The sequence below is a fragment of the Ipomoea nil genome, unplaced genomic scaffold (assembly GCF_001879475.1).
Source record: "Ipomoea nil cultivar Tokyo-kokei standard unplaced genomic scaffold, Asagao_1.1 scaffold1125, whole genome shotgun sequence".
Taxonomy (NCBI): domain Eukaryota; kingdom Viridiplantae; phylum Streptophyta; class Magnoliopsida; order Solanales; family Convolvulaceae; genus Ipomoea; species Ipomoea nil.
The window spans coordinates 214,448-286,536 of record NW_017617553.1 but is presented as its reverse complement, the minus strand read 5'-3'; the positions used below and the strand labels follow the sequence as shown (position 1 = coordinate 286,536).

The 72,089-nt window shown below is 35.4% G+C and overlaps 1 protein-coding gene across 10 annotated transcripts; it reads left to right on the top strand.

Annotated features, from left to right (window-relative positions):
- Positions 1-41,642: 41,642 nt before the first annotated feature.
- Positions 41,643-69,454, top strand: LOC109183410 (glutamate synthase 1 [NADH], chloroplastic). 10 transcript variants are annotated; one of them, XM_019333487.1, is made up of 24 exons: positions 41,697-42,101; positions 42,290-42,409; positions 42,788-42,901; positions 43,077-43,229; positions 43,322-43,422; positions 43,507-43,603; positions 44,056-44,165; positions 44,397-44,500; positions 44,638-44,817; positions 44,907-45,250; positions 45,335-45,405; positions 45,500-45,969; positions 46,084-46,953; positions 47,098-47,252; positions 47,565-47,726; positions 47,846-49,519; positions 50,462-50,677; positions 50,768-51,036; positions 51,192-51,497; positions 51,592-51,859; positions 52,167-52,424; positions 52,510-52,791; positions 69,340-69,366; positions 69,416-69,454. In XM_019333487.1, the coding sequence occupies exons 1-22, from the start codon at positions 41,697-41,699 to the stop codon at positions 52,765-52,767; spliced, it is 6,705 nt and encodes a 2,234-aa protein (XP_019189032.1). In that variant the 3' UTR covers positions 52,768-52,791; positions 69,340-69,366; positions 69,416-69,454. The 10 variants fall into 10 exon arrangements, with proteins under 10 accessions (XP_019189033.1, XP_019189032.1, XP_019189035.1 ...); XM_019333490.1 differs by lacking the exons at positions 52,510-52,791; positions 69,340-69,366; positions 69,416-69,454 and adding exons at positions 60,549-60,556; positions 69,105-69,135 and having other exon boundaries at positions 52,167-52,447; XM_019333488.1 differs by lacking the exons at positions 69,340-69,366; positions 69,416-69,454 and having other exon boundaries at positions 41,643-42,101; positions 52,510-53,049.
- Positions 69,455-72,089: the final 2,635 nt, after the last annotated feature.

Here is a 72,089-nt window from a genome sequence, read left to right as displayed (position 1 = left end):
AAGGGGGGCAAATCTCCTTTCCAAACCAATGTGGGACAAAGTCCACTATTTCCCTTCATTTCCCAAGTCAAATGGGTCTACTTTGAGAATCAATATCTCATTTACCCATTATCCGTTTTGAGCGTACAATATATCAATCTCTTCGTCTCACTACGAAGAACCCGGATCCACTTTGACCCGACCCAAATCGGAAGTGGACCCCACTGATAATTGAACCACAAAATAGCCACTTAATATACCATTTTATGTCATTTTAAGCTAATTTTTCCAACATATATTATATTCTGATTAATTATAAAATAAATCACAGATTTTACTTTTAAATCACTGATATATGACAAAATTTTATTCTCAATGATATACTTGTCCCTGTTTTCAGGAATAAAGGATGCATATGATGCTCAACTTTGCCAAATACTTTACTCACTCCATCAAAAAAAAAGTATTCCCCCTTTTTATTGAAGACTAATTTTGTTTGAAAATAATTGAAGACTAATTTAAGATAGTATGTTTAATATATTAACTAATATATATATATATATATATATATATATATATATATATTATTTTGGTTAATCAACTTATTCACCACCTACATATATAAGAAAATGTAATACTTTTACATTTTAATGTAAAAGTATTACATTTTTCATTATAAGTATAACATTATTTATAAGGGAAAATATAATATTTTTGATTAAAAAAGTAATACTTTTACATCAAAATATAAAAGTATTACATTTGTCATCAAAAGTATTATGTTTTCTTTTATAAGTAACAAACATTTTATTTCTGATTTTGTATTACATTTGCTAGTATAAATATTACATTTGTATATTGATCTAACCCGTCACACGAATAAAGATTCATGAGACGGTATCACAGAAGTGTGACATATAAAAAATAGGTAAATACGAAATAAACTAATATGGAACAATACATTTTTTCTACAAAGAATATTATAATTTTGAAAGGTGGAATTTGTTTATGTTTTTAATATTAAAAGGTGTAACATTTCCATCCTCACGTGAAGCACATGGAAGCAAATCATTATCTTTACAACTTCTTCTTCTTCTCCCAACTTTTCTGGTGAGCTGGTGAATATTTCACCACGTGATTTTCTTGGTGAATAAAAGTACAATAAAATTAACTATATACCAGTCAATTTATTAACTTCCCCTCTTTAAGAGTCAGCCTAATATACATTTTTTTTACATCAAGTTTTATGGTAAATGATATGATTTTCAATAAATATTAGGTAAATACTTATGTGAGACCGGCTCATTGATCCTTGTCCGTGAGGCGGGTCGAGTCAAGATGAAATGTAAGATATCTCTAACCCTCTACACCAAATTTTGTACTAAATTTTACACCGAAAGGAATGAGAATATATTCTTACACCAAATTTTTTTCCATCTCCAACCCATTATACCAAATTCTGCACCAAAATTTATTTATTCACTAAAATAACTTTTTTTGAAAGCTTCACTAAAATAATTTGTTTTCTCATAAATTAAGAATTTGTATTATCTTTAAATATTTTAATATAAAATATAATTATAATGCAAATATTATGTTAATTTTGTTTAAAGTAATTTTAGATTTAATTTGCTTTAATTTTATTAAATTTATGTTTTATATAGTTTCATTTTTAATAATTCAATGTTCAATATCAGTCTTGTTTTAATCGTGTTGATGAGATCTTTCAAATGATATAATTTATTTTTAATAATATAAAATTTAGAGAAAATTGCATCTTTAGTCTCTGAGTTATTATAACAAAGTTCCGACTCAGTCCCTAAGTTATGGCAGTATCCGAGTTTAGTCCCTCAGTTATGAGCAAAGTGGCGAGTTTGGTCCCTGGTGTTAATATTATGTCTCCAGCTAACGGAAAACTTAAAAACAATTTAATAATAGAGGGTTAAAATTGAAATTTCAAATTATAATTCCCTTCTTATATTGAAACCCATTGCGCAACAGTCATTATTTTATCCTATACCTACAATCAAATGTATTTTTCTTTCCCAAGCTCTGAAAATCAAATTCATCCACTTCCAACCTACGAAATTCATAGGTAAGTTGTTTCTCTATTTTATATCCTCTAAGTTACTTTTTTTCTTGCTCATAAATACGTGGAATATTGATTATTTATTTAACCATATAAAATAGAGAAACAACTTACCTATGAATTTCGCAGCTTGGAAGTGGACGAATTTGAGATTTCAGAGCTAGGAAAAGAAAAAGACCTTCGATTGTAGGTATAAGAAGAAAATAATGATTGTTGCGCAATGAGTTTCAACATAAGAAGAGGATTATAATTTGAATTTCTATTTTACCCCTATATTATTAAATTATTTTTAAGTTTTCCGTTAGATGCAGATAGAATATTATCGCTAGGAACCAAACTCGCCACTTTGTTCATAACTGAGGAACTAAACTCGGATACGGTCATAACTTAGAGACTGAGTCGAAACTTGGTTATAACTCAAGGACTAAAGATGCATTTTTTCCTAAAATTTATAAATAAAAACAAAGGGTAGTTTGGGAATAATAAAACAACACCAAATTGGTAATTTGGTGCAGCACTATTCATCTCACACCAAATATTTGGTGGGATGTCGTGCCCATTGGAGTCCATTTACACTTTTTTTTTTTTTTTAATTTTTACCGTTTTGGTGATTTGGTGTGCCTTTGGAAATGGTCTAATACTTATATTAGCAAATGTAATTTTAAATCAAGAATAAAATGTTTATTACTTATATGGAAAATGTAATACTTTTGAAGAATAAAAATATAATGCTTTTACATTTTAATGTAAAAGTATTACATTTTTCATCAAAAGTATTACATTTTCCTTTATAAATGCAACATTACTTATAGAGAAAACATAATACTTTTGATGAAAAAAGTAATACTTTTACATCAAAATATAAAAGTATCACATTTGTCCTCAAAAGTATTACGTTTTTAAGTAACAAACATTTCATTCCTGATTTAGTATTATATTTGCTAATATAAGTATTACATTTGCATATTAACCCGACCGTCTCACACAGTGTGACCCTAAATATTAAATTCTTATTTGTAAATTAAATAACTCTGTACTATAAAATATAGTATTTAAAAGAGTTAATACCCAAAATCGTCCTCGACTATAGTGGTTTTTCTCAATTTCGTCCTAAACGACTTTGGTGACCTAATATCGTCCCAGACTTTTGTGTTTCGCTCAATTTAGTCCTCCATTTGTTATTCCGTCAAATTGGTGTTAAATAAAGGGACAATTCAGTAATGTCAATATTGATCTCTCTTTACTTTCAACTTGTGAAGTGCGAAATTCATCTTTCTTGTACGAATTACACCCAGAATTACTCCCGGACATGCAAATCAAATTTTATATTCGCAGTTTTAGGAGTAATTCTGGGAGTAATTCGTAAAAAAAAAAAAAAAATTCGCAGTTCACATGTCTATGAGTAAAGAGATGCCAATATTAAAATTACGGAATTGTCTATTTATTTAACACCAAATGGACAGAATAACAAATGAGGGACTAAATTGAGCAAAAATACAAAAGTCTGGGACTAAATTGAGCGAAATACAAAAGTCTAGGACGATATTAGGTCACCAAAGTCGTTTAGGACGAAATTGAGAAAAACCACTATAGTCGAGGACGATTTTGGGTATTAACTCTATTTAAAATGAAGTTTGATACTAAAAATTTAATACAAATAATATTAGTTTTTAAAAGCATTGATGAAATTGTATGCAACATGTTTCTTTAACAATAGACATAATATTCATTACTAGTGCATTAGATAGTGATAGGAAAGTATGAAGTGGGTAATTAGATAGTAAATTGCAATTGAATATTAAAAAGTAATTATTATAAATTAAAGTAAAAATTTTACAATATTATTGTTTTTGATGTATTTTAATAATTCGGTTGATGTGATTACAATGTTTCAACTTTTATCTCTATCAAAGACAAAAAATGATGTTTAAAAAAAATTATTGATTAATATCCTAATTTTATATACTTTTTCTTACCAAGAGAATCTACCCTAGATAAATAAAAATACGAACAAGATTTGTCTTAGCTTACTACTGCAGGTTATTGCCACTTGCCAGGAATGGGGCATAACTAATAGGGGAAAGTGCTACTGGCTCACCTAACCACAAAAGATACTATGCCAAAAAGCACTTGAGGTTGGTACTTGGTAACGGTGATAGCTGCCTACCAACATCACAAGTAAATAGCCATTTCATTGTCCCGACTTAGTGTAGTTGGTTCGTCGTCTGACTTAAAGGTCATATCTGAAAGTGATAATATGGGTATTTTGTATCCCAATAGAAACATGCATGTATGGGAAAAATGCCCTAGAATGCTGGAAGGTTTGGATTAGATCATTTGTGCACATATGAGGACTAGGATCCGAGCAGTAGGCTGATTCCGCGGCTCGTGATTTACCTCCACAGTGGCTCTAAGGGCGGGATCCTATGGGCTTAGGATTAGTCTAGTGAAGTTGGGATCACCTAAGTTTTTTTAAAAAATAGCCATTTCAACAAGCCTCGTTATACTTGGTCACTTTTATTTGGGTTTGTAATGTTCGAACAAGTGTCTTTATGTTTGTAACTGCTCTTTTGCTTAAGTTTTTTGGTTGTTTAATTGTATTGTTCTATTTCGAGTTGTTTTGTCAAATAATAGTTAAAAAGGGGAGTTTGTTAGTGTTTAGTGTTGTAAACCCCAACATGTAATTGACAAATTATTATGGCAAACTAAATAGGTCAGGTGTAGTGTCAGTTATAGTACTAAGCGAAGATCTGATAAAACATACACTATACTAGAGACATTGGAATCTAGCTTTTGGAACTACACCGACTTATATACTACAACTGGCAAAGCAGTTACGCGCCCTAAGGTTATTTTACGAGAATATCTTTCTCTGACTGAAATACCTCAAGGGTAAGACAATAATTCATTCTACGAGGAAAACCTAGGAGATTACTTGTCTTCCAAGAATCAGAGTTATACTAGTTAGAGAGTTGTTTACAAAAGAGAGAGAAACGAGAGAGAAGATAGCTTTACAAGAAATATCCTTCAAGACTTTAATATCAAGAAACTATTTCTACGAATTACAAAGAAAATACTATGAGTTATCATCTTCTCAAGACACTATTGATGATCTAAGTTTAAGAAGACTCTTGAGAAGACGTTCTATAAAGCTTAAATCAGCGGATCGTATTCCATATAACCGTGGTGCAGTGGTGGGTAAGTCAGCGAGACGGACAGTGACAATGCGAATCTCCAAGAAGGGATTTCTTGGACTACTAAAGCAAGGATCTCCGAGCTCGATAATCCTTTATAGCTTTCAAAAGATTGGGTACTAACGTGTGGTGTGTAACACACATTGGGTGAGAAGGATTTCTTTTACCATCTGTTTGATTTGTTGTTGAGATAGTGGATTAGAGTCACTGATGGTGGTCCCCCAGACGTAGATACTGTTGTATCAAACTAGGTAAACAATACCTTGTGTCTTTTCTTTCTGTTTGGTTTAATTTATGCATCTTGTCTTATCTCTGTCACGCTGACTAGTTGAACAATCTCATACTGGGTTAGTGATAAGACAAATATTCAAACAGATTGATACTAAATTCTTATCTAGACACACTATATACACGAATACAGGAAATTTCATTTGGTATCAGAGCTTTAAAGTCTACATAGTGACTTGATCTGTAAGGGAATTGGAATTTTTGTATTTTGTGATATTCTTGGTTGAAATTAGGTATGGTTTAAGTTTCTTGAAAAGTTTGGGAATCTGGGTTGCATCTTTATTCTGCATATACTGTTGTGTTGGAATCTGATTTGACAAGATGGATAGCAACCTGAAGGCACCTCAGATGGATGGTACTAATTACTCGTTCTAGAAAGCCAGAATGCGAATCTATCTCCAAGCCCAAAGAGCTAGGGTTTGGCGTGCTGTGATTACTGGTTGGACACCCCCTACAAAAGACAGACCGAATGGTACGACGGTTCATAAACCAGAAGAAGAATGGTCAAATGCCGAAATAACTCTTTCTGATTACAACAACAAAGCATTGAATTCAATTGTGGGATCGTTGCATGAGCCTGTATTCACCCTAGTCACCAGTGTAGAAGAAACCAAGAAGGCGTGCGAGATCTTACAAACAAGATTTGAAGGAACAAATGATGTCAAACAGTCCAAACTCCAAATGGTGTTGTCTGAATTTGAAGGATTAAAGATGAACGAAGATGAGACAATCACTAACTTCCACAGTCGAGTACAGGACTTGATGAATAGAGTCTCGATCCTTGGCGAACCATTCTCTACGTCACGTGTTGTAAAGAAGATCCTTCGTTCCTTGCCTAGAAGATTTCGTATGAACGTTACCACTATACAAGAGAATCCTGGTTGGGAGAACAGATTAGTTGGTTAACTCATGGGAAGCTTACACACCTACGGACTGCAAATTCTTGCCGAAGATAACCCTAGTTCTTCGAGGAAAGGAAAATTGGTTGCGTTCACTGCTGATACAGCAATCGTGTCAGACACTAAAGACCTGGACGATGAAACCCTAGATTTACTATTTGAGAATTTCAAGAAGATTCTGATGGGATTCAAACGTCGTGGACAAAGTCAAACTGGTCGAAATCATTAGAATAAATCCAATTCTAGTCAATGTACGAAATTCACATCAAATTCTAATTCATCTAGTTCAAAGTCTGGTTAATCTTCTCACACTGGATAGTCTAAAAATTATTCATTAAGTGATGGTAAGAGTTCAAGCAAAGGAATCCAGTGTTATGATTGTGAAGGTTATGGCTACAAACAATCTGAGTGCCCTACATATCTCAAACGGAAGAAGACCTTGTGCGTTGTGTACTTGCGTTGAACTTTCTGTTGGGATTTTGCCTTTCTTGACTGCAACAAAGTTGTAGCCCTTGAAGTTGCCAAACCATATCCACTTGAATCACCTCATTTAGACACTCCTAGCTCAAGATATGCTCCGATTACCGAACTGTCGCCGGAATGCCCTAAAAATGACAATGTTTTGCTCTTTTCTTCAAAGGCAATTATAATTAGTCCTCATTCCTAACTTCTATCAAATTAAGCTAATCTAAGCATGAATTAGGCTTAAAGGACTCTCAATATAGCATAATATGCCTCCTAATTACCCTACAAAACGTAGCATCTTCGGCACTTATCACAGTTTCCACACTTTATTCTTACTCGTCGTCAAGCAAGGTTTCAATTGAACTCAATGAAAGATAAGTGACAAAGATACTTGATGCAAATTCAATCAATCGGATGGTCAATCGAGAAGAGTGTGTGACCAAACGGAGGGGGTGAAATCCTTCATGCTATCAAACAAGTGTGTCAACCATGTGCCATACTTTGCAATTCAAGAAATATTCTAAGGAAGCAAAAACCCCTAGCAAAAGAATGAAATTAAGCTCAAGGGAACACACTCTTCATACCAATTCAAGCATGCAAAAATTTTGAATTCACCTCATATATTCTAAGGGCCTTCAAGTCGAGCCCCCTAGTGGGAACGATGTGCACATCCCAACCGACATCCAACCTTATAACGCCAAGATACTTTACATTAAAATAAATTAAGGTTTGGTATGGACCGATCCTCGCCAATTAGCCTAGACGGGCACTCTTTTCTTCTCATCTTCCCGGAACCGTTACAGAGCGACCCGACTTCACATGGAGCTCCATGCTTTTTTGAAGATCGGTGCTATGGTGGGTGCTCGGTTTCCGGCGAGATGGCTCACCTCCACTCTCTCTTCTCATCTCCTATGACATCTTCTTTGGGACAACCGACTTCACGTAGAGACCTATGCTTTTTCGAAGACAGTGCAATGGAATTGCCCCAAATCCTAGTGAGATGGCTCACCTCTTTTCTTATCTCATGGGATGGCCATTTATTTTTGGTCTTGCCTTTTTCTCATCGTCATTCCCCTACTTCTTTCTCTAATGCCCTTTTCTTTTGGATTAGGGAAGTTTTCACTCAATTCTCACCAATAAGGCTCACCTTTTGCCACATACCTTACCAAGATTAAGTTCATTTTCGACCTTGCTCTTTTTTATCTTTCCAAGGTTGGAGAGTACACACTCCCACTTCGAGAGATCCTTGACTATGGTCCAAATAATATAAGAGGTGAATAACATGCAAGCATACAAAAGATATAAACCTAATTGGCTCAATGCAATTCTAACATGGTGTAAAGAGGTAACTTCCAAAGAATATTTCAAGAATTAAACATTTTTGGCACATCACCACCACGCTTCTAAGATAGTATGAACAATGACGCACTCTCCATCAAGACACACAATCATCAATCATGAATCATTCAATCTATTGAATCTATAAACAACCAAGGACAAAGTGCGTCCTTTCCACACTTTAAAAATTAAAATAGACATCGTCCTCGATGTTACTTTGAGGACTAGGTGGAAAAAGGAACACGAGTGAACACATACTAGAAGTCCCTTTCCACACTTTAGAAATTTTTCCACACTTTAGAAGTGTGTCCGAGACTTGGAGTGCACAACAAAAAGACAATGTGAAAGAAATATACTAGCAAATAGTGTGCAAACCCCTTTTCCACACTTTAGGAATAAAACCGGGGCAAAACTAAAAAGTAAGTGGTATAACAGTAAACCAATTGTAGATCAAATCCCTTTCACAAACGATGTAGCATCAAAGTTCCTCGCCCCCCCCCCCCCCCAAATTCGGTTCAAGCTGCAAAACAATGTTAGTGGCAAATGTGTAACTCAAAATAATAGAAGTGCAAGAGGAGTATCTAGACCACTCCTATGGAAATGATAGAGCAAAACAAAAACGAAAATCCTACAAGACTACCACTATAAAAGCACAAGAATGTGAAAACGCAATAAAGTAAAGAACATGACAAAATAAAAATGAGTATAACAACAAGGTAAAAACGCAAGGGAAAATAAAAGTACAGCCAATTCATCTCAACGTGTCAACGCCACTCCGGGGGTGGAGGTGGATGAATCCTATCAACGTGCTCCCGGTCCCGGAGCTCTCCAATTTGTATCTGTTGTGCCTCAATTGCTCTTCGATTACATCCTTCCAATTGTAACCATCTTTCCTCCATCCTGGTTTGCCTTTCTTCCATTCTTTGTTGTTTAACCCTTAAATCCGTGTAGAGTTGGTATTGAAAAGCTTGCAAATGTTGCTTGTGGTTCATATTGTTTCATGGTTGCTTCTACACCCATTCTCGCCCCTCGGGTACTTGATTCTTCTTGATCTTTTCCTTTCTTTGATTTGGAAACCCTAGTGTTCTTCATTCCCTACACAAAACATCTTCAAACATAACACAAAAGAGCAACATTCTCGGGTTTTTATTGATAGCCAAGTAAAATCAAGTGTGGGCAAATCAATCATCATTCCAAATGGTAAGAGGTAGGCAAATATGGATGACATATTTCTCACACATGTAACACAAGAGAATTTAAGTAATCACCATGAAAGTTATTGACAATTTAGACCAATCATCTTATCAATTTCAAAAGAGTCAACATAAAGCATGCATAAGGTCTAAAAAGTCAATTTCTTCTTCTTCTTCTTCTTCAATTCAACAATGGTGGTTTGATATGCAAGTTCAAATTCTGAAGCAACATGTAAACACTTTTCATCACAAACAAGCTTAGAGAATATGTAACAATGCAACTCTACCATCAATTCATCATCAACAAAGAAACATTATCAAACCCATCAAGAATTAACACATTAGAAACCTAGGGTTTATACAAGAATTTCATCTTAATGAAGGCAATTTTTAATCCATGTAACATTCTCTCATGCAAAACTAGCCAACATCCAACAATTCAATCAACAATATACTCATCACCATGTAGACTAGCAATCATGACATGAAAGAGAGAGAAAAGCTCAAAGAACACAATAATGAAGATTAAAAGTTGAAGCTTTTACCTCTTGGATGGAGATTCCTACAAAGATTGATCCTTGGAAGCTCTTAAAGATGGAAGAAATAACAAGAGAGAGTATACCTTTTGTGGGATTTGAGATTTTAAGTGGTGGTGGGGCTGAATAGTGGAAGAAATGGCTTAATATAATAAAAATTTTCTCGCGTAGGGTTCTGCACATCCAATGAATCCCATAACGCTTGTTGTCGTGTTCGTTGATGTTTCTCTTTCGTGACAACGAATCCTTTCATGCGCGTTGTCAAATTCGTGGATGTTTCTAGAATTGCAGAACGTTTTTGCCAATGTGCATTGTGGTGTGCGTTAAAGTTCCTAGAATCCTTCAACGTTTCTCTCAACGTGCATTGCAGTTTCCCCTTCTTAGGTAGAGTGTGTTTTAGCTCAAATGATGCTTCCTTAGCGATTCACTTGCAATGTTAGCTCAAAAATTACCAAGAAAAACAACTACAAACATAAAGAACGATGCAAAATCAAAGAAAACACTTATTACTTGGGTTGCCTCCCAAGAAGCGCCACGTTTAATGTCTTAGGCTAGACAAAAACGTAGGTTACACGTCGAAGCACACTCAAAGGAGAACCGGACCATGTGTCCCATTCACCTTAGATTAGAGAAATGCCCCTAAGTGTCAGTCGCTCTCGAACACGGTTAAGCTCAAATGGTGTATGATGCCTTCAAAAGTCTTTCTAATATTAAGTCTAAGGAACATGACACCTAAATTCTCTTCTTTCTCTTCTTCTCTCTTCTTTCTCTTCTTCTCTCTTCTTTTTCCCTCTCTCTTTCAATCCTTTCTATCCTTATACCCCCCCCCCCCCCCTTTTCCAATCTTTTCAACATGAAAGTCTACCCCCTCAACATAGGTAGTGTTGCCAAAAGTGACAACATTAGACATTTTCAAACTCCCCGTTTCAATTCTACCTACGCACCCCTCATCATCACCCTCAACAATTCCCTCAACATCACACTTAGCAATTGACTCAACACAATTACAAATAGAATCATCAATATCTCCACAATCGTCATGCAAATCCTCACAAAAATAAGAAGACATACTATCAATGGAATCATCCTCCCAAGAGTTAAGACAAACATTATCATAAACATTTGTAAAATCATTACATAGTTCACGAAAGTCATCTCTGTAATTTTGCATTCTCTCAAATTAATGATATTAATTAAAAGATTGACGAAATAGTCTGACAGATTCAGCGATGATATCAGCCAGATGGCTGGAACACTAATTAGCTTGCGGAAAGAATAAACTAAGGCAGACAACGAAAAGAACAACACACAAGATGTTTACCCAGTTTGATACAGTGTGTATCTACATCTGGGGGACGATCACATAGGCGTCCAATCCACTAACAAATCATCCAATGTACAAAGGTAGAGAACAGTAATCTCACCCAAGTGCCCCACACAAGGTACGTACCCAGTCTACACTGATTTAGTGGATTGTTGAAGATGGAGAGCCGTGCATACAGAAGTCCAATGAAATCCCTTCACTTGGAGAGCTAACTCTGATGCAGTCCACTTCAATGATGCAGTCCAACGTTGTTCCCACAACTGTGTGATCTTAGCGTCCTTTTCGTTTAAGCAATGATATCTCTTCTCAAGTTCTTCAACATAATCAACAAATTGTCTTGAGAAGAGTCATGATAATCAAAGATGTAATCTCTTAGTATATGTCTGAGTGTTTCTTTCTTCTCAAAAGCGTAACCCTAATTCTTGATCGAATAAGAGTACTTATAGTTCCATAATCAGAACACTCTCCATAGATATCTCTAATTGTAGATGGTAGGACGATATAAAAAGAATGTAATCTTAAAGATCTGGTCCATACCTTTCCAAGACAGACACGCTGATCTTCTTTCCAAAACTGACTTCTTAAACTGCGTTCTGTAAAACAGAAACATCTTCTTAAAACAGATCTTCAGTGTCAGTCCCTCTGTTGCTGTATCTGATCAATCAGTCCTCTGTAGAACAAACCGACACCAAGCTAACCCTATCTTAGTTTGCCATAATAATTATATGTTGGGGTTTATTGAGCAAATTAAAACACTAACAATCTCTAATAGCATGCAAAGAAATATTCCCATTACACAATTTAGCATAAGGATTTGCAAACATCAAGACACAAGTAGGGTTAGGAATTTTACAGCAATTGGTGTCATCATTTGGCCTTTCATCCTCCCACACCACCTCAATGTCTTCATCACTCTCCTCTTCATTTTCCAACCCTCCTTAATTCTCCAATTCATGAATTGGTACTTCTTCAAGCACCGGGGCTTCATCTAGCATGGGATTATCCTTGGCCCTCTTTGGTTCTGGGAGTGTATCAACACTCCTCAAAGTATTAGCTTGCGCATCCATCTCCATGTCTTTAATGAGCTCTTTCATCATTAGGTTAAGGGTTTCCCCTATCCCTGTTTGTGATTGGGTGATTTCTTCCTCCATTTTTCCTTTTAGAAGGCCCTTGAGAGTAGGTGTGGGTAGGTATTGAGTGTAGGAATGTGGAGAGTATACTTGGTTTGTGTAAGAGGTATAGGATTGTGAATTATTTTGGCCTCTTTGTGGGAAATAGTCATCATTTATCTCAAAACGGTTTGAAGGATAGGATTGAGAATTGTAGGAGTAGGCATTTTGAGAGTATGGTTCTTGTGGTGATGGAGTGTAATAATGATTTTGGGGGTGGGGATTGTAGGAATAAATATATGGTTGGGGTGGTGGTGGGGTATATGTTAGGTAGGGATAATGGTAAGGTTGGTAATTGAAGAATTCAAAAGATTCATCATGGAAATCATAACATTGAGAGTCCATTTTTTTTTTCAAGATTACTAGCATTAAAGCACAAGACAAGAGAAAAAAAAAAATTGCAACTAAAAGTAATTGCAAGTTAGCTCAATAGCAATTTCAGTTTGATGATCAAGAAGAGAAGAAAAAAAGCACACAATGTGCAGATGAAAAAAAAATGTGGAATCACAAGGCAAAACAATGGAATGGTAAAATTAACAACAAGATGGACTCACAAGGTAGAACAAATGACCACATTGGAATAAGAAAAATAAAACGGGCAACCTAGAACTCTTATTGACACATTCCTAGATTGTCATAGTAAGCACATTTCACTTAGCACCTATTGCCATCCCCGGAAACGGCGCCATTTTGGTGTATGTAGTTTAGTGTGATGGAATATGTGAAGTGTAAACGAAGGTTGTGGAACCCGAGTGTCAAACTCAAGGATGGCAAATCGGAGTAAGCAAAGTGCAAGACAATCAATTGTCACAATGTGTCAACAAGGTATGCTAGGTGCAAGGTAGAAGTGGTATGGGAACAAGTGTGTACAAGCAAGGAAGACAAAGAAATAAAGGAAAGCAAACAAGTAAGTAAAACGGGGATTTGGATGGAAAGGATTTGTGATTATGCATTCATTGGTTTAAAGGTAGACAAGAATGTGATGCAAGGCTTGACTAATCTAAGGGAGAACTAAGGAACCAACATTAGGTTGCGTAGAACCTAAACTCTCAATCCTAAGTCGGGTGAGGCATTCTATCGAACACTATATGGGCGGCCTACCGTCTCCTCACCGAACTACTGGAGATTGCAAGGGTAATACTAAGAAAAGGGCAATTTCTTGCTCCTTTCGCACTCTCACACCTCTCTCTCATTGGGATCCTACAGTGAAGAGAGAGTCTATATGCACACCTCTACAACATAGACATTCAAGGCCAAACAATGCATCAATTAATCAATTCATAGCATGAAAGCACAATCACAATCCAATTCCAATCCAAATCCTAGCAATCTAGCAACTCATTATCATTAATAGATCACAAACACAAATTAGATATGAAATTCAAAGCAAGGGAAGAAATGTTACCCAAATCTTCAAACCAATGTGTTAGCAATCTAAAGAGAAATGTTAAACAATGAGTCTTCTAGAGATGAAATGGAAATCTAATCTAAAAACCCTAATCTAAGATATTCTAAGCTATTCTATGCCTATCAATTTTTACGGTACGTTTCATAACCTTCATGCATATTCATATACTTCTTATTTTTATATTTTTATTTTAATCATATTTATACAAAAAAAATTATATTTAAGTTTTTTTTTTTTTTGTGAACACCAACAAAATTTTGCTGCAAACCGCAACAAAATCTAGTTTTTGTTCGCAACAATAATAAAATTTTAAATATAATTGAGTTTTTTTATGTAATGAAATTGATTGCTATTGTCTTTATATATAATACACTATATTTTTTGTTGTAATCAATTTTTATTTTTATTTTTTTTCAATACATTAATTTATTTATGATTTATAAAAATATATTATATATTATATATTATAAATGTTTTTATAAGAAAATTATAAATAATGTATTAATAGAAGTTATGCAATGTTTATAAGGGTGTATTCAATTTAGAGTTTTAATAACTTTTGTAGATTTTTAATATGAAAAAGTTGTTAAAAATTTATAAATGTTTGTTATGTAGAATTTTATGGAGTCGTACAAAGTTTATGAAAGTGTAAAAGATTCTATGAAAGTTTTGAAAGAGTTTACGAAAGTCATTTAAAATCCATCACGTTAAAAGTTTTTGAAAGTATATAAAAATCTTGATTGAATACACCCCTTCTGTTATAAGTAGGGGTGAGCAAAGATCGCAAAATCCGATCCAATACGCCAAATCCATAAAATCCACTTTCATCCAATTCGCATCTACTTAAAATGGATGGGTTGCGGATCCACTTAGTAGAAATTCGCCACAAGTAGGGATGACCATTCTACTTGCACCCGATGAATTTCTCGCATCTCCGTCCCAACGGGTATTAAAATATCCGCTCGATTTGGATAATGGGTGTGTGGATGAATAAAATTTTTATACCTACGCGGGTATGGATTCGAGTGCGGGGAGACTGGGAGAGGTATCCCCGCCCAACACCCACACCCGCACTTATATATATATATATATATATATATATATATATATATATATATATATATATATATATATATATAAAATACTTGTTTTATTAATTTTTGCTTATTATATAAGTTTATGTATAATGTATAATTAAAAATGCATAATGAATTGAACTTCTTTATGGGCTAGTCCCTCAGGAATTTAAATGCATTAACATCTAAAAATGCATCACACAGTGTTAAAAAATGCACCAATGCTCCACAAAATGCACCACATACCCAAAAAAAATGCAACACACCTAACGGTGCATTTCCGAACACTTTGTGATGAATTTATGCGTACCTAATGGTGAGTGACCGCACGGAAACCTGATTATATATATATATATATATATCATTCTTTTTTTTTCGGTTCAATTATGTTTTTAACGAACTGAATCAAACTGATCAGTTTATAAAATATAGAATCGATCATTTTTAATAATAAATCAAAACTTAAATGTTTAGTTCGGCTTCAATTCGGTTCAGGTAACTCGAACCAAATGTCCACCTTAGGTAAGAATAATTTTTTTAAAACAAATTGAATTTAGTCTATTTGAATAAACTAAAAGACCAAAAGTGATGAAATTAATAATTGATAATAAAAGAATATAATATTGTTATAATCAAGGGATTACATATAGAATCGTTCCTTTTTTAAAAGTTATTGCATGATTTAAAGTTTCATATTCTAACTACATTGATATGTATATGGATAACTAGTTTACACGCGCATTGCGCGATTGAGTTAATGCACAATGTTTATAATTAAATAAATATTTGAAAGTATATCAATGCAAGATTATATATGAGAAGTTCACACATAAGTAATTTAATGTCGAATTTGTTTATTTAAATATGTAACTCATAGTGTATGAATACAATGTAATATAAGAGATTCATTATAATTGTTACTAAAAATTTTTTAAATAGTAACCAAGTATTTTTGTTGCAATTCTAATATATTTAATGAATGCACATATATACAAGATCAATGAATGAATCAACGGTACCAGTCCTTTAAGTGTTTTGCTCAGTATTCATTTAGTTCAACCATTATTGTTGAATAAATTATTATGGATAAAGAAATTCCTAATTTAAAGAATTTAGATGTAGTAAAAATTTAAATTTTTTAATTATAATGTAGCCCAAAGATATTGGACGATTGGTAAATATGATGTAATTCAAAGATCAAAATGCTAAAGAAAGTGTTTGGTTATTCACCAGTTTGAATCAACAATTTGTTCCAAACCACTGAAAATACAAACATTGCAATTTACAATATTTTCACTTAGCGTTTTTTAGAATGATTTTCCAAAACACTTCTATATTTATAAAAGAAAAAAAAAAAAAAAAAAAAAAAAAAAAAAAAAAGAGTTTACTGTAGAGCCCTTCGACTCATTAAATAACAAAAGTCAATTTCGCTAGTTCACTGCTTGCCCATCAACGAATGGGCAAGCTTAATTTTTTTCAAATATCTTTTTACCAACTGTTGATGTAATTCGTTGGTCAAATCCACTAATATAATCCGCTAACGGTAACCGCTAACTGCTGATTGTCAAACAAGGGCATTGCGATGTACTTTCCCACTTCAATTTGTTGTGTGATTTGAATACTCTCTTTGTCAACAAATCCCTCAAGTAGTTAATATGATTGGCTTAATTATTTTTTTTTAATTTTTTCATGGTATTAATAAAATACTTGGTAAATAAATATATAGCATTATTTTGTATTATAACTTTGATATTTAATTAAAAAAAGATAATAGACAATGTAGTGAATATAATCAATTGATGAATTTGAATGTAAAGAATATATTTTACATTGGAGAAAAATAAAGACAATATAACTAATGAAATTATTTCTCTTAATTAATTTTGATAGTACTAATTCTCGGTCGTACTCGTAGAATATATGTACTATATGTAATATGTATGAACAAGAGAGATATAGCTCAAAGGGTATTTTATTCATGTTTGTTCTTGAATCTCTTTGTTGAGGGAAGGGGGAGAGCATTAATTTAGAGAGAGAGGTAGTGGAGAATGAAGGAGGGGACCCTTAAAATGGAGGGCTAAGGCCCCTTTTATAGGCCAAACCGAGACGGGTTTGACTTTTACCACTAACATTGACCCGAACCCTTTGACCCGACCCAAGTCGGAGCATGGAGCGTACGGGGAGCATGAACCCGGGGTATATTCCCCATCAAATTTATTGATAATGAATAATTTTTTTTGAATAAAGACATTGTAGGGACAATGTAGCAAATATAATCAATTGATGAATTTGAATGTAAAGAATTTTTATATTGGAGAAAAATAAAGACAATATAACTAATGAAACTATTTCTCTTATTTAATTTATTGATTTATTGATAATGAAAAATTTTGTTTGAATAAAGGCATTGTAGACACATAAATCTAAATTAAAGAAATGCATATGTATTATTTTTTGTTGTAGCTACTAAATTATTATTTAATTCAATAAGAGTAAAATAGAGTACTAATTATGCCAACTTTGATTGGGATAGGGTTCGAACTTAAACCCTTTCTTATTGAAATCAATGAGTAAGTTAACAGTGAACTAACAGAAATTAACAAATAAGATATGTTGGTCCCAAAGGGGTGTGGTAAAAGTCTAGAGGAGGGGGGGGGGGGGGTTAATAGACTTTTAAACCGTTTTCGCGAATACAACAATTGTTGAGGCGATAGAGAAACCAAAACTCTTAACTAGATTGTTAGAGTCTTGTACGCAGCGAACTAAATAAATACGAGTTGTGTGATTGTGTCAAGTATATCCACGTGATAAGTAGTAAGTAAATAAAGCAGTAAATGACACAAGACAATTTATAGTGGTTCGGAGGTGATGTAATCCCCCTACTCCACTTGCTCTTATCGTCCAAGAGCAATTCACTATATCCACCACTTCTTGGTTCCTAGATACAATGAATTTCCGTGATCTAGTGCTTTGATCACTAAACCCACACTAATCATGCCCAGTGCCTCCAACACTGCTGCTTCGGATTTCACAACTCTATGCTACTTTCACAGGATTTCACAGCTCCGTGCTACTTTCCCCCCGTCTTCCACGATCCGGTCGACGTATCCCGTGATCTAGTGCTTTGATCACCAAGCCCACACTAATCACGCCCAGTGCCTCCGACACTGCTGCTTTGGATTTCACAGCTCCGTGTGACAATCCAGGATTTCACAACTCCGTGCTACTTTCACCCCGTCTTCGACGTATCCCGTGATCTAGTGTTTTGATCACAAAGCCCGCACTAATCACACCTAGTGTCTCCGACATTGCTGCTTCGAATCTCACAGCTCCGTGTGACAATCCAGGATTTCACAACTCCGTGCTACTTTCCTCCATTCCTACACTCCAGTAGGAATATCACTTGTTTGTAGAAAAACAAGTTTCACTGGCTTCCAACTTTGAGACTTCTTTGAATGGATCTTCAATATGCAGCAAGTCTCTCAATGATGAAAATTTCAAACACTCTTGAATATTTTCTCTATGAGCTCTGAGTGTTTATCTCACTTGAATATTTTCTCACTTTTGAATATAGCACTTGTTCGTATGTACTGATCGTTGCTTGTGTTGGAAGTGCTTTGATCTGCTTCAATCTTCATCCTTTTATAGCTGGTTTTGAGAATTTGTCCGTTGGAAAAAGACAATCTCGCATGTACGAATTATTAGTCATTATAGCATATTCCTTGATGTACTTCTTTCTTTCCACAGATGCTTGATCTCCAAGATAACTTCATGCAATCTTGTTTGCTTCTCGTTTCTTCGTAAGAGATTATCAGTATGACTTCTTCTTTTGAGTTTGGGCGTGTGGGCTTATTTAAGTATACATATCATATGCATACATCTCCTTCTTCTTCTTCTTCTTCTTCTTCTTCTTTGTATGTTTCCCTTTCTCGATATTTGTTAATTTTCCTTTCATGGTCTATGACACGCCTAGACTTAACAAATAAAATTGGAGATTCGAAAATACAATTTGGCATATCAAAATCTATTACAATATATTCCTAACAATTTCCCCCATTTTGATAATGCCAAAATCCTATACTCAGTCATTGGCTTTAAGTCTTTTGAAAAAATATTTTTTCTCAATTTTATTTGACAAAGCCATGATGAGTTTAACATATTTTCTAGGTAAAATAAATTGACTCGTGAATTAATTTTAGACAAGTTCCTAATACGCATTTGCATATTTAATTCTAGTCATTTTTCTCTTTTGTTATTCGTTTTACATGCTTGTCTTTTAATTCACATTCTAAATACAAGTTAAGATATCAAAAAGAAATATAGACCACTTTAGGAAATTAACATAACTTGTATGATCATAATAAGGGAAAATACTTGATAATTTTGAAACAGTAGTTTTACAAAACAAAAGTTTCGAAAATTAGATTACCTCTTTTGCCTCTTATCACTTCTTCCGTTTTTCAGAACATCTTTGATGTGTTCTCTCATCTTGTACACATCATTCTTGATACGTTCACAGAAGAATTCCTTGTTGACTTGTCCGGTGAGGTAATTTTCATATGCTTCATTCAGAGTTGTTCCCGGTAGAACTCCAGCATCAATCCACTTTATGCATTCATTGAAGCTTCTACCGTGGCCTAGAGAATTTCATGTGGTTCCAGTGAGTTTTTGCAATTCAAACCACATATCCATCTTCTTTCTCTTTCTCTGTTCTTCCTTATTCTTTTCATTCACCCAGTGAGTTACTTCAGCTTGGGATTGCTTCTTGATCATGGCAGGTGCGTTTTCTTTGGTCCATACGATATATGGTATATCGGCTTTGGAGCAATTGAACCAATCATCAGCCTTTCCTTTAGATGAACCTGCACCTAAACCATAGTTAGAAAATTGAGCAAAGCCCAAACCACCTGGAGATGCTTGGCGTCCATTGTAACACCCCCATTTCTTAAACTGCATAAACTAGCGAAAATACATAAATTTTTTTATTGAAAACAAATATAATTGCGGAAGCAAAAATAAAACTAAATGAAACGGAGAGTGCTACCGCCACGTTCAGGAATTTCTCTTATACCCAAACGCTAAGGCTAAAAACAGCTAACTAAAACAACTCAAGGCATGAACTAGTACATGAACAACTAACAATTCAACTGTCTAACTAATAAATGATATCTTTAGGTGGTTCGCTCATTCTCATGCCCAATGCTCATGCAAGAGTTCCTGCAAAAACAATTAAATAATAGAAAACAAAAAAAAAAAAAAACACACAAATTCAGCATTAAGCTTGTAAGATCTACTTCACCTCGTAAAACATTTTGCACATAACATATAACACATAGGAGCAGATAGTTTGCATCTAGAATGACCCCTTTAAACATTTTTATTTTCATCAACAATACCAAATCAATATTTCTCACAATAGGAATTTTAGCAACCTTTCAAAAGAAATATATATTTTTTCCATCTTGGAGGAACACCAATCTCAATGCAATGGGCAGGGTCTTGTTTCATCAAGCCCTAGTGCACAGTAATCACTCTACTGGACACTACACAAAATCCCATTCAATCTCAAATAATGGGCAGGGTCTTAATTATTTAAGCCCCAGGGAACAGTAATTCTCTTTACTAAACACTACTCAAAAATCTCATTTAAACCAACCAAACAATGGGCAGGGTCTTATTCAATAAGCTATAGTGAACAGTACTCGCTCTACTGAACACTACGCAAAAATCCCATTTAAGTGGAACAGAACTAATACCTTAAGTGTGCACACCCCCAATGGGTTTCCAAGCCCAATGGGTAGTAACTAGTCCTAGTAGACAGGAAACGTTTCTACTGACTACTACTCAACAGGGTAAATACCCTAGTGGTAGACTCCGCTAACCACTCCTCAAAACAACAGGACTAAAAGTCCTAGTGAGACAGGATATGTTTCTACTGCACACTCCACAAAACAATAGAGAGTTTTTAAGCTCCCTAGTGATTCGGTATATTCAACCGCCCACTCCACAACAAACTGGGTCACAGCCCAAATATCCAGAATTTTATAACAGGATACTACACAAGTCTTAAGAATCAATTTCATTTATCCTCCATCTATATAAAAATGATAACATTACTGATATTTCTCAAGCAAGCAAATTCTCAAGACCTCAAATAAGGAACTGACAAAAATTTTCAGAAGGTATGACCTGAATTGAAAAATTTACTGAGAAAAATCGGTAACACATTTTCACATGAAATTTTCTAGATAATAGTTACAGTGAGTCTAGTTTATACACAAAAATTTTCAAGTCAATCCAAGGCCTAAAAGTATTTTTCCCAAAATATTTCCTAACACTGCGCGAGACAAAAATTGAACTGGCGGCACACTGCCTCCACTTTACGAAATATTCTGGAAAAATCGAAACATATTTTTAACCAAAACTTTTTACAAACATCAACTATAACAAGTCTAGATTCTCCATAGAACAAAATCAAGCAAAAATAAGTTTAGGAAGCATTTTTTACGAATTTTTCTTTCCAGCTGCGCCAGTCAGAATTTTCTCAAACAGTGACTACACTAATAAAAAATCCTTCCTTCATACACTATAAAATCACCATATATCACATATGCAGGGATTCCAAAACAACTAAAATCACATATCTACTCACATAATATGATCAAATAACTTACAACACTAAATATCATCAATTTTATCAAAATCATGAACCGAATAAACAATTAATAAAATCAAATTTTGATTTGGGGTAAAAGGATTTTAGTGAACATAAATCTTACATGGATTCCGAAATTAATAAAACCTTGAACCGAATCTTACGGTCGTTTATCTGTAAACTCTCGAATAGATGATACTAGAGGGAAGAAACGCAAAGCGACACCTAAATTGGAAAAGGATGAGAGTGTCGGCTGAAGATTATGATGAAGGGGAGGATTTAATGAATCAGCTACTGGTGAGGATGGGAACAATTAGACTACTACTTAAATACTTAACTAATAACTTGTATTATAAATAATAATTCTAGTTGTAGGGAACTAAAATACTTAAAAGCTTAATATAATATTAATATACATATTAGCCTACTAGTACTTAACATATATACATACGTAACATATATATAAATAAATAATTATTAGCTATAATACACAGTTTAGAAATAAAAGAGTAGCAGTAGTAGACTAGTTTAAATAGTTTTGGGTCACATAAAATAATATAATTACAGACCGTATAGTAAAAATGTTTTATTTAACATAATATCTATTTTATAAAATTTTATTTAGAATAATAATATTTATAACAAAATACTCAAATAACCGGGGATTTTGGCTTCCCCGTTTGATGTTCCCCGACCCTCGTGGTGTCCCAACGGACTCCGTTTATCGTGCCTATGTCTAATTTGATGTTTCGGGTGCCGTTCGTAGGATAAAAGAGTCTCTTGTATTGTATGCTAGTTGAATTGGTACCCCGTTGACCTAGGCGAAAGATGCATGAACCCTTAAGATATGTCCTAGTACGTGGATGACTGCGCATAGGTTTCTTTATACATTTTCTCCCCTTTCCCGATGTGTTAATGTAAATTGCATGTGCTTGCTACGTGATATGTGTGCATGACTCTTGGCTGCGGTCAAGTCGGTTCTCATAAGCTGCAGTCCACCAACTGAGCTCGTCAGTGGTGTGTAGGGCTGCAGTTCACCAAGTGGGCCTCGTGTGCGGTAGTCCACCGACTGAATGCGTCAGCGGTGTGTAGGGCTACAGGCCACGAGGAAGGCCATAGTCCACCAACTGAGCTCGTCAGCGGTGTGTAGGGCTATGGTCGGCTGCGATCCGCCGACTGAGCTTGACAACGGTGTGTAGGGTCGTAGTCCCTAAAGATCATAGTCCACCGACTGAATCCCTCAGCGGTGTGTAGGGCTATGATCGGCTACGATCCACCGACTGAGCTGGCCAGCGGTGTGTAGGATTGTAGTCCCCAAAAGAGGATCACAGTCCACCGACTGAATGCGTCAGCGGTGTGTAGGGCTGGGGTCCGCCGTTGAAATCATCGACGGTCTATACAATTGGCTGCGGTCAATTCCTTCATGCTGCGGTATGACGTAGGGTGCTGCGAGACTGTGTTAGCGCTATATGCGCTAACCCTCATGTTTTGGGCATGCGATTGGTCCCGTGGCGCCATCAAAGTATGCTTGTGTGACAAAGATATGGATTGAATGATGATGTGAATGATATAAAAGTAAACTGTGACCTTAGATGCATATACGGATATGATGTTGTCTCTATATAGTTGATTGTCATTATTGAATGTTTTTATCCCTATCTGTCGAGTCTATTCCTGGTTTTAAAGCTAGAGTCTCCTAAGAATATATCCCCCTGCTTCAAAATGATTTTCCTATATATATATATATATATATATATATATATATATATATATATATATATAATATATTTTAACGCGTTAGAGTGGGTTACCAGCATTATTCGCTGAACAGATATATTTGGCTTTCAGGCACAGATGAGTAGACTCCGGAGCGCGCTAGAGATCCGAAGCGTAGATAGTTAGTTTTCCTTTCGGCCTGCGTGTCATGATGATATATTAACATTGCTTTGAGGATATTTAGTTAGTGTAGCCTGTGCATCTGAGTTCTCCAGCTCAGATGTGGCATAACACCCCGAACACTTATGTTTAGTAATGCTCTATTTTGGGAATTAACGAGAAATTGCCTTTATTATATAAGTTTTAAAAGTTTCAAAAATCTGGGGTGTTACAGCGGTGGATGGGAAAGTATTCGAGGTGTAACGTTTCTCTAGAGATGTTATGCGGCTAAATTAAATAGGAGAAGGTTTGGGACTTAATTTGAGTAGACAGGCAGAGACTTGGTTTTCTGAGAGGAGTTTTAAAATTGATTTGGAGAGAGTTATGAGAGGAGATTTGGTAGGAGGCAAGTTGGAGAATCGATTTAGGAGGAGGATTCTCAAATTGACAGGTTAGTTTTCTCACAAAATAAATATCAGATAAAATATCTCCATCTTTCAGAAATTGAATTTTCTTTAAAAATAAAATAACAACCACATGATTAAGGAATAAAATTAAACACTTTGATGGTATCAAAAGTCTTTTGGGATTCAGTTACCAAAAACAATTAGGAAACAATTACTTATCACATTTATATATATATATATATATATATATATATATATATATATATATATATATATACACACACACACACGCACACACGGTAGTACATATATAAATCACACAGAATTTGGTAAATAAATAAATTTTGTAACTTCTTCCCAAAAACAAATTTTAGAAACCAAAAATAACTTGATACCAATTTTGAAAAGGTTTTCGTATGGCAATTTAAAATAACACAAATAATAATTAAACACATATAGCACATGCAATTCACGTAACAAATATTTATCATGCCACAAATAATTTAAAATCAACTTAAGAGCAATTAGGCATGTAAATAAATCATTCATGAAGATTAATGCACATATTCGAAAATTTACTTGCATTCCAAGTAACAAATTAAACTAACATGCGATTAACCTCAAAATTTCCGAAAATTGCATATTTATCAAATTAATTTTGCATGGCACATAATTACACGTAAAATAACACATGCAACTTTATAGACAAATAGATAACACATATTGCAAGATTATTCACGTAATTTTCAACTAAAAACATGAACAAACAATGCTAAATAAATTAAATTGAGCACATGTATAAATTAAAATACGGAAATTAAGTCCAGTGATACTTAGCTCAGTTCGATCATTCCCAATTCGTGCCTTCAGGTAGCATATCTTGTTTCGCATAAACGCTTTGTGAGAATGTCTGCAACTTGGTTCTCCGTAGGGATATACTCGATTTTTAGATCTTTCTTTTCAACATGATCCCTTATGAAGTGATGTCGAATGTCGATATGCTTGGTTCTTGAGTAAAGCACCAGATTGTGAGTAATCGCAATTTCACTAGTATTATCACAATAAATACTAACGTCATCACAATTTACTCCATAATCCTTCAATTGTTGCTTCATCCACACTATTTGCGCACAACAACTCCCTGCAGCAATGTATTCGGCCTCGGCGGTACTAGTTGCGATGGAATTTTGTTTTTTGCTAAACCAAGAAACAAGCCTTCCCCCCAAGAATTGACATGTCCCGGAAGTGCTTTTTCTGTCTATTTTACAACATGCAAAATCCGCATCTGAAAAACCTGTTAGAGTAAAATCTGTACCTTTAGGATATCATAATCCTACGTTGATCGTTCCTTTTAGATATCTTATGATCTTCTTTGTTGCGGTGAGGTGGCTTTCTTTTTGGATTTGCTTGGAATCTCGCACACACTCCCACAGCATAAGATATGTCCGACCGGCTTGCAGTGAGGTATAGTAGTGAACCAATCATTCCTCTACATTTTGTTTGATCGACATCTTTTCCATCTTCGTCCTTGTCTAGCCTCAGTGATGTACTCATAGGAATCTTGATTGATGATTTTCCATCAAGGCTAAACTTCTTGATCAAGTCACGGGTGTACTTGGCTTGGTTAATGAAAATTCCTTCTTTCATTTGTTTAACTTGTAAGCCCAAGAAGTAATTTAGTTCACCTATCATCCTCATTTTAAATCTTTTCTGCATAAGCTTTGAAAACTTCTCACACAAAGAATTGTTAGTGCTTCCAAATATAATATCATCAACATATATTTGCACTAATAAAATATGTTCACCATCTTGAATTCTAAATAAAGTTTTGTCAACTTGGCCTTTGGTGAATCCACAGCTTACCAAGAACATTGACAAGGTATCATACCAAGCTCTCGGTGCTTGTTTCAACCCATGCAATGCCTTTTTAAGTTTGTAGACTTTGTCACCTTCGCCTTTTACCTCAAAACATGGGGGTTGTTCGACATAAACTTCTTCTTCAAGTAATCCGTTCAAGAATGCGCTCTTGACGTCCATTTGGTAGACGGTGAAGTCCTTGTGTGCGGCACAGGCTAGGAAAATTCTTATTGCTTCAAGTCTTGCTACGGGTGCAAAGGTTTCATCAAAATCTATTCCTTCTTCTTGCGAATATCCCTTTGCAACGAGCCTTGCATTATTCCTAACAATTACGCCGTCTTCGTTGGCTTTGTTCCGGAAGACCCATTTTGTTCCTACAACATTGTGATCATTTGGTATTGGAACAAGTTCCCAAATGTCATTCCGTTTGAATTGATCAAGCTCCTCTTGCATGGCATCAATCCAACTCGTATCATTAAAGCTTCGTCCACTTCATTTGGTTCAATTTGAGATAAATAACACGTGAACAATGCTTCCATGGTTGAGGATCTTTTCTTCACGCCATCGCGTACATTTCCAATGACTAAATCTGGAGGGTGGTTTTTGAGCCATCTCAAATCTGGTTCAAATGGGTGCATGATACTGGATGGGTTCGCTGGTTGAGAACTGGAGTGATTTGTTCGAATTTCATCATTAATTCCTTGGTCTCCAACTTGATCTTCAACCTCATCTCTAATTGGTTCTCCAACTGGATCTCCAACCTCATCTCTAATTGGATCTCCAACCTCATCTCTATTAATATTATAATTAATTGTGCCACATGTACTTTCTGGATGAGAGATGAGATTTTCTAGAGAATTGGTTTCCAGCTCATCTAAACCTGGCAAGATATTATCTTCACATGTATCATTAGTATCACCAAAATCAATTTGACACCTGTTACCATTTTGCATGTTTTCCACGTCCAGTGCAACATTTTTGACGTGCGATTTTTCATCAAACACCACGTGTATGGACTCTTCAACCACCATTGTTCTTTTGTTTAATATTCTGAATGCTTTGTTGGTAGTCGAATATCCTAGAAAAATTCCTTCATCTGCACGCTCATCAAAAGCTTTTAGATGCAATTTATCATTAATATGAATAAAACATTTGCATCCAAAAATATGAAAATAATTAATATTTGGTTTTCTCCCTTTGTATAATTCATATGGCGTCTTCTTGTACTGCTTGTGAATCATGCTTCTATTTTGTGTGTAGCAAGCAGTGTTGATAGCTTCCGCCTAATATCTTTTCGGGAGACCGGATGCACTAATCATCACTCGTGCAGCTTCTTTAAGCGTCCGGTTTCTTCTTTCGGCTACGCCATTTTGTTGTGGCGTTCTCGCGGCAGATAATTGATGAGAAATTCCTTGTACATCGCAAAATGATTGAATCATGCTGTTCACGAACTCAGTTCCTCGATCGGTTCGGATTTTTGATATTTTCATATCCTTCTCATTTTGGAGTTGCTTCAATAACTTTGGTAGCACTTGCTCAACTTCATCCTTCTTCTTGATGAACACGGTCCAAGTGTACTTGGAAAAATCATCAACAACAACAAGAGTATATTTCTTACCATTTACACTTATTGGATCAACTGGTCCAAATAAGTCCATGTGTAGCAAGCTTAGCGGTCTTGTCGTTGACTCTTGTATCTTTAATTTGAACGACGATTTAATTTATTTTCCACGTTGGCATGCATCGCACACTTGGTCCTTCTTGTAGACAATATTTGGCAAACTTTCAACAAGATTTTTCTTTGCAAGTTGATTGATTGTCTTGAAGTTTAGATGGTTGAGCTTCCTATGCCATTCCCAATTTGCTTCATTCAAATTTCTGGCCATTAAGCATACAGACTCTTTGCTTGTGCTCCAATCAACCACGTACATATTTTTCTTCCTTGCTCCAGTGAGTACTATTTCCTTTGTTGTCTCATTTTTTATTAGGCACTTATCTTTGGAGAATTCCACAAGATAGCCTTTATCACAAAATTGACTAGTACTCAGTAAGTTGAACTTCAATCCTTCCACGTACGATACATCTTCAATTTTTATTCCATTTCTTTCGATCGTACCAACTCCTTTGGTAATTTCATAATTTTGATTTCCTCCAAAAATCATTTTTGGTCCATCGATTTTCTTCAAATTCACTAGATATGATTTATTTCTCGTCATGTGGCGGGAGCAGCCACTATCGATGTACCAGACATCCTACAAAAAAGATTAATTATATTTAGGTACCCATTCTTGCTTGGGTCCTTTGTTGTTAGTGATTTTTGGTAGCCAAACCCACTTAGATCTTATTGAATTAAGATAAGGTGGTTTGTAACCATTTGAGACTTGATAATCATAATTGACTCTAGAAAATATTTTTGGTGCCAAGTTTTGAAAAACATTTTTGTATTTTGGCACCTGGGAAGAGGATTGTTGCTTTGGTCTATAAAAAACATTAAAACAAGGTTTGTACAACAATCCTGTTGAGTGGGATAAAATCTCCCAACTTTATTTCTAGAAAAACTTCCCTCTTTTCTATGAAATCTTTTTGCACTTAACTTATTGGCATATCTATTTTGCTTGTTGAATTTTTGTTGCTTAGTCGTGATATTATAATGGTTCGGCCTAGCAATATTCATCCTTGCATTTGATTGATAGCCAAGTCCTCGTTTCATTGTGCTATCCTGACTTTTCACAAATTTTACCACTTGAACTTTATTATTTAAAGTAGTAGCAAAATTAGTCAGTTTTGGAGGGGTTTGAGAACATGTGGAGTCATAACCAAGCCCGGTATTGTCTGCTGATGGCTTTTGCATGCTTACCATTTTATCTATTATTTTAGACGAATTAGTAAATGTAGCAATGTAGCTCTTAGATTATGTTCTCTAACCTCTCTAGCTTTACACTCTTCTTGAAGATTAATATTTTCACTCTTCAAGTTACTCACTTCAAGTAGAGCATCTTGCAATTTTTTATTCATCTCTTCTTTTTCAAGAATTAGAATATTATTGCGCTCCTTGAGTTGAGAATGAGTGGCCAAGATCTCTTGCCAATCTCGCATTAGATTGCCAATAGATTCACGAGAAAATGAAGTACTAACTGAAGTAAAAGAATTAGATGTTACCTCTTTTTCCTCTGCTCCAAGGGCCATAAGACAATCTTCACTTGTACTCAACTCATTTGATTTGCAAACTAGCGCTCTATCATTTTCTGAACTTGAACTTTCATCGCTTCATGACGATTCGTCGGACTCATCATCTTCATTTGGCTCATTGCTCATGAGAGCCTTTCTTTTGTCATGTTTCAATCTCCGATCTTTGTTGTCGAATTTATTTGATGTAGATTCAATGTTTTTGCCTTGATATTTGCTAACGATCGGATGCGGATAATTTATTTTAAAATGTCCGGGTTTGCGGCAGTTATAGCATAGATCGTTCATTTCTTCAACTTTTTCCTCATTCGGCTTCCATGCGCCATTTTGGTTTCCACGAGAGAAATTTTGATTTCTTCGTGATGAATATTTGTTATCTCCTTTTCGCATGAAATTCCTGAATTTCTTAACAAAAAGAGCAAAATGTTCATCAGTCATAAAATCAACATTATCTACTGACCTGGAGGTTTGGTTGTTCGGCCATTAGAGCTGGATTTTGAACTTCATAATCTTCATCATTTTTTGCCTTCATTTCGAAATCATATGCTTTGAGATCACTAAATAACTTGTCAGTTGACAACGTTCTTAGATCTCGGTGATCTCGCATAGCTGTAACCTTCATATCCCATGCGGATGGCAAGCCTTGTAGGATTTTGAGATTAATTTCTTTTTAGCTAATTTCTTTACCAAGATCATTAATCTCTCCAAGAATTTTGATCATTCTTGCTTCCATATCAACAATGCTTTCACTTGATAGCATTTTGAAATCTTCGAACTTCTTCATGGCTATAGTGAGCTTGTTATCCTTCTCTTGTTCATCGCCTTCACCGATCTTGATGAGAGTATCCCAAATTTCTTTCGCGGTTGTGCATTTTCGAATTTTTGGAAATATTGTATCATCAACGGTTTTGAATAGAATATCCTTGGCAATGTTGTCAAGATTATTTCTTTTTCTATCGTCTGATGACCATTCCGCTTTCGGCTTTGGTACATATTATTGAGCATCGGATGATAGAAGAAATGTCGTGTTGACTTTCAGTATTTCAATTGGTCCAGTAGAAATGACTTCCCATATTTCATCGTGTAAGGCCGATAAATGAACCTGCATACGAACTTTCCAATCATCAAATTTATCAAGTGAGAATAATAAATTTTGTGCTAAATCCTTATTCATTTTCACGTGGGAAAAGAATAATATAATCCAATCACACACTGGTAAAATGGACCTGTCTAGCAGTCAGAAACAATGTTGACCCAAATAGGCAACTTGCTTTGAAACAGATTGACCCAAATAGACAACCTGCTCTGTTACCAATTGTTGGTATCAGTCAAAAATAAGTTGACTCAAATAGACTACAGGCTCTGATACCAATTGTTGGTCCCAAAGGGGGTGTGGCAAAACGTCTAGAGGGGGGGGGGGGTGAATAGACTTTTAAACCGTTTTCACGAATATAACAATTGTTGAGGCGATAGAGAAACCAAAACTCTTAACTAGATTGTTAGAGTCTTGTACGCAGCGGAATAAATAAATACGAGTTGTGTGATTATGTCAAGTATATTCACGTGATAAGTAGTAAGTAAATAAAGCAGTAAATGACACAAGGCAATTTATAGTGGTTCGGAGGTGATGTAATCCCCCTACTCCACTTGCTCTTATCGTCCAAGAGCAATTCACTATATCCACCACTTCTTGGTTCCTAGATACAATGAATTTCCGTGATCTAGTGCTTTGATCACTAAGCCCACACTAATCACGCTCAGTGCCTCCAACACTGCTGCTTCGGATTTCACAACTCCGTGCTACTTTCACAGGATTTCACAGCTCCGTGCTACTTTCCCCCCGTCTTCCACGATCCGGTCGACGTATCCCGTGATCTAGTGCTTTGATCACCAAGCCCACACCAATCACGCCCAGTGCCTCCGACACTACTGCTTTGGATTTCACAGCTCCGTGTGACAATCCAGGATTTCACAACTCCGTGCTACTTTCCCCACGTCTTCGACGTATCCCGTGATCTAGTGCTTTGATCACAAAGCCCGCACTAATCACACCCAGTGTCTCCGACACTGCTGCTTCGAATCTCACAGCTCCGTGTGATAATCTAGGATTTCACAACTCCGTGCTACTTTCCTCCATTCCTACACTCCAGTAGGAATATCACTTATTTGTAGAAAAACAAGTTTCACTGGCTTCCAACTTTGAGACTTCTTTGAATGGATCTTCAATATGCAGCAAGTCTCTCAATGATGAAGATTTCAAACACTCTTGAATATTTTCTCTATGAGCTCTGAGTGTTTATCTCACTTGAATATTTTCTCACTTTTGAATATAGCACTTGTTCGTATGTACTGATCGTTGCTTTTATTGGAAGTGCTTTGATCGGCTTCAATCTTCATCCTTTTATAGCTGGTTTTGAGAATTTGTCCGTTGGAAAAAGACAATCTCAAATTTGAATTCCAGATCTCAAATTTGAATTCTTGTAGCCTTTGCAGAAGATCTGTAGCTTCTTCAGAAGATCTTATTAAAAATAATATCTCTGACATTTGAGATATTTCGGCCGTTGCTTAGCTCTTGGTCCATGTGAAGAGACTCTTAAAATATTTCTGATGAAGATCATGTCTTCACGTGAAGGTGCTCTTAAAATAATTCTGATGTAGATCATGCCTTCTGGACTTTCATCTTCTGTGTATTTTAATCTCTCTGTATGAGCTACTGATGAAGTTGTTTTGGCCAATGAGATCTCTTGATCTTGGTCTCATACTGGTGGTGAGATTTCAATCCTTGATTGGAACTTCATCTCTAACTTCAGCTCTTACTATATATAGCCTTTGAAACTTCATCTCTAACTCCAGCTCTTACTATATATAGCCTTTGAAACTTCATCTCTAACTTTAGCTCTTACTATATATAGCTTGATGAAACTTCATCTCATACTGCATCTCTAACTTCATTTTGACTTTGACTTGCAAACCGCATCTCTTACTTCATCTCCAACCGCATCTCTTACTTCGTCTCCAAGTTCTATCTCTAACTTCATTTTGACTACCGCATCTCTTACTTCGTCTCCAAGTTCTATCTCTAACTTCATTTTGACTTTGACTTGCAAACCACATCTCTTACTTCATCAACCTCTTGCTCTAACTTCATCTCCTTCTTAGTTTCGAAACCTCTTTGAAAGAACTTGATTTAATTTTGAAACCTCTTTCCATAGATGTTTGATCTCCAAGATAACTTCATGCAATCTTGTTTGCTTCTCGTTTCTTCGTATGAGATTATCAGTATGACTTCTTCTTTTGAGTTTGGGCGTGTGGGCTTATTTAAGTATATATACATATCATATGCATACATCTCTTTCTTCCTCTTCTTTGTATTTTTCCATTTCTCTATGTTTGTTAATTTTCCTTTCATGGTCTATGACACGCCTAGACTTAACAAATAAAATTGGAGATTCTAAAATACAATTTGGCATATCAAAATCTATTACAATATATTCCTAACAAGATAATATTTAACGGAAAAGTTAATGAGGTTGATAATACATGCACTCACAAAATCCTCTCAGTTATAATGAAATACGTCCAACTATGTTTTAAATTTATTCATACAAAATTTAAAATTTACGAAATTCTTTTGATTTCTAAATATAATTCATTTAATTATTATTCATATTGTAGGAATTATAATATATATGAAATATAATTAAAAATAAATCAATTTAATTATATAAATATTGTTACAAATTTATCTAAATTGTACATGATTAGAGACTATATTAACTATACAAAATTTAAATTTTAATTCTGTATACTATGAAAATATGTACCTGACCAAATGTCTAAATATATGAAAAGTTCAACTATATTATTATATTGTACATTTTAACATCTTTTTTATTTTTTTAAAGTATTTAAATTCAAGATAACATAATTTCAAACACTAGTATTTTTTATTTTTTTTTGGTGTTACCAAGGGTTTTTACACATTGCCGTGTGAAACATTAAAAAAAAATATTTTTAATATACTAAAAGTACATTATTTGTGTACTAAATGTACATTATACAAAATAATGTATTTTCAGTACTCAAATTATATATTTGTATCTGAATAAAATGTATACTTTTAATATACTAAAAATGCATTATTTGTATATTGAAGGTATATTATTTGATAGTATACAAAATAATGTATTTTCAGTACTCAAATAATGTACTTTCAAATAAATATATTTTATGTACTAGCCAGCATGGGTAGCTCAACTGGTCACAGAAGTGAAATTTGTCGTAAGAGATCAATGATCGAGTTTCACCAGAAGGAGAGCGGGAGCAACCTCTCAAAATAAAAGGCGCTCCTTGTGCACAGTGAACAAAAGTTTAACCTATGTTGATCAGTTGAGTTATCTACAATCTTGTCGAGTCGGGGTATGTGAGCGGCCTGAGTACGCGATTCTAACTTTGACACAAGATTTCAAACACTAGTGTCGTATTATAACAATTAAGCCCGCACGGACTTAACTTATGGCTTGTTAGGTATGGAATGACATAGCATCCCCAGTAATAGGCATATTCCTTTGTTTGGTAACCATTTTCTATTACCAGGAATAATTCCTAGGAATAGCCTATTACCTCAAATAAGGTAATAACTATTACCAGGGTCCCCCTGGTATTTACTTATTCTTGAGTCCTCAGGAATAGAAATTTTTTTTTTTCAATTTTAACCGTTTTGTTTTAACCTATCTTTCTCTCTGTTCTCTCCCTACGAATCCTTCCACATCTGCAATTCCTTCCCGATTCCTTTCATCATCAGCATCAATCAAGCAATTCCTTCCGCCATTCTGCATCAGTCTTTGCAATTCATTCTACCGTCTGCATCTACATCAAATTAAAGCTTCAAACAAAGGTATTTTTCTAAATTTTATTTTTTACAAATTAATTATTTAGATATTAAATTATACAAATATAATATACATACATACATACATACATACATACATACATATATATATATATATATATATATATAATATGACTATTTTGTTATTTATATGATATGATTATTTTGTTTCATAACTTACAAATCATTATTTTAATATTATTGATAATGAATAACGGTGATATGTTGATTACCAGGAAGTTGACTTAATATGATGATGATGATATATTAATTACTAGTTGATTATGGAATAATGATTAATTGATACCTAATAATAATAATAATAATAATAATAATAATAATAATAATAATAATATTTTTTTATTAAGGTATTTATGTCTTTTAAACATATATTCTATTCTTATTTCTTAACCAACCAAACATTGGTTCTCAATGTTTATTCCTTCAGCGAACCAAACAACAGAATATAATTCATATTCTATTGCTTAATTACCTATTTCATTTCTCGTGGAATAGCATTTCTATTCCCTTCAAATTGATTCCGTGAACCAAACGGGCCATTAGTGATTTAGTAAGCGGTATTTGGGGAAGAAGTTTATAACAATTAACCATTGTTATGATAAGATAACCGTTTCCTAATCATTGCATTAATTTATCATTAAATTGCAAATTGTTACTTTTATAGTTATCCATAGTCCATAAGTTTGGCTGTTTGGATATCCTGGAGACGCGGCCACTGGTAAACGTCTATGCGAGGCGTAACTGGCCGCCGTTTTATGCGGCCAACAGTATATCACATCGGTCATGCATGACGTAGTCTTCCTGAGCTTACTAAAATCATCTTTCTCTTCTCCATGCAATTTTGTTAACCTTTTTTTTTAATTACTATAATTTGTTCAATTATTGTTCTGGTCTGAGCTTTGACATTGCCATTAACATGATCTATACAAGCGTAATATTAGAATTGTTTTTTTTTTTTTTGATTTTTTTTTTTTGTTGAAGAAATTAGAATTGTTAAATAATTTAGTAAGTTTGACCATTTAAAAAAAAAAAAAAAAAAAAAAAAAAAAAAAAAAACAGCATCTTGATTTGGCTGGGGTTACCCCAAATTTCTCATATTGTTAATTGTCACTAGATTATAAGTTGTTTTTCTTTTTTTTTTTTTTTTGTGGGGGGGGGGGGGGGGGGGGGGGAGTAGTGATGGAAACCTGCAACCACCATCGGAGGGTGTGTCCCATCTTGTAATTTTAGTCGGCAAAGGACCATAAAGAGCTAAACTAGTGTAAGTTGTCTATTGCTGTCAAGCTCAAATCAAGAAGGTAAGCGCGATCCCGATGGGAGTCATTGAACGTGTAACCTCGTAGTACCAAACCAACAACCTTATCAACTTCACTGAGGTTGCCCCCAATTATAAGGTATTTGACATTCAGAAGCTATTTGTTACTTTCCCATCAATTAAATTCATGAGAAAATAATTGAAGAGAACATATATTTCTTGAGAATAATTTTATTAGGAAAATTAAGAGTTAATTTCACTAAAGGTCCCTTGTCTTTGGTGGAAATTCCAAATTTAGTCCCAGGCTATTTTTTTTGCCATTTTACATTCCAGACTATTATTTTTTGGACATTTTTAGTCATTCTCGTGACTTTCTCTATTTTTAGTAAATGCATTTTTGTCTCTTCATATTTTTCTTTTGTTATTTTTCCGGTTTCAACCGGTTTAATTGGTTTAGAACTTTAAGTAATCTCTGATTTTTAGTAACCATATTTTTCAACCGATTGTTAGTAAAGTCCTAAATCAATTAAACCGGTTGCAACGGGAGAAATAACAAAAGAAAAATATGAAGAGACGAAAATGCCCTTACTAAAAATAGAAAAAGTTATAAGAAGGGCTAAAAGTGTCCAAAAAACGACAGTCTGGGATGTAAAATGGCAAAAACGATAGTCTGAAACTAAATTTGTAATTGCCACCAAAGTCCAAAGACAAGGGACCTTTGGTGGAATTAACCCGAAAATTTATTAACATGTTTAATGTTATTCTAGAATCATAAGAATTAAAGTACTAATAAAAAAAGTTAGTTCAAACATTTATTTGTTTAAGCTTGATTATAACTTTCGATTTGTTTAAAAAGAGATTTAAAAAAAAATTAAAAATCTCCAATATACCCTTATCACATATAAACATTAAATACTAACTGAGACTATTAACACAAATTATGAAACGAGTAAAAGACATTTTTGGTCATAGATTTATATTGACACATACAATTTTAGTCATTCTTTAAAAAACCAGACAATTTGTGGACACTCTTATTGTGACGAGGACAATTTTGGTCCTCCGTCAATATTCCCGTTAGATGGCCTGTTAGATAGGGGGTAATTTCGTCTTCCTTCTTCCCCTTTTCATTCCGGATCTCAGCACACTGAAAGACCAATTTTAGACCAAATTCGCAGTGAACATATCAATAAATTTCTGTGCCTGAGGGTGCCGATGATGGATAATTCCGACAGAAACTCTACTTTCCCTTCGCCGCTGTGACTGCACTTCTTGACTGCCACGGCGTCGCCGGTTCCCGTCAAGATTCCTTTGTAGACAGTCCCGACGGCGCCGTGCCCGATGATCCGGCTGGGATCGAATGCCTTGGTTGCTGATTTTAGCTTCCTAAAGCTGAATTCTTTCGGCATTTTGATGATGTCTGCCCTCAGAGTCTCTGATTTTAGCAATGTTCCCGTTAAAAGATGAGGTGAAACTCCACCACTCATCGTCGTGGACCTCCGTGCTCCCCTGAGTCGACCTGGAGAATCCGACGAACATGAACTTGTTCACGTGGTCGTTTAAGTTGAGTGGGACAGATAAAAGTGGAGCTTTGGTCTTGAGATTGGAGTAGGAGACGTAGACGCTGAGTTGCTGAAACGAGCCGGCGTAATCGATCCATGAGTTGACCAGGTCGCCACTTTTCAAATAGACGCCGGCAGAGTCCAGATCGACGGCTTGATCGGAAACAGCGACCCCAAATCCAGCCCGACCTGGTTACCGTCAATGTCCCAAAGTCAAATTCAGTGGCCGCGATGCCCCCGGAGAAGCAGAACAACAACAATAACAGTAATAAACTCGCGGCAATTTCGCCGGAAAATCCATCTGGGAGTGATGTCATTGCTGGATTTTGCTCCAACCCATTCGAGACCGAGGATCAATTTTTCCAAAAAAAAATATAAGCTTTCCCTTTAAAAGACTAAACAAATCGTCAGTTCACTGCGAATTTGGTCTAAAATTAGGTTTTTCAATGTGTTGAGAACGGGAATGAAAAGGGGAAGAAAGAAGGAGGTCTGAAAAGACGAAATTACCCACTATCTAACAGGCCAGTTAACGTGAATATTGACGGAGGACCAAAATTGTCCTCGTTACAATAAGAGTGTCCACAAATTGTCTGATTTTTTTAAAGAGGACTAAAATTGTCGGTGTCACTATAAGTCTAGAACCAAAAATGTCTTTTACTCTTATGAAATGGACAATTAAGCTCTTAGGAGAACACATTCTTATATCTAATATGCATGTAGTGTGATAACATCCCGGTTACCATTCCAAATGCGTAGTTATAGGTTCGAACCCCATTGATAGGGACTTAGATTCTTTGGGTTAAAAATGTTTGAGAAAATATAGAACATATATTTTTAATTGCACCCAAAGTAGCCTCTGACTATTGAATTTTAAGTCAAAATGGTCATCTGTTAGCTTTGGCATGAAGTAGGTGTTAAAATGAAGGGTAAAATAGGTAATTCAGGTTTTAGACTCCAATTTAATGAATTTGCGACTCCCTTTCAACAGCCTACACACGTTTTTGTTCAAATTAAGTTTTTGTTCTCCTCAATCTGCGATCAAAATGTGGGATAATCAACTAGAATGTCAAAAAAAAAATCATCTTCAACTTCATCTACAAACTTCCCAATGCAAAGATTTCACAATGGTGATATTCCTATTCGCTTTTTTCAGTGTGACATGCAATCACTACTACATAAATAGTATACTACGTCAGTTAATATACGACAGTTATAACTGTCGTATATACTCTAAATATTTTTTTTTAAAAAATAAAAATAAAATATATATAGTATATACCGCAGTTATACTTATAAATGTCATATATACTATAAATATTTAATTTAAAAGAACATATATATATATATATATATATATATATATACTTCAATTTAGAAAAAAAAATTAAATTAAGGTATATACGGCGGTTATATATTATAATTGCCATATATATCTAATTTTTTTATAAAAATAATAATAACAAAATATATTAAACCACTGTTAATTAAAAACTGCCATATATTAAGTGATGTAGTATACCATTTCTGTAGTAGTGATTGAATGCCACACTAACAAAAATGAACAGGAACATCACCATAGTGAAATTTTTGCCTTGGGAGTTTGTAGATGAAGTTAAAGATAAACTTTTTGACATTCTAGTTGATTATCCCACATTTAATCGCAGATTGAGGAGAACAAAAATCTAATTTGAAAAAAAAAAAGTGTGTAGGCTGCTGAAAGGGAGTCACAAATTCATTAAATTGGAGTGCAAACTCTGAATTACCCATTTTACCCTTCATTTTAACACCTATTTCACGCCAAACCTAACTGATGATCATTTTGACTTAAAATTCAATAGTTGGAGGACCACTTTGGGTGCACTTAAAAGTCAAAGAACCAATTTAAGAAAATACTATAGTCGAAGGATCATTTTGAGAATTATATATATATATATATATATATATATATATATATATATATATATACACGCGCACACATATACATATACTAGTGTTTTACCTATGCAATGCACGAAAGAAATTATATTGTCATGAATTTAAATTAAAAAAAATCACCTACTTTTTTCTTAAATCAATTAATTAGCAATGTATAACTGTGTACGGAATAAAATAAAAAGTGAAAATAAGTACTAGTACAATATTACTCTTAATAGAATTAGTCATTTCTTTGATTATTCCATTTTTAATATACAATGGAGCCGTATAAAACCCCTAGTAAGAAACTTTTTGAGTGCTATTCACTCTATTACATTGTATTACCTGTTCAAACATAATTTTTCAACCTAATGAAACACAAAGAGTCAACAACATATTTACTGAGGTTCGATTTCATGACCTTCCACATGAGAGAGATCACTACATGCCATTTGAGCACAAGGTGCTTGACACCCTAAGTAAGAAACTAATTAGTAATTACATCAACTTTTACATGTTTAATCTATAAAGCTCTTTACATTTTTTTTTTCCTTATGTGGTAATGAACAAATTACATGAATTTAGGCAAACCACCGCCCATAACATTAGCAAATAGCCAAATAGTAATAAGCCTGATCTTTTGGGGAAGTGCTCCAAAATTGGTAAAACTGAACGAGAATAATCATAATGAGTAGTCATTTAATCCACAAAAGAGTTTGTTTTCCTATGAATAGGATCGTGACACATGATTATAATGATGCAAATTTACATTATTGATCACCAATAATAAATTACTTGACGTAAATCTACTTGACTAGTTATTTTTATATTTGATTATCAAGTAATTTTTTTTAAACTTATAATAAGGTGGATAATTCACGAGCAACAAATGATTATATATAATTTTATTGTAACATAAGAAGTAAACATTTTAAAGTAATCTAGAAAAGAAAAATAACATATTTCTAGTTAGTATACTATTTATTTATAGCTTATAGTTATGGATTAAGTTGCTCTCCCATATGAGAGGTTGTGGGTACGGACCCGTACCTCAGTGGAGGTAGTATTGACTCGAGATTGATTTCTGTCCGCACAGACTTAGTTCACCGGTTCAATAGACAGTATTTGAGAGAAGAGACTAAGATTCGAACCTCGACAGAACCAATGTAAGGATTATGCCCAGAGGGAACGTATTCTTTGTGAGCATCGGCATTTGGCCCTGTCATCTGAGCCCCTTAACTTTTAAAAAGTGCAATTAAATACTTCAACTTATTAAAATTGAGCAAATAAACCCAATTTACCGATAAACATGATGTTGTTGACAAACACAAACTGTCCGTTAACTGTCATCAGTTGCTATTGACCGCCCTAAATCATCCTTGGCCGTCATGGTTGTGAAAAACCGACAACCTGTTTGACGGAGAAGGCAACAACTGTTGCCCTATTCGGTGGAGAAGGCGACCAACACGTTGAGAAGGCGACTTATATGGTTGCTTTCTCTAGCGACCACTGGTCACTGGAGAAGACGACAATCAACCATCTACATTGGAGGTGGTAAGAGATCGGCAATCGTTCGAAGCTGCTGGTCGCTGATATTAATTCTCGGAACATCGCCAGCGTCGTCGCAAGTCGCAGGAATCTAGCGACCTGCTATTACAAGTCACAATTAGAATTTTGGATTTCAATGCATGAAAATAACATATATATGGACTTAATTATACTTTTTAAAGAGTTAATTCCACTAGAGGTCCCTTGTCTTTGGTGACAATTTCAAATTTAGTCCCAAACTATCATTTTTGCCATTTTACATCCTAGACTATCGTTTTTTGGATACTTTTAGTCCTTCTCATGATTTTTTCTATTTTTAGTAAAGGCATTTTTGTCTCTTCATATTTTTCTTTTATTAATTTCCAGTTTCAACCAGTTTAATTGAAACCGGAAAAGGACTAAAATTGCCACAAAAAACAAGGGACCTCTGGTAGAATTAACTCTTTTTTAAAAATTTAAAGACTTAATTACACTTTGAAGACTTATTTGACAATTTTCTAAAAAAAAAAGTGTTCCCCGAACTTTCTGGTGGTTAAGTTTAAAATATTTAGTGATGTTTTTTTTGTTCATTTTCTTACCAAAATATAAAAAGGTTCTGATTTACTCCGTACTAAGTTGGCACTAAAAATTCCTCAAATTTGAGTACCAGTGGGCCCCGCAAAATAACACAATTGCAGAAATATTTGGAAAATATTTACCAGACACGAACCGCGGTGGCTCGGAACCGAACCTAGCTAAGAGGCGGCTAGGTGAAAAGTTTTATCCAAAACACACACTCTCTCTCTCTCTCTCTCTCTATCCAAAACTTCGCAACTACCGCGGTGACGGTGACTCTCCTCCTCGTCTCCGGCGGACGGCCCCACCATGAGCGGTTGTCGCGTGCCGCATAGCCTTTCTCTGTCGACGTGGCAAAAGCGCAGAAGCTCTGAGCTGTCACGTCACTGGGGAAAAAAATGTGGGTAGGGACCGGTCCGAGCCCGACTGCGAAAATGTGATACCTTTAGTGGACCCACTCGCTTCTCTCTCTCTCTTTCTCTCTCTTCCCTAACCATGGAGGAGCAGATCTGATGTCATCAACTCTGCTCTCTCAATTCTATAAATGAGACACCTCACCCTTCTCGCTCACCCCCAACTGATAATAGAGAGAAGGAAGAAATAAGAAATAACCTCCCTCGCCTCTCGCCGCTTATTCTCGCTTTCTCTCTCTTCATTTTCCGTTTTTCGTTTCTCTCCTCATATAGAGTCCTCTTGAGGATAGGATCCCTCAGTTTCTCCTTGAATTTTGCTTCTTCTCCGCGGAAGCGGAACAGTTTGACGGAATTTTGCATAATATATACGTACTTCCCTCTTTCATTTCCAGATTTGTTTTCCCTTCCTCCGCCTACCTACCTCCTTACCTACTCCCCAAATCAATCGATTTACCGCTTAGCTGTTCACGAAATCGTTTGTTTTGATAATATATCGACGGATCTGATACCTGTTTTCACTATAAAAAATAAAGATCTGGTCTTTGCGATTGTGTCTTGAATAAACTAATAGTTTGAATTGTGGTGTTGGGAGTGTGGAAATGTCTGTGGCGTCGAGTTCGAGTTCGGTTTTTCAGGTGAAGAGCAGGGAGCTCCTTGCGCCTTCACCGGCCAAGAGTCTGGTGAGTGGGGTGCCGTTGGGACGTGTGGGTGTAGGAGCGGGCAGGGGCAGAGGTAAGTGTAAGAGGACCAGTTCTGTGGCCAATAGGGCGAGTGGTTTGGAGAAGAGGTTTTATGGGACAAAGTTGGGAGCTTTGGGCTCTGAGACTTTGCATCTTTGGCAATCGGATGGGCCTGGTAGAGCACCGAAGCTGCGGATGGTGGTACGTTCTGCATTGTCTCAGGTTCCGGACAAGCCTTTGGGTCTCTATGATCCATCCTATGATAAAGATTCCTGTGGCGTTGGATTCGTTGCTGAACTTTCCGGTCAAAGCAGCCGCAAGACGGTATAATAAATACTATTATGTTTTACAACAGTAACAGTTTGCCCAAGATTCATAGTATACTCGTTTGATTTTTTTTTTTTTTTTTTTTTTTTTTTGGTGGGGTTAAAATCTATTTCGTGGACTTTCTAGTAATTGATTGATGAAGTATATAACTATTCTCAAAAAAAAAAAAAAACTTTGGTGTGTAGGTGTCAGATGCAATTGAAATGTTGGTACGGATGTCCCATAGAGGCGCGTGTGGCTGTGAGACGAATACTGGTGATGGGGCTGGCATTCTTGTGGCTCTTCCTCATGACTTTTACAAGGAGGTTTGTTTGTTTTTCAGTAATCTTCATTGCTAGTAACTGTTTGGGTATTTACTTTAGACAAGCCTGTGGTTTTCAGAAGATCCTATTTTATTTTTTAATCGTCTTTCTTAATTCTTATTCCACCTAGACTAGATCCTATTTGCGTGCTAGTGGATTTTTTTCCTCTTACTTTTAGTGAACTCCTTTAAAGTAAATGGGGGGATAAGAAAGTGGAAAAGTTGAAGAGGAAAGTTTCCTCCAATTAATCTTTTTTGGTGTTGATTTTAGTTGCTTTTCAAGATTCAGGCTTGAGCCCTGTTAGTTTGTGTCAATGTGGTGAGTGGTTGGAGACTTGTGAGTTGTGAGTTGAGACCTTTATTGTTTGACACCCTGTTTCAGGTTGCTAAAAATGTAGGGTTTGAGCTACCACCACCTGGACAGTATGCAGTTGGCATGTTCTTCTTGCCTACTTCTGAAAGCCGAAGAGAGCAAAGTAAAATTGTATTTACAAAGGTAATCTAAGCCCCAAAGGTTCTTTTATAATTGGCATGTTATGTCATTTTTCTTTACTGTTCCATTGGTCATAATTGTTTAGAGTCATGATGAAGTGAGGCTGGTTTACTTGACCATCATGTTTACATTATGCTTATTGCTTCTAAAATTTCTAAAATTTTGTGTTTGATTGTAGGTGGCTGAATCACTTGGTCATACAGTTCTTGGATGGCGACGTGTCCCAACAAATAATTCAGGACTGGGAAACTCTGCTTTGCAAACAGAGCCTGTCATTGAGCAAGTGTTTCTTACTCAGACTCCCCGGTCAAAAGTTGATTTTGAGCGACAGGTAGTAGTCTTACTTGAGTAGTAATACTTGTTTGGTGTTATTTTGATCAACTTTTAGTTTCTTAAATATGCTTTGAATTTGCTAAATGGCAGATGTACATATTACGGAGGGTTTCTATGGTAGCCATTCGAGCTGCATTAAACCTCCAATATGGTGGTTATAAAGATTTCTATATATGTTCTCTTTCCTCGAGGTGAGTTTGTCTTGAGTTTTACTTGGTAGCTAGCTATTGCATTTCTGTGCTACAATGTCTCAAATCTTGATCTGCTTCCTGTAGGACTGTTGTCTACAAAGGCCAGTTAAAGCCTGATCAGTTGCAGGAATACTACTATGCAGATCTTGGGAATGAAAGGTTTACGAGCTACATGGCCCTGGTAAATATATTATCCATTCACCTTTTATTTGTACACTGACTCCATACTTCAACAACCAACAGCATTGGATCAACCCTAACTGAAGAGATGCAAGGTTGAGAAAATGACTTCTGAGGCATTGCAGTATGTATGATCTCTTAAGTTCTTCCACTCCCTTGATCACTGTTTGAGTTCAGATTCTTGGTTGAGTTGGTAAGGACCTCAATTATGAAGTCATCAATGTTTGCAGAAACTTGATGTCCTCCTTTCTATAATCAATAAGGATGAAACCTCCAATTAGTGGGGGAAAGGAACTGTGTCTGGTCAAGGTAGCCTAGGGTTTGAAGCCATTTTGCGGAACAGCGGTTACAAAATCTCAAGTGCCAAACCAAATAAAAAAGATTTTCTACAAAATTCATATAGTTGCAATTGGGATTTCCAATGTGATTTCTTTTCATTGTTTTCTGGTGCAGGTTCATTCTAGATTCTCAACAAACACCTTTCCTAGTTGGGATCGTGCTCAACCCATGCGTGTCTTGGGTCACAATGGGGAAATTAATACTCTCCGTGGCAACGTGAACTGGTAAGTCTAATGTTGTAAAAACGCGAGCAGGATCCTTGTGCCCTTAGGGTGGAGAGGTTTTGCTTTGGTTGTTAAAAAAGAGTATTCTTGTCATTGTAATGGAAGATTAGGATTCTCGGTTTAGATGTTGAAGCTGGAGTTGTTTAAATATAATATTGCCTTATATTCTTGTTTTATTATTTCAATTTTGATTTTGATTATAGATGATATCCAGTCATTTTTTCTTTTTAGGATGAAGGCTCGTGAGGGTCTTCTAAAGTGTAAGGAGCTGGGGCTTTCTAAGGCAGAGATGAAAAAGCTTTTACCCATTGTTGATGCTAGTTCTTCTGATTCAGGTTTTGCCCACTTTCTTTCTCTTAAAAACTACTTTCTGCAGCCAATAGGCTGTAGCCCCTTAATAGCTTCTGCAGGTGTGAAATACTTTAACTCACTGTGGTTATTTTATATCTGATTCCTGATCTTTTTACATTAGGAGCATTTGATGGTGTACTTGAACTCTTAGTTCGTGCTGGTAGAAGTCTCCCAGAAGCTGTGATGATGATGATTCCTGAAGCCTGGCAGAATGACAAGAACATGGATCCTGAAAGGAAGGCTTTGTATGAATATTTCTCAGCTCTCATGGAACCTTGGGATGGGCCTGCTCTTATTGCATGTATGGGACCTTGGGAAGTTTTTGTTTGACATCTAAGTTTTTCCACTGTTGATTTCCTTTGCTAACACATAATCTTTGCATATGTGAAGTTACTGATGGACGCTACCTTGGAGCAACATTGGACCGCAATGGTCTTCGTCCGGGCCGCTTTTATGTCACACACAGTGGCCGGGTTGTAATGGCAAGTGAAGTTGGTGTGGTTGATGTTGCACCTGAGGATGTATGTAGAAAAGGAAGACTTAATCCTGGCATGATGCTTCTTGTGGATTTTGAAAACCATGTTGTTGTCGATGATGATGCTCTGAAACAGCAATATTCTCTTGCTAGACCTTATGGGGAGTGGCTTGGAAGGCAAAAGCTACAATTGAAAGACATAGTTGAGTCTGTAAAAGAATCAGACAGGACCCCTCCACCAATTGCAGGAGTAGTACCTGTGAGCTACCAGTCTCATATTGCCTTTATTTTCTTATTCACTGTGGTCTTTTTCTGACAAGTGCTTTGTATTTTTCACTTTTAGGCATCCAATGATGATGAGAACATGGAAAATATGGGCATTCAGGGTCTGTTGGCTCCATTGAAGGCCTTTGGGTATGTATCCCTTTTATTTTCTGCTAGGTACTAAGAATCTCTATGGTTTTGCGTTCTCATGGAGGAAATGATTAATTTGATGCCTTTCAAATAGCTACACGCTTGAGGCCTTGGAAATGCTGCTACTCCCAATGGCAAAAGATGGGACTGAAGCTCTTGGTTCTATGGGTAATGATGCTCCATTGGCTGTAATGTCCAACAGGGAGAAGCTTTTATTTGACTATTTCAAGCAGATGTTTGCTCAGGTTACAAATCCTCCTATTGATCCTATTAGGGAAAAAATTGTCACTTCTATGGAGTGTATGATTGGCCCAGAAGGGGATCTTACAGAGACGACTGAAGAGCAGTGTCATCGCCTCTCACTCAAAGGTCCTCTTTTGACCATTGAGGAAATGGAAGCCATTAAGAAGATGAACTACAGAGGATGGAAGAGCAAGGTTCTTGATATCACATATCCTAAAGAACATGGAAGTAAGGGTTTAGAGGAGACCTTGGATAGGATTTGTTCTGAAGCACATGCTGCAATCAAGGATGGTTATTCAACCCTTGTGCTTTCGGACAGAGGTATTTCATGTGACTGAATTAATATACATATAAACATCTTGTCACTTTATTTAGCACACAACTTATATATTCAAGGTATTGATTTTTTTTTTATCCCTTCTTGAACTGGTGTAGCCTTCTCAAAGAAGCGTGTTGCTGTGAGCTCCTTGCTGGCTGTTGGGGCAGTCCATCATCACCTAGTTAAAAAGCTTGAGCGCACTCGTGTTGCACTGATTGTCGAATCTGCTGAGCCCCGTGAGGTGCATCATTTCTGCACACTTGTAGGATTTGGAGCTGATGCTATTTGCCCTTATTTGGCTATAGAAACTATATTAAGACTGCAGGTTGATGGAAAGATCCCACCAAAGACTACTGGTGATTTCCATACGAAAGATGAGCTTGTTGGAAAGTACTTTAATGCAAGCAACTATGGGATGATGAAGGTTCTTGCCAAAATGGGCATATCAACTTTGGCCTCTTACAAAGGTGCTCAAATTTTTGAGGCAGTGGGCCTTTCATCAGAAGTAATGGAGCGGTGCTTTGCTGGAACTCCTAGCAGAGTTGAGGGAGCCACTTTTGAAGCACTTGCACAAGATACACTTAAGTTGCATGAACTAGCATTTCCAACACGAGCTCTCCCTGCTGGTAGTGCTGAGGCTGTAGCACTCCCTAATCCTGGTGATTATCACTGGAGAAAAGGGGGTGAGATTCACCTCAATGATCCCCTTGCCATGTCAAAATTACAGGAGGCTGCCAGATCCAACAGTGTTGCTGCCTATAAGGAGTACTCCAAGCGTGTTCAAGAATTAAACAAACAATGTAATCTAAGGGGTCTTTTGAGATTTAAAGAGGTAGGAGTTAGAGTTCCTCTGGAGGAAGTTGAACCAGCTAGTGAGATTGTTAAACGTTTCTGCACTGGAGCAATGAGTTATGGGTCAATATCATTGGAGGCTCATACAACTCTTGCTATTGCAATGAACAGAATTGGGGGAAAGTCAAATACAGGTTGGTTAAGTCTTTATCAATGATTATTATAATTGTTTTGTCCCATAGTTAATGCATTAGGGCCATTTATTCTGTCAGAGGTTTACTTTCCATCTGCATAGAGGGTGAGGTAAAATGTGTGCTGATTTCTAATGTTTTGCACAGGTGAGGGAGGTGAGCAGCCATCTCGCATGGAGCCTCTTCAAGATGGTTCAAGAAACCCTAAGAGAAGTGCAATTAAGCAGGTTGCAAGTGGCAGATTTGGGGTCTCAAGTTATTATCTCACAAATGCTGATGAACTACAGATAAAAATGGCCCAGGTAACCTTTTGTCAGTTATTTTGGTCTTGATATAAGTTATCCATGCTTGTGCATATTTGACTATTTTGTATTATTATATTATATATATTCCATATAGGAGAAAGGATCCTGTTATTTATATTCCATATAGGAGAAAGGATCCTGTTATTTATGATTTTTTCTTGAGTGGATGACGATGTGTTTGCAACATACCTTACAGCATTTTTGCATTTTTAGCTGATTCCTATGTTTGACATTTTGTGAGCTACCCATAATTGGAAATGTTCTTTAAGCAAGACCTGTATTATTAACACTGTATTCTACAACCTGAAGGGTGCAAAGCCTGGAGAGGGTGGTGAACTTCCTGGACACAAGGTCATTGGTGACATTGCTATCACTAGGAACTCCACTGCTGGGGTGGGATTAATTAGCCCACCTCCACACCATGATATCTATTCAATTGAAGATCTTGCTCAATTGATTCATGATCTTAAGGTAAATTATAGATTTTTATAAATTTCTCTTGGAGTCACTGATCTTCACATTCTAAACTGGTCTGATTTGTGAATGAACAAATAATTTATAATATAATATTTTTCCTTCCATTCTTGTAGAATGCAAATCCAGGGGCTCGAATAAGTGTGAAGTTGGTGTCTGAAGCTGGTGTTGGGGTGATTGCAAGTGGTGTTGTAAAAGGGCATGCCGATCATGTTTTGATCTCTGGTCATGATGGAGGTACAGGAGCCTCAAGATGGACGGGCATCAAGAATGCTGGAGTTCCATGGGAACTTGGTCTTGCTGAGACCCATCAGACATTAGTTGCAAATGATCTTCGTGGTCGGACAGTTCTGCAGACAGATGGCCAGTTGAAAACTGGAAGAGATGTGGCTATAGCTGCACTGCTTGGTGCAGAGGAGTTCGGTTTCAGCACTGCTCCCCTAATAACACTGGGATGTATCATGATGCGAAAATGCCATAAAAACACCTGTCCTGTGGGAATTGCAACTCAAGATCCTGTTCTTCGTGAAAAGTTTGCTGGGGAACCAGAGCATGTAATAAATTTCTTCTTCATGCTAGCAGAAGAATTAAGGGAGATCATGTCTGAGCTTGGTTTTCGAACTCTTAATGAAATGGTCGGGCGTTCAGATATGCTTGAGCTCGATAAAGATTTAGTCAAGAATAATGAAAAATTGAAAAACATTGATCTCTCCTTGCTACTCCAACCCGCTGCTGATATTCGACCAGAGGCTGCACAATATTGTGTGCAGAAACAAGATCATGGCTTGGACATGGCTTTAGATAACAAATTAATAGCATTGTCGACAGCTGCTTTAGAGAGAAGTCTTCCTGTATACATCGAATCTCCAATTATCAACGTAAACCGGGCAGTTGGCACCATGCTTAGCCATGAAGTGACCAAGCGTTACCACCTTGATGGGTTGCCTGCTGACACAATTCATATCAAACTCAGCGGAAGTGCAGGACAGAGTCTTGGAGCTTTTCTGTGCCCTGGCATCACCCTTGAGCTTGAAGGTGATAGCAATGACTATGTGGGTAAGGGGTTGTCAGGTGGCAAGATTATTGTTTATCCTCCAAAAGAAAGCACATTTGACCCCAAGGAGAACATTGTAATTGGAAATGTTGCTCTCTATGGGGCAACAAAGGGGGAGGCCTACTTTAATGGGATGGCTGCAGAAAGATTTTGTGTTCGAAACTCAGGGGCCAAGGCCGTTGTAGAGGGTGTTGGTGATCATGGCTGTGAATACATGACAGGTGGAATAGTAGTTGTACTTGGGAAAACTGGCCGCAACTTTGCTGCTGGAATGAGTGGTGGAATTGCATATGTCCTTGATGTGTATTCGAAGTTCAGGTCACATTGCAATACTGAGCTAGTTGACCTGGATAGAGTTGAAGATGAAGATGATATTATGACGCTTAAGATGATGATACAACAACATCAGCGTAATACAAACAGCAGTCTCGCAAAGGAAGTTCTTGCTGATTTTGACAATTTATTACCCAAATTTATCAAGGTCATCCCAAGAGATTATAAGCAGGTTCTTGCAAGCATGAAAGAAGCAGAAGCTAGCAAAAAAATAGTGGAGATTGCAGCTATGGAATCCGAAGAGAAAGAAGAAGCAGAGTTGAAGGAGAAAGACGCCTTTGAAATAGTGGAGATTGCAGCTATGGAATCCGAAGAGAAAGAAGAAGCAGAGTTGAAGGAGAAAGACGCCTTTGAAGAGCTGAAGAAATTGGCAGTTGCATCCTCAAATGGGAAAGCAAGCCAGGTGAGTTTTGTCACTTCTGTGTTTGAATTTCTCCCCCTCCCCTTGTGCCATATGCTTTATAAACATTGTGGTCATAATAATTGTAGAAACACCATACATATAAATCTAGTGAAATACTATAGATTTATAAATACTTAGGCAGCCTTGACACCCTATACTTATATTTGGGAGTTGCCATTTACCCCTCACCCTTAACCATTGATCTCAAATCTTGTGCTTCATATTTTTTTTTATATAACATTTAGATTTATTTATTATATCAGTTACCCTCTATTTTTAACCAAATTACAATCATAACACTGCACCACTATCAAGAAAACAATATACGTAGTATATATTTATGAAGTGACACGTTTTTCGAGCTAGCTCTTTTGACTTTTTTTTTTTTTCAATTTTTGTTGTTTGAAAACATTGTTTAATATTGAATTATTTTCTTGCTTCCTAAAAACAAATCAATCGAGGAAACAAAGATCGAGGAGGGAGTGGAAAGAAACTGTTGGCCGAGGAGAAATTAAAAAGGAAAATTTTAAGAGTACCATATATATATATATTTGTTGGCAGCAATAGACTAAGGAGAAATTGGTACAACGTACTATTAATGTTTAATTTGTTTATAACTTGATTATGTATTATATATGCTTCTTTTTTCTTTATGTTCATTGACTTAATGAATCCAATGTTAATAATAGTTTACATTTTCCATAATGTTTCATGGAATGTATTAAAATATAGTCTTTATATTATATACGGTATTTTTATTTTTTATTAATAATGTACTATTAATATTTAATTTGTCATTATCGTGTTTGGACTTATAATTGTATATCATGTTACTACTTAAATAATGTATTTATTTGTACTTTTATTTTTCATATTTTTAAAATTTATATATATTATTATTTAAAATTAGAACACATTAATTAAGTATTTTGGAACCAACAGGTTGAAGAAGTGGAACCCGTGAAGAGGCCAACCCAAGTTGACAAGGCAGTCAAACATCGAGGTTTTGTTGCTTATGAGCGAGAAGGAATTTTGTATAGGGACCCAAATATTCGCATGGGAGACTGGGAAGAGGTCATGGAAGAGACTAAACCTGGTCCACTTCTGAAAACACAGTCTGCACGCTGTATGGACTGTGGGACTCCTTTTTGTCATCAGGTAGAAATGTCTACCACCAACGTGTTCACAAATGGATACTCTGTTTTCTGAACTTCAAATTTATTATATTGTTTTTGGAAAAATATACAGGAGAACACTGGCTGTCCTCTAGGGAATAAAATACCAGAATTCAATGAGTTGGTGTACCAAAACAGATGGCGGGAAGCACTGGATAGGCTTCTGGAGACTAATAACTTTCCAGAATTCACTGGCCGTGTATGCCCTGCACCTTGTGAGGGATCTTGTGTCCTTGGTATCATAGAAAACCCTGTCTCTATTAAAAGCATTGAATGTGCTATAATTGACAAAGCTTTTGCGGAAGGATGGATGGTGCCGCGACCTCCCGTCAAGAGAACTGGGTATGCCTTGCAATTCTAATCCCCTTTTCCCTTCATCTATTATGAGCTGCCACTTTTGCACACATTTATACTCGGTGCCTTCCCCGTATTTAACTTTTTTATTTTTATTTTTGCCATCTTCACATACATAATAATCACTTTTGGTCTTACAACAGAAAAAGAGTTGCCATTGTTGGAAGTGGACCAGCTGGTTTGGCTGCTGCCGATCAGTTGAATAAGAAAGGTCATACTGTGACAGTTTTTGAACGTGCTGATCGAATTGGTGGTCTTATGATGTATGGAGTCCCCAACATGAAGGCAGACAAAATTGATGTAGTTCAGAGACGGGTAGACTTAATGGAAAAGGAAGGTGTTAACTTTGTTGTAAATGCTAATGTGGGAAAGGATCCTTCGTTCTCCCTTGATCGGCTTCAAGAGGAGCATGATGCAATTCTTTTAGCGGTAGGATCAACAAAACCAAGGTAAGCACTATCTTTGACTTGCTACATTATTGTTTGTATATATATTTACAGAAGATGCCTCATTTATCTTATACTAATGGACTCTATTTGGCAGGGACCTTCCTGTTCCTGGACGTGAACTGTCTGGAGTCCATTTTGCTATGGAGTTCCTTCATGCAAATACTAAAAGCTTGCTTGATAGCAATCTAGAGGATGGTAAAAACATCTCTGCCAAGGGCAAGAAGGTGGTAGTTATTGGTGGAGGTGACACTGGCACAGATTGCATAGGAACTTCTATTCGTCATGGCTGTAGTAGTTTAGTGAATCTAGAGCTTCTCCCCCAGCCTCCGATGACTAGGGCTCCAGGCAATCCTTGGCCCCAGGTTTGATCATGTCCCTCTAATATTGTGCTATTCATACTGTTTTGTTACTTGAAATTATTAATATTCTAACAGATAAAGCCTCCCCCCTCCCCATTTTCTCCTTCATATATATTATATATATATTTTAAAATATTTAGTTACATTTTTTATAACATTTGGCATATACTTTGCTAGTAACTATTCTGTTTTTGTAGATAAATTTTCTGTTTAAGTCATGGGGTGCTCTTGCTATTAAAGTGTAATTAATTAATCTCTTGTGCTCTAACTTTTGACGATCTTTTGCATCATATTATTATGTACTTGGCAGTGGCCTCGTACATTCCGTGTGGATTATGGGCATCAAGAAGCTGCTACGAAATTTGGCAAGGACCCAAGGACCTACGAGGTGCTAACGAAGCGGATCGTTGGAGATGAAAGTGGAGTGGTGAAAGGTCTTGAAATTGTTGATGTGAAATGGGAGAAGGATGCTAGTGGGAGATTTCAATTCAAGGAAGTAGAAGGTTCTGAGAAAATTATTGAAGCCGATCTGGTTTTGCTTGCAATGGGTTTCCTTGGTCCAGAATCGGTAAGTGTTATTATTATTTACATACCTTACTCTTTTAAGGTAAGATGCCATAGATTCTAATGATTTGTTGGCCTTGATTGTTCAGACCATAGCTGACAAACTGGAGATGGAGACAGACAACCGGTCAAACTTTAAGGCGGAATATGGAAGCTTTGCTACGAGTGTGGAAGGTGTGTTTGCAGCTGGCGACTGCCGGAGAGGCCAGTCTCTAGTAGTATGGGCGATCTCAGAGGGGCGACAAGCGGCTGCACAGGTTGACAATTATCTGATGCAAGACGAAGAAGACTCTACTAGCAAGGTTGCGCAGCAAGGTAGCAGCGACAGACATACTGTTGTTACGTAAATTATTATTATTATTTCATGTTTGAATTGGAGAAGAAGTGGTGATTGTTATTGGTGTACAAGGGATCTTATTTCATGGACAGTTGTGGGGGATTGGGGTTAGAATTTTGCAAGTTTTTAGCGGGTTTATGCTAGGTTGTTTTGTGGTCATATATTTTGTTAATACGTTGCCTGTTGGTTTAAGGGCGGGCAGCCAGCCAGGCCTAGCAGAGGAATAAATGTACAGTTTTGTTTTTAGAATTGTTGCAATCTCAGTTATATTGGATAGTTAATGGCGTTTTAATTTGTGTTTTTGATTGGTAGTTAAATGTTTTTTTCCGTTTGTGTTTTTGATTGATAGTTAAATGTTGTTGAGTTTTTAGCGTGCCTTTTAGTATTATGCTGAGTTGAGTTTCTAGTGTATAGCTAGAAGAGGAGGTTGGGGCATTAATATTATGTGTGCATTTAGTGTGTTTGCTCTTTGATATCTTTTCATGCCATTGTTATACCATACTCTATTTTGACCTTGGGTCTAAAAATTATTTGTATAAACTGAAAGACATATAATATGTTAATTAATTGCAGATATATAATATGTTAACTGTGTTATAATTATCTCTGACCATTATCTTAACATGTTAGACTTAATTTGTGACCATTATCCTATTCTACTATCCTATTTTTTAGGATCATGGATGGATAGTTTAGGCCTTTTAATGATGTTGTTAATTACAATAATATTTTTTGGCTTCAACCAAAATCCAAAAATCGCCCTAGAGAAAAGAAACTATGTGCAATTATATGTTTTAAAGAAAAGGAAAATTACGTCTTCGTTTTACTTCCCGCAATGGCTGCGGCGAGAAGCGGCAGACGGTGATCGGAGAGATCGGTTTCCGCAGACGGCGATCGGATTCCGTAGACGCAGTCAGCTTCTTCCTACCTGACGCCGGCAAATTGATCTTCCCTCCCTTATCGCCAACCAAAATGGGGGGCTGTTCACCGTAACGAAGCGGTTTCTACTTCCGGGCCACAGAGATCTGAGTGGATGCCGGAAAGGGAAACCCGAAGGCAAGAGGATCGCGGAGCCTCGACGGAGATGTTCCCCTTTTTCCCTCTGAAGACATCGTCGATCACCTCTGCGCCGCTCTTGATCTCATCTTCGGCCTTCAAATTCCCGGCTTGCCACCGCATCAATTCTGTTTAGCATCTCCGGCCTTGGGCGATTAATTCTGGGTCGCAGCAGGACATCATTTCCGTTTGGCAATTTCTTCCAATCCTCTAAAAGCTAAGTACCTTTTTGTTTAATTCTTGCGGTTTTACATGATATTCGCATGGTTTGTTTTTGGTACTGCCCCAGGGAGTATACTATAAACTTAGTATCAAAGTAAGATTAGCTTACCACTTATGAGTATACATACATGCTTACTGCATGCACCTAGAATTCATTATATATGTCTCTATCCTTAGAATACAATCTGTGCAATGTATATTTGTATGTCAAATGAGGCAACCAAAACGTTTGATGAAATACCTGAACCAGATGTAGTTCCCCTTTCTCAAAATGATTGTATTGAGAAGGCTTTGTGTGCATTTACTGAGATGTCTCAGTGTCTCAACAAGAGGTTGAACCTAAATTCAGCCACATTTCTGGCACAAAAACCAGTGATTTCAATACTGGAAATTGGTACACTTGCATATAATCAAGAAGATATTCATCAGTTGATTTAGATGCCGGAGTAGAGAAATCAAATCACTCATGTCAACACAACAATATATCCAAGGCACATTGCCAAGTATTCATTTTATTATTATGTTTTTGAACATACGCTATTTGTTCAACTTACATTTGTTGGTGTCAAATTGTTAGTTCTTTGATAGATGTCATGAATATTGAATCATGCCTTATACATAAAGCTATGTGTTGGGATGGTCACCTTCATGAATCAAAATGCAAAATTCTTTGCTATGAATAGTATTAAACCCCTTCAGAAATTAAGTCTAAATGGTCACCTCTCATCGCTAGAAACCTCACGGTATGAATATGCATATTAAAGCTATGTTGAATTATTTCATTGGGCTATACATTGTTGTTTTTTCGTGGGCATCATAAATACAAATTTAAAGTATTTGTGAATATGAGATGTCCTTCATAATTTCATAATTCCAAAGAAGCTGAGTTGAGGTGCTTAAATGTTCCGTGTACATATATATTTTGTGTAATATATATGTGTAGTTAAGATGTGGATCTTGAGTTATCTAAGTTGTATGGTGATTTTATGGTATTTAGAAAGAATGATCTTCACACATAGTAATATGAAAATTCTGACCGGTGCAGTTTGAAAATTAAATTCATGAAAAATACCTATTGAACTCCTTTTGGCATGAAATTTTTTCTGGAGAACCTATACTTATGATTTTTTGATGTCTGTAAAAAGATTTTATTAAAAATATGCTTTGGTTGTTCCAGAAAAATTTTTAAAGTTTTGCCAGTGTGCTGCCAGTTAATTTTCTGCTTGGCGTAGTGTTGGGAAAAATTTTGAAAAAAATACTTTCAGACCTTGGATTGACATAAAAAATTTTATGTCAAAATGTGTTATCGTTTTTCCCAGAGAATTTTGCATTATGGGTCAAAATTTCTGAATTTTTTGTCCATTTCAATATCTTGAATTATTTGAAGGAAATGGATTATGTTGATATCGTATATACCCTGGAAGTTTAATATTAAAAATGTATTATGTAGATAATGTCCTCAATCACCAGGAATCTCCGTCACAAAGTACGGATGCCCAAAAGGCACAAACACTCAGTTGAAGATTATGGTGATCATGAGTGATCACCCTATGATGTTTGATGGATGATTTTAATATTCATGTGACTTGTGTATCATGATTCATTAATATTTAATTTTATTCTCAAATCATTTTATTAATATATTCATTTAAATGCTATGATGATTTCTGTTCCGGGCATATTTTCAAACGGTGATAATCTAAACTATAATATGCATTTGCATCCAGTTGATGCTTAGAATTTGAGAGCTTAATTGAAATATATAATGTTGTGACACACTTGCATACCTTGTTTAGTGAATGTGCTGGTTAACACATGACAATTACTTTTGTCACAATTTGTTTTCTCATATAGTGTAGCTATGTGCAATGTTCCAAAAATTCCGCCTAGGCACCGATTAATCGGCGCCTAGGCGCTAGGCGCTGGCCGGCCGCCTAGCGTATCACCATAATCGGTGGTCTAGGCGCCTGGCCGGCTAGGCGACCGACTAGGCCGCCTAGGCACTGACCGCCTAGGCCTCTTAAGCGCCGACTAGGTCTCCTAGGTACCGACTAGGCCGCCAAGGCACCGTCTAGGCTGCCTAGGCACCAATTAGATCTCCTAGTCGGCCAATTAACTATTGATCAATTCTTTTTTAAATGAGTTATTTCACTCAAAACAACATCGTTTTGAGCGAAATAATCCTAAATTGTTCAATCTCTAGATGTTTTTAGGTTAATATTTAATATTTTAGTATTAACTATTAAAGTATCAAATAGTTTATAATTATCAAGTCTTAAAAAATTTAAAGAAATTTTAAAAAAATAAAAATACACTGGCGCCTAGGCGCCGATTAATCCCCGCCTAGGCGCCCTAGGCGCTAGGCACTCCCCGAGCGCCTGATGGGTGCCTAGCGATTTTTTCAACCATGGCTATGTGTATATAACAAAAGAAAATGTGGCGTAACAATTATTTGCTATAGGCCATAAATATTACATCCTGTTAGAAGATAAATTCATAGCACTAATTATAGCTCTCAATTTTAAGAATATATATTTGTCCAAACTAACTAAGGGTTTTAATTTTCTAAGTCAGATGCACCTTAATAATGAATTTTTGATAAAAAATGGTCCACCTATCCCGGCCCATCAATCCCTGTAGGATTGCTTATATCACCACCATAGCATACCTCTAAAAGGGCTATCAAAGGAACCTCTGTCTGTTGGCTAAATGCCAATAACCCATTATAGCGTTAATGAATATTGTTTCTCGGCATTAGGGGAGATAAGAGTCCGAATCTAGTGGAATGGAATGCTGAGAAATTTCATAATAAAATGAAATCGTTATTTAAATACACGTTCTAGTTAGACTGAACTGGAAGTTCAGGAGATAATTGATCTGCCAAATATATCTATTGATCATAAAAGAGTGACTAGGTCATGTACCTTCCCCAACTTGGACCAAATATATCTACCGATACTCCTTGACACTAGAAGTGTAGGAGATCTATCTGTGAAAGAGGTAAGAATCATAATACTAAATCTAGTAAAGAAACATTGTCACTCTTGAAAATACCTTGAATAATCATGTCTCGCAGACATTCGTTCAGAAGACGAAAAACCCTAGTAAAATTATAGGTGCACCAAACAACATAATACTAGGGATGCGGAACGATCAGATCTAAATGTCTTTGGGAAATGACAACAATCCGGTTGATTTAGAAATTGCCATGCATGAATTCTATAAATATGGGAGAAAATTATGATAAAATGTTATAGTTGTTGATAATCTAGATCCAGAGTTAGACACCAGAAGTGCCATGACTATTTAACATATAAAAGAGCAATTAAGGCATAGCTCGACTCGCTAAAATGAATACATTCTCTTTATAACAATACACCATTGAGCGTTAACCTTGAAGGTTACAAATGGGTGTATGCACGAAAAAGAAATAAGAATAACGAGATGATATGATATAAAGCGAGTTTGTAGCTTATGGGTTCACGCAGGGACCCTTTGATTCTTATCAAATATACTCTTCCAGGATAAATGACATTAAGTTCCGCTACATAATATCACTGGCAGAACAATAATAAATATGCAGTTAATATATAGAAATCCTTGATGAATTTATAATCTCCGAAATGAGAAAATGAAAATCGTAGCATGTATGGTATTAAATTTTCAATGGTCTTATTGACTGAGTATTTCTTCTTGAAGAATGAATATGTATTTATTACGTACCCTTTAAGGAGTTGCGAATGGAGTTATTATCCTCATGAAGAAGGAATAATATGTACCATTATGTGTTCAATAAAGAGTAGATAATGAACTTGTTTATTATCTCAGTCAATATGTTGCACAAATGATAAATGTGTACATTTATGCATACTCAACAAAGTATATATGGGCACCCGTGTTGAACTTCCATATGGGAGGTTGTGAGTTCAAGCCTCAGTGGAGGCGTTATTGGCTCTTTGTGTTCCAGTAGGTTGAGAAAGTATGAACATATACAACATTGTAAAAGAGTCTGTAGCAAAAAAAAAAAAAGTACATACAGTGTCAAAATGCAACTCACGTGAGCTCTAGAAGATTCACGAAGATGTTTTACAGAATGATTCACTATAGTGACAATATTAATAATATGTATCATACATTCTTTTCTACACTTATTTTGGAACAATATTGTCTTTATATTAAAAGATATAGACTTTGAAGATTGTTATCTTCAAGGGAGTGTCATTCATTTGAATCAATCTTGAAGATTATAATTAAACCAATCCTGAAAATTGGGTCTTGAAGACCAACAACTGTACTCTTTTTTCTCTAATTAAGTTTCTGATATTATTTTCTTAATTAAAGGTTTTTTAATGACGCAGCTAGTGCCCTACATGAATACGCATATCATGTACTCTTTCCTCAACTAGTTTTTTCTAGTGAGGTTTTTAAAGAGACATGATTTTTGGTATAATAATGCCAAGAAGATTATGCCCAGAAGTTTTTATGGTTGAACTCTTTTCCTTAGCTAAATTTTTTCCCACTGGGTTTTCTTAATTAGCCTAAGATTTTTAATGAGACAACTTTGTATAACACATGATTATGGGAAGATAATGTCCGAGGGGGAGTGTTGTAATTATCTATGTGTATGACCATTATCTTAGATTCTTAGCATATTAGACTTAGTTTGTGGCCATTATCCTATTCTACTATTCTATTTTCTAGGATCAGTTTAGGGCCTTTTAATGATGTTGTATCGGTGTATTCATGCAATGAAATTAGGCAATTTATATCCTGCACCACGGCGTGCGTTGCATTGTGGGCCCAGATGCAAAACGACGTCGTTTCAATTTTTTTTATTTTTATTTTTTGAAATTTCCCGCCCCAGTGTTTGGCAATTAATTTTTCTTTAAAAAAAAACCAATGTTCAAAAATGTACATAATGTTATACTAGAATACACATAATTGTATGCATGAATATACATAATTATATAACAAAATATACATACTCTTTTTTAAAAGATAATACACATAATCTAACATAATACATAATAAACATAAACTTTTAACATAATACACATCAACTCTTAACATAATACACAAAAATTTTCTAATACGGATGTACATAATTGTATAAAAAGAATGTACATAATTGTATAAAAAATGTACATAATTGTATGAACAAATATACATAATTGTATGAACAAATATATATAATCGCAGCAACTTCCTACCGCACCTCCCAAAACGAAGTCGTTTTGGGAGGCGCGCGGCGCACAATGCTACGCGCGCCATGGTGTAGGGTATAACGATTGATGAAATTAATGAGAATGATTTTCTTCTGGGCTCTCACTTCTCTCTCATCTGATCTCTCTATTGTATTATTGCTTATGTTCACGCGAGAGATTTCGCATCACAAACTGTTTATTATATACATATACATATATATATATATATATATATATATATATATATATATATATATATATATATATAATGTAAGAAGAATCTTGATCTATAGTACAATTTGCCTAAGCAATGACCAATGGCGGATCCAGAAATTTTTGTTAGTGGGGGCGAAATCATTAAAGCAAAAGGAACAGTTTGAAAAATAATGAAACACTTAAAAAATATAGTAATATATATTGTTGGGTATAAGTGAAAAATAAAACAAATCAAAACTTTATAAAAATATTCATAACAAAATATGAAACATAATTAATTTGATAAAATAATTCAATTAGAAAACCCATTATAAATTACACATCTCGTTATATATATATATATATATATATATATATATATATATATATATATATATATATATATATATATATATATATATATAGTGAAAGGTTCCCGTGCAGATGTGCGGTGGATTAATGTGGATTAATGTGCATGAGATTTGTACTCAATGACCATTCCTAGGGTAAAGCATGGCTTTGCCAACTAGTCCAAGCAATCCATTGTTTGCATTTATTCGCCTTTATATATACATATATATCTAAAACGTGTACTATATATACCTACAAGGGCTATATATGGGGCGATGGTAGGGTGAGTGGGGGCAGCTGCCCCCACGGCCCCCATGCTAGGTCCGCCCCTGACAATGACATAATTAATTTCTTCATGTGAAAATATTTTCTCCAAAATTTATTCATGGATACTCTTAGACAACTCGTTTGATTCTAAGAAAATATTTGAGGAATGTAATTGAAATTTAATAGAAAAGAAATTATTAAAAAGATTGATTCTAGTTTGGTGAGATTTTCTTCTTCGCAATAGAAGCAGGACTAAGGGCTTGAAAGATGGTTAATGGTACTATTTTGTTCTCTGTATGAGATTCTTCATTATACACAACGTAGGCAGAGAATACCACAGAAATAGCACAAAATGACAATTACAATATGTAAACTTCAAGAGAATAAATTCAATCTATCAAGTTATCATGATTCACACGAATATGCAAAGATATTTTCAAGATACAAGCTAAGTGAAAGTTAGTTTTAGTGGTGATGTAGTGCAGTGTGAGAGATATCTTCATACCGTCTCAAAAGGGAGTTGAATAGTAGGGGTTAAGCACAAAAGTGTATAATGTTTGGAAATTTGTGAGATGAGAATCATGTGAGAATAAAAAACACAAGGAAATGAACAATCAAACAAATAATTATCAAACGATTGTAATTAAATGGCGGGACTTGGACATAGTCACTCTTGTATACCTGCTATAGTGGTTCCTAGGATAAAGACCATGTAATGCCTCAACAAAGGGGACTAGAGAGATGCTACGAAATGCCAATACCACTCTCGTGGACATTGGACTTTCATTTAGCTTTAAGCTGCATTTTCATGGTGACTCAAACAAATTGAAGCAATTCATCAAACACATGGTGTTCAAGTCTCATTCCAACTTCTTTTCTCAAAACAAAGTTGGACTATGAGAGGTATGACTATAGTGTTGCTCTATTCGATCTCATAGTGACAACATACACCTTATCCATATAACTCTTGCATAATTAGGCTCAAATTATACAAGAATTCATATAAACCTTCAAGCTCACAAGTCACAACTAGAACTGTCATTGTACTATCTATCATTGCAATTCAAATCACATAGCATCCATAATAAAAGAGCTCAATCCAAATCCTTAAAAGGAATCTAGCTACTCATACTCGAAATGGAAATGAAAGCATGAATTGGAATATAAGACATTGCAATAACAATTCAATTGGTGAAAAATCAATCCATTGAGATACAAACTGCACAAACAAGCTGATTTTATCAAGTGATGAACCAACGTAAATTGTAGAACCCTAGCTTTGTTAGAGCACCTTCTTGATTGACAAAGCAAACAATCTTGTACAAATCACCAAGCTGTTTGTCAGAGATTCATCCATCACATCAACACTCTACTAATTGGTGTTCATGCCCAATTGTGTAATCAATACACATATTTCTCAAACCATCCGCTTAGCACATTCTAATCAAACGCTTGCTTTATAGAAAATAATTATTCTCTTAAAATCGCTCTCTATACCATAGCCCTGCAACCATCTTCACATTCTAAACTGGTCTGATTTGTGAATGAGCAAATAATTTATAATATAATATTTCTCCTTCCATTCTTGTAGAATGCGAATCCAGGGGCTCGAATAAGTGTGAAGTTAGTGTTTGAAGCTGGCGTTGGGGGTGATTGCAAGTGGTGTTGTAAAAGGGCATGCCGATCATGTTATGATCTCTTAATGAAATGGTCGGCGTTCAGATATGCTTTGAGCTGGATAAAGATTTAGTTAAAAATAATGAAAAAATGAAGACCATTGATCTCTCCTTGCTACTCCAACCAGCTGTTGATATCCGACCAGATGCTTGATCTCTCCTTGCTACTCCAACCAGCTGTTGATATCCGACCAGATGCTGCTCAATATTGTTGTGCAGAAACAAGATCATGGCTTTGGATAACAAATTAATAGCATTGTCGACTGCTGCTTTAGAAAGAAGTCTTCCTGTATACATTGAATCTCCAATCATCAATGTAAACCGGGCAGTTGGCACCCTGCTTAGCCATGAAGTAACCAATCTTATCACCTTGATGGGTTGCCTGCTGACACAATTCATATCAAAGTCAGCGGAAGTGCAGGACAATAGTCTTTGAGGTTTTCTGTGCCCTGGCATCACCCTTGATCTATTATAAGCTGACACTCTTGCACAACATAAAGGCAGACAAAACTGATATAGTTCAGAGACGGATAAACCTAATGAAAAAAGAAGTGTTAACTTTGTTGTAAATGGTGATGTTGGTGGAAAAGATCCTTCGTTCTCCCTTGATCGGCTTTGAGAGGAGCATGATGCAATTGTTTTAGCGGTAGGATCAACAAAACCAAAGTAAGCACTATCTTTGACTTGCTACATTATTGTTTCTATATATATATTTAAGAATATTGCCTCATCCATCTTATAATACTAATGGACTCTATTTGGCAGGGACCTTGAGGGATATTTATACCCATTCCACCTCCTCAATAAATGGTGGAGATCTATTTGATCCTACGGCTTAGATTTATTTTTTAGAATCCTCCAAGAATCTCTACACAACCAAAAGATTCTCTAATGTTCTAGAATATTCTATATATCTCTGCTACCCGTAGTATTATGTATATGCTTCTAGAATATTCTACCAACTATAGGATGCTATGTACAAGTGCTAGAAAAGTCCAGAAATATGTAGTAAAGTGTCATGCGTGTTACAATATAGCTAAAAGAGGTTGGGCATTAGTTTGTGCTTTTTAATATTATGTGTGCATTTAGTGTGTTTGTTCTTTGATATCTTTTTAAGCAATTGTTATACCATAGTATATTATATTTTGCATTGTGGATCTTGGTTGGGTCTAAAATTTATTTGTATAAATTGAAGACACATAATATGTTAACGGTTTATATATATATATATATATATATATATATGCATGCAATTAACATGTACTGAAGACGATGAACATTTGTTAGCCCTCTTTGAGGTGGAAAGATTATTGTTTATCCTCCAAAAGGAAGCACATTTGACCCTAAAGAGAACATTGTAATTAGAAATGTTGCTCTCTATGGGGCAACAAAGGGGGAGGCCTACTTTAATGGGATGGCTGCAGAAAGATTTTGTGTTTGAAACTGAAGGGCCAAGGCCATTGTAGAGGGTGTTGGTGATCATGGCTGTGAATACATAAGACAGGTGGAATAGTAGTTGTACTTGGGAAAACTGGCCGCAACTTTGCTGTTGGAATGAGTTGTGGAATTGCATATGTCCTTGATGTCACATTGCAATACTGAGCTAGTTGACCTTGATAGAGTTGAAGATGAAGATGATATTATGACGCTTAAGATGATGATACAACAACACCAATAATACAAACAGCAGTTTTGCATAGGAAGTTCTTGCTGATTTTGACAATTTATTACCCAAATTTATCAAGGTCTTCCCAAGAGATTATAAGCGGGTTCTTGCAAGCATGAAAGAAGCAGAAGCTAGCAAAAAAGCAGTGGAGATTGCAGCTATGGAATCCAAAGAGAAAGAAGAAGCAGAGTTGAAGGAGAAAGACGCTTTTGAAGAGCTGAAGAAATTGGCAGCTGCATACTCAAATTGGAAAGCAAGCCAGGTGAGTTCTATGTTCTATAGATTCATAAAAATACTTAGGCAGCCTTTGACTTGAAATATTTAGGAGTGATCAAGAATGATGGACTTGGACTAGTTATACAATTTCATAGATTTGAGTTTCAGCTCAGATATGTAGTACTAGTATGGCATAAAACCATAACTATTGATTTACTTGCTTTGAGTAGGAAGACGATGAACATTTGTTAGCCCTCTTTCAGTTTTTCTTTCATGCATACATGCAGTACGGTTCTATTTGTCACTGGTTTTATAATTGACAAAGCTTTTGCGAAAAGATGGATGGTGCCGCGACCTCCTGTCAATTAAACTGGTATGCCTTGTAATTCCAATACTCTTTTCCCTTCATCTATTAACTTTCTGAGCGGGACATTCTAGTAGGTATTTTTATTTTTGCAATCTTCATATACATAATAATAACTTTTGGTGTTACAGAAAAAGAGTTGCCATTGTTGCGAGTGGACGAGCTGGTTTGGCTGTATCAGTTGAATATGAAAGGTCATATTGTGATAGTTTTTGAACGTGCTGATCGAATTGGTGGTCTTAGGAATGTGTTAACTTTGTTGTAAATGCTAATGTTGTAATCGATCATTCCTTCTCCCTTGATTGGCTTCAAGAGGAGCATGATGCAGAGCATGATGTAGAGCGGCTTCGAGAAGAGCATGATGCAATTCTTTAAGTCGTAGGATCAACAAAACCAAGGTAAGCACTATCTTTGACTTGCTACATTATTGTTTCTATATATATATACAGAAGATTGCCTCATCAATCTTATAATATTTGAATTTTGCCCGGTAAGTAGAAGATTGCTTCATGTATCTGAGGTAGATGATACTAATGAACTCTGTTTGGCAGGACCTTGAGGGGTATTTATACTCATTCTACTTTCTCAATGGATAGTGGTGATCTATTTGATCCTACGGCTTAGATTTATTCTCTAGAATTCTCCAAAAATCTCTATACAACTGAAGTGATTTCCTAATGTTCTAGAATATTTTATATATCTCTACTACCCCTAGTGTTAGAGCAAATACCAATTTTAGTCCCACGAGTATTAACAAAATGACAGTTTTAGTCCACATGTTTAATTCCTACCAATTTTCATCAATGACTATTATTTTAGTACCAATTTTCATCCACGGCTATTGTTTTAGTGTCAAAACTCATCACATCGGCCACTCCTTCGTTTAAGACATGCTAAAATATGAAATTATTATGGGTATTTTCATCCTTTTCAAATTAAGATATCAATTTGAGCATGAATAAATGGATTTAAACCCTAAGATATGTCACAATTCGTAGTTCTATCCTCAAATTTAAGGTAGGATGAGGATGAGAATTGCGAATTGGGATCGATCTTAAGGCTTAAATCCCTTTATTCATGCTCAAATTGGAATCTTAAGTTGAAAATGCCCTTAAAATTTTTAGACTTCAGCATGTCTTTAATGGAGGGGTGACCGGCGTGATAAATTTTGGTACTAAAATAATAGTCGTGGATGAAAATTAGTACTAAAACAATATTCGTGGATGAAAATTGGTATGAATTAAACATGTGGACCAAAACTGTCATTTTGCTAATACTCGTGAGACCAAAATTGGTATTTGCTCCCTAGTGTTATGTATATGCTTCTAGAATATTCTACCAACTATGGGATGTAATGTACGAGTGCTAGAAAGGTCCAAAAAGATGTAGCAAACTTCGAAAATGTGTAGCAAAGTGTCCCGCACGTTTCAATATAGCTAGAAGAGGTTGGGGCATTAGTTTGTGCTTTTTAATATTATGTGTGCATTTAGTGTGTTTGTTCTTTGATATCTTTTTAAGCAATTGTTATACCATAGTATATTTTGCATTATGGATCTTGGTCGGGTCTAAAAATTATTTGTATAAATTGAAGACACATAATATGTTAACGGTTTATATATGTATGTATGTATGTATGTATGTATGCATGCAGTTAACATGCATTGACACATAATCTGAATATTATAATGCAAGATGAATGTTGATCTTATAGTATAATTTGCCTAAGCAATGACATAATTAATTTCTACATGTGTAAAAATATTTCTTCCAAAATTTATTCATGGACACTCTTCGATTCTCAGAAAATATTTGAGGAATGTAATTGAAATCCAATAGAAAAAAAAATTATCAAAAAATATTTGAAGAATGTAATTGAAATTCAATAGAAAAGAAATTATTAGAAATATTGACTTCATTTTGGTGAGATCTTCTTCTTCTTGGCAATAGAAGCAGGACTAAGGGCTTGAAATTAAGATGGTTAATGGTGCTGTTTCGATCTGTATTAGATTCTTCATTATACACAACGTGAGAATACCACAGAAATAGTAAGACAATGCACAAAATGACAATTAAATTACGTATCAAAGTAAACTAAAAGAGAATGAATTCAATCTATCAAGTTATCATGACTCACACGAATATGCAAGATATTTTCAAGATACAAGTGAAAGTTGGTTTTAGTGGTGATAGAGTGAAGTATGCTAAAATATCTTCATATAAAATATCGTTTCAAGGAATCGATTTAAATGGAGTTGAATAGTACCGGATTAAGCGTATAAGTGTATAGTGTTTAGAAACTTGTTCGAATGAAGATATGAGAATCATGTGAGAATAAAAAACACAAGGAAATGAACAATCAAACAAGTAATTATCAAACAATTGTAATTAAATGGCGGGACTTGGACCTAGTCACTCTTGTATAGATGCTATAGTGGTTCCTAGGATAAAGACCATGTAATGCCTCAACAATGGGGACTAGAGAGACACTACTAAATGTCAATACCACTCTCGTGGGCATTGGACTCTCATTTAGCTTTAAGCCTCATTCTCATGGTGACTCAAACCAATTGAAGCGCTTCATCAAACACTTGGTGTTCACGTCTCATTCCGACTTCCTTTTCTCAAAGCAAAGTTGGACTACTGAGATGTATGTCTATGGTGTTGCTATATTTTCATAGTGACAACACCTTATCCATATAATTCTTGCATAATTATGCTCAAATTATGCAAGAATTCATATAACATCCAAGTTCACAAGTCACAAATAGAACTCTCATTGAGTCATTGCACTATCTAACATTACAATTCAAATCACATAATCCTTAAAAGTTATCTAGCTACTCATACTCGAAATGGAAATGAAAGCATGAATTGGAATAGAAGACATTGCAATAACAATTCAAATAAAGAAAATGTAGAAAAAGGGAAAAAGACTTAACCTTGATATACAAAAAAATGAAAAGTGCAATTTGAAAATTCAAACTAAAATGAATTAAAAGCCAAAATGATCTTCAATTCTTCATCAAAGTTGGATTGATTACAAGATGAGAGGTTTTGGACAATGGCGGACCTAGTGTGGGGCAGTGGGGCAGCTGCCCCCACTCACCCCACACACCACCCCATATATAGCCCTGGTATGTATATATGTATATATAGTACATGTTTTACATATAAATATAAGAAAACTAATCAAAATAAACATTAGGTGAGTTGGTTGAGTTAGTAGAGCCGTGTTTTAGGTTAGAAAATGTCATGTCATTGGTTCGAACCCCTTGTCTGTGTTTGGCTTTATAAAGTAAGATGTGTTATCAAATTAATTATGTTTCATATTTTGTTATTAATATTTTTATAAAATTTTAATATGTTTTATTTTTCGTTTATATCCAACAATATTTATGATTATATTTCTTTTAAGTGTTTCATTATTTTTCACACTATAATGTTTTGCCCCACTCAAAAAATTTTCTGGGTCCGCCACTGGTTTTGGAGAGACTTTTTCCTTAAAAAATTCTGGAGAAAAAAGTTAAAAATAAAAAGTCATCTAAAAATAACCACCTAGACTTATTTATACCTTTCAAAGAAACTAATATAAAAAATTCTGAATGTATGGTCATGATCTACCTCCCACCCGGAGGTGGATCGTGACCACTAAGAGGGTGACCGTGATCATCCTTGGTGTCTCACTAAAGCTCGCGATCATGAGTATTAGCGGAAATTCGAAAATCTGAAACTGCTTTTGGAGGGTCACGATCATAGTCGTAGTTGTGATTGTGACCGGGTGCGTCCCTCTCTATTGCCTAAGTTCTCAGAACGAATGCAAATTATTTTTGAATTACAATTGACAAGAACAAGAAATGAAAATTATTGTTGAATTAATATGAATTCAAGAGAGCAAAGATCAATTATTGTTGAATTAATTTGTAATTCAATTCTTAGTTCAATTACTTGTTCTTGTCGATTGTTCTAATTGCTAAGGCAGTGAGTGATTCATTCAGTGATAATTAAAATGACACGAGTAATTTGATAACTCAGTTTGGAGTGATAACCTCTCCTACATCTTGGGGGCCACCAAATTAGTGAAAAACCAATTCATTAAGGTACAAACTACACAAACAAGGATGGTGAGACCCATTTTACCAAAGTGATGAACCAACTTAAATTGTAGAACCCTAGCTTTGTTAGAGCACATTCTTGATTGACAAAGCAAAGAATCTTGTACAAATCACCAAGTTGTTTGTTGTATATTTATCCATCACATCAACACTCTACTAATGGGTGTTCATGCCCAATTGTGTAATCAATACACATATTTCTCAAACCATCCGCTTAGCACATTCTAATCAAACGCTTGCTTTGAGTGAAGAATTCAGTTCTTTATCTGAGAAAAAATAATTGTTCTTCTTAGCACATTCTAATCAAACATTGAGGTTTTGTTGCTTATGAGCGAGAAGGAATTTCGTATAGGGACCCAAATATTCGCATGGGAGACTGGAAAGAGGTCATGGAAGAGACTAAACCTGAATGTATCACTGTATGGACTGTGGGACTCCATTTTGTCATCAGGGGATAACTCTTGGCTGTCCTCTAGGGAATAAAATACCAGAATTCAATGAGTTGGTGTACCAAAACAGATGGCGGGAATCACTATTTTTAAATTACATTTTTTAATAACATTTGGCATATACTTTGCCAGTAACTGTTCTGTTTTTGTAGATAAATTTTCTGTTTGTTAGTCTTTTATTTATTAAAAGCCTAAGTCATGTGGTGGTCTTGCTATTAAAGTTTAATTACTAATTAATCTCTTGTGCTCTAACTTTTGACATTGATCTCTTCAATAATATATTATGTGCTTGGCAGTGGCCTCGTGTATTCCGTGTGGATTATGGCATCAAGAAGCTGCTACGAAATTTGGCCAGGACCCAAGGATGTGCGAGTCCTAACGAAGGAGTTCATTGGAGATAAAAGTGGAGTGGTGACAGGTGTTAAAATTGTTAGTGTGAAATGGGAGAAGGATGCTAGTGGGAGATTTCAATACAAAGAAGTAGAAGTTCTGAGAAAATTATTGAAGCTGATCTGGTTTTGCTTGAATCGGTAAGTGTTATTATTATTTACATAAGTTACTCCTAAGGTCCAAGATGCCATAGATTTTAATCATTGTCGGCCTTGTTTGTTCGTTCAGACCATAGCTAAACAACTGAACATGGAGACAGACAGCCGGTCAAACTTTAATGCCGAATATTGAAGCTTCGCTACCAGTGTGGAATGTGTGTTTGTAGCGGGTGACTGTAGTTACGTACATTATTATTATTATTATTATTATTATTATTATTATTATTATTATTATTATTATTATTATTTCATGTTTGAATTGGAGAACTGGTGATTGTTATTGGTGTACAAGGGATCATATTTGATGAGCAGTTTCGAAAGAAAAGAAGTTGGGGTTAGAATTTTGCGAGTTTTTAGTGGTTATGCTAGGTAGGTTGTTTATATATTGTTAATTCTTTGGTTTGCCAGCAGAAGAATAAATGTACAATTTTGTTTCTAGAATTGTTGCAATCTCAGTTATGATAGGGATATTTCATTTGTGTTTTTATTGATAGTTAAATGTTGTCGAGATTTTAGCGTGCCTTTTAGTATTATGCATGCATGCGTTACGGATTGGTGATATGCTCTTAGTATATAGATAGGTATATTACATATTGGTATTATGACATTAATAAATTTCTCCTTACGTATAAATGGTGACTATCGAAAGTATGCTAAGTAAATAATAGGATAGTTGAAAATAAGTAAGGCAAGAATCCCACAAAATAAAGAAGATTAAGAAAGAACTCAAAAAGATTTGTAAGGAACTTGGATTACTTCAACTCATTGATTCCTTGGATTCCTTACAAATGAGGTGCCCTTGAGGGGTATTTATACTCATTCCACCTCGTCAATGGATAGTGGAGATCTATTTGGTCCTAGCGCTTAGATTTATTCTCTAGAATTCTCCAAGAATCTTTACACAACTAAGAGGATTCCCTTATGTTCTAGAATATTCTATATTTCTCTACTACCCGTTATGTATATGCTTCTAGAATATTCTACCAACTATGTGATGTTATGTAAAAGTGCTAGAAAAGTTCAGAAAAATGTAGCAAACCTCGATAATGTGTAGCAAAGTGCCCCGTGCGTTACAATATAGCTAGAAGAGGTTGGGGCATTAGTTTGTGCTTTTTAATATTATGTGTGCATTTAGTGAGTTTGTTCTTTGATATCTTTTTAAGCAATTGTTATACCATGGTATATTTGCCTAAGCAATGACATAAATAATTTCTACATGTGTAAAAACATTTCCTCCAAAACTTATTCATGGACACTCTTCGGTTCTCAGAAAATATTTAAGGAATGTAATTGAAATTCAACTGAAAAAAAATTATCAGAAAATATCTGAAGAATGTAATTGAAATTCAAACTAATTGATACTCTCATTCTCATGGTGACTCAAACCAATTGAAGCGATTCATCAAATATTTGGACTTCACGTCTCATTCCGATTTCCTTTTCTCAAAACAAAGTTGGACTAGTCAATATAGTCCTCAATTATAGCAATTTTACTCAATTTAATCATAAGTGACTTTTTGTGTTTAATTTAGTCATCCACTTTGATGATTTTACACCATTTAATCCCCTATTAACAATTTCATTTATTAACCCTTAAAAGCAAGGGTCATCATGATAATTTCTCATCCCTCAAAAGGTAAGATCAATTCCTTCTTCCTTGAGATAGAGCAAGAATGGCGAAACGCTGGAGCATTCTCTGTCTCCTGTTTGCCGCAGCTCCGGTCGAGTCAGTGATGGGAGTGAACTGGGGTACTTTCTCATCCCTCATGATTAATGCTTAGTAAGTTGAGTTGAGTGTTCAAATTCGGAATGGCGACATTAAAATGCTTCTGCCCAGGCCAACTATTATGATCTGAGAGCTTACCTGACAAGCAGAGGCGGACCCAGCATGGGGGCAGTGGGGTCAGCTGCCTCCCCTCACCCCACCCCCACCACATATATAATCCTTGTATGTATATATGTATATATAGTACAACTTTTAGTATAAGTATAATAAAATAGATTAAAATCAACAAAAAGATGACTAGATCAGGTGGTAAGGCGTGTGTTATCCTTGCCAGATGCCAGGGTTCAAATCCTTTTGTTGCTCTGCAGATTTGTTCCTTGTTTGGCAGCAAATTGTTTATGTTATATTTAAATATTTTCTATGACTTTTAAACACTTCGTATTAATTAATTGTGAGATTCATATATATATATATATATATATATATATATATATATAACTTTCTTTCATATCAATAATGAGATGTGTTTATAATGTATTTTTTATTCGAATTATTTTATCAAATTAATTATGTTTCATATTTTTTATAAAATTTTGATGTGTTTTATTTTTCGTCCACATCCAACAATATTTATCGCTATACTTTTAAATGTTTTTTTTTTTTTTTTATCAAACTATCTCTTTTGTTTTAATGTGTTTTGCCCCCACTGAAAAGAATTTCTGGGTCCGCCACTACTGACAAGGTGTAAACTTGAGTTGTATTTTATGGAATAACTTCATCACTCTGTTCAAGGTTCTCAAATTCTGGAAAATTTTGCGAAGGCTACAACAGTGAGTTTATTTATTTAGTATTGTAGTTGATTTGGGGATGGAATTATGCACTTTAGCGTAGAGATTAATAATCTAAGGGAATGAAGAAGAAATCTGATCAAACGAGATGTGGAATGAGAAATTACCATGATGACCATGCTTTAATAAACAGAATTGTTAACAGAGAACTAAATTGTGTAGAAACATCAAAGTTGAAGACTAAATTAAACACAAAAAGTTACTTATGACTAAATATAGTCGAAGATTATATTGGGTATTAGCTCGAGATATATGTTTATGGTGTTGCTATATTCTCATAGTGACAATACCTTATCCATATAACTATTGCATAATTAAGCTCAAATTATGCAAGAATTCATATAAACATCCAAGTTCACATGTCACAAGTAAAACTGTCATTGAGTCATTTCACTATCTAATATTACAATTCAAATCACATAGTATCCCTTC

Coding starts and splice junctions, on each gene's coding strand:
- LOC109183410 (XM_019333487.1), top strand. CDS start 41,697: ATGTCTGTGGCGTCGAGTTCGAGTTCGGTTTTTCAGGTGAAGAGCAGG. Junction 44,818..44,906: donor TGGGCCTGCTCTTATTGCAT/GTATGGGACCTT, acceptor GCATATGTGAAG/TTACTGATGGACGCTACCTT. Junction 51,860..52,166: donor CAGGCAATCCTTGGCCCCAG/GTTTGATCATGT, acceptor TGTACTTGGCAG/TGGCCTCGTACATTCCGTGT.